Below are 66168 nucleotides of genomic sequence, written 5' to 3'. Positions count from 1 at the left end.
AGGAGCCAGAGCTTTCAGCTATCAAGCTCCTCTCCTGTGGAATCATCTCCCACTTTCAGTTCGGGAGGCAGACACCATCTGTACATTTAAGAGTAGGCTTCCTTTTTGATAAAGCTTATAGTTACAGCCGGTCCAGGTTTGTCTTAGACCTGCTCTTAGTTATGCTGCTATAGGTCTAGAAGGTCGGGGGACACACGGAGCTTCTCTTTCCAGCTTCTCCTTCCTCTTCTCAATCGTTATCACATCAAAGTAATTCATATCCCATCAATACATGTTACTGACTGGACTTCTTCCCCGGAGTCCCTTTGCCTTATCGTTCGCAGATCCAGAGCCGCGGCTGTGGCCACATCATGGATTAGGATCTGTGGATCACGTATCAGAGATCGTAATGGTGGATCCAGTATGGCGGATTCTGCATCGTGCTGGCTGATCGTGATAATAAAGGCGGATCCTTTATCGTGTTGGCATCAGATACTGGTGGTGGACCACGATCGAGGTGGCAGCTGATGATGGATCCTAATGGCGGCAGTGGACAATGACTGTGGACTATAGTGGCATCCGATCTTGATGGTGGATCCTGATCTTGCTGGCTGCTGACCACAGACTATGATTGCAGCAGGACTGCTCGATACATAGTATTTATCATCAGATACTCGACCATTACTGACAATAATCCTTCAATTCACTGACCTTCAGTTATGCTCCATGATATAGACACACGCAAACAGAACTTTAACTTAACTTTAATTCAAAGAGTTTCACAGGAACATTCTCTCTGGAGATTTCTTCACAAATCTGTGTTTATATTTGAAGTGAAATAAACTTGTTTCCCATAGTTTGTGCTGTGATGAGCTGCTCTTACTTACATTCATAAGACAGGTCGGGCTGTTCAATCCGCCCTCTCTCCCCTCGTCTCTCTGCTGCGAGCACATTGCATGATGGTACATATTGCTCGTTTTTATTGACTACTCACTATTTTTCATGGTGCATTATGGGAAACCATGAGTGCATAGGGAATATAAAATTTCATCAAACATTCGGACACTGCTACTAAATGGTGAAGTCACTATAAAGTGATTCGAGAGTGACTTCAGACACAGCCTCCCTCATGTGTCACCTCTGTTTTCTCCTGCCTTGATTAGTTTCACCTGCTTGTCCTGTGCCACCTGTTGCAAGTTTGTCATTGGTTCTCTTTGTATTCAAGTCAACTCCTCACTTCAGTTTTTGTCGAGTCGTCTGCGCCTCTGCCTGCGTCGTCTGTGTCTGCTGTATATTCCTGGTCCTGCTTTGTTGTAGTTTGTTTCCTGCTGTGTCTGCAACCTTATTTTATTTATTTTTCAATGAATTCTGTTTTTTGATTGGATCTGCCTCGCTCCTGCCTTTGGATCCACCTGCTCACTGCATCGAGTCGCCACTAAAAGTTCAAACTTCGTTACCCATATTTCCCTTGATTGCAACGTGAGTCACCTTAAATTTCAAATGAGCACAACTGTGATTAACATCTGTGACAATGCAGCCTTAAAGTGTGATGATTTCATGACCAGGGAATGCTTCATTCACTCATACCAGTGTCCCTAAATTCACATCACTCCCAGTCAGCAGCACTTGTGGTTGTGTTATGAGTGTCGACTCTGTGCTGTCACTGAAGTTATCCTCTAACTATTTTAGTTCTATCATATTGTTCTGACATAACTTGTGAATGTGCTGTCAAGGTGTGATCTCCTGTGTTGAAAGGGCACACGCAAGTATTTAGGGATGAATGTAATGACGCACTTTTATTGACTATGTTAGAATCGCTCTAAATGCACAGACTGGTTTAGCAAGAAAATCATGTTGAACATATTTGTGAATCTTGCACAAGGATAACAATAAAACAAGTGTGGCAGCTTCTCACAAACCTTTAATCATATTTCTGTCCCTGAAGTGCCTTATTTGTATCTTCATACTTGTTTTGTCTCTTTGTGGTTGTGTCCTATTTGCATCACTTTAAAGTATTTTGCGTATCTTTCAGCCTTTTTGATTATTTTTTTGTCTCTGTGTTGTCATTTGTTTGACTTTACAAGAAGAAATATTAACACTCACTTGACACAGAGGTTCTGGACCAGGGTCCCCCCTCCCCCTTTCCATGCATGCTGTCTGTAATCCAGTGTTTTCTTATTTTGTCAGTGTCCTCACAGCAGCAACTAGTCTGCTGTCAACCTGTGCAGGAAAGGAGATAAAAGAACATTTTAGACAGTATATGAAACCTGAAGCAGTACAGTTTTAACAAAACACCACAAACCTTTATTTTATTTGAAGTTTCTGTTTTGTAGTTTCTAATGTTAAGTCGGCAGAAGCTGAGGTTTTGCAGGTTATTGTTTATCCTGCTGTAATACTATTTCCACGAGTGAATATAGGGACAATGTGTAAAATGACGGTGCATCTATGGGCAGCACTTTTTCTATGAGGGGTTCAGTATCTTGCCCAAGGACACTTCGGCATGCAGATGAGGAAGACTTCCACTTCAGTCTCCAAAAGGGAAATTTATTATTTCCCATTGTTTATGCGCCTCACACAGAAACAGTTCCCACCCATGCAAACATTTCACATATGTGAAGCATCTGTGGGAGAAGCTTTATTACCTACCTGAAGAAGAACATACTTTTGATTTCTAAAGGCCAGAGATATAAATAGAGAGGCTGTGCCATTAATTCAACAACAGGAGGTGTGGTAATGTTGGTAAAGAACATCAACAATACAGCACAACACACTATAGAGAACAAGAGGTTTATTTTTCTAAGCAATTTCTTCACTGACACGATTTTGAGGTCAACATCTTCAGCCATCTTGACCTGGAGTCACATTAAGTCTCTGTAGAACAAGAGCTTTTGTGAATTGAAATGTCTGTTTGACTATTTCACGTCACGATGTCTCCAGGTCTATTATCCTGGAAAACAGTACAACCAAAGTTACACCGATTCTAAAGGAGAGAGAAAACATTTTAATGGACATTAAACATAACAGAGCACTAAAATATAGTTCTAAACTTCTGACTTATCTTCATATGAACCTTTGATGGAGACTATAGTGTTAGAATTAGCTGTGGACCGGACACCTTAGGATACAACCATGGTCCATTATTACTCTTTGTGTTAAAACTTTTTTAAGCCGTGGGGTTTTAATCTTTGTAAAACTATAAAGACCACTTTTCCAAGTCGTTTTATTTCTGGGTGACGTCACAGCTGAGTGTGAGGACTATCCTCGACGACTTCTTGCGAGGTCAAAGTGAACGTTGTGGTAAAACTGAATGAGTGAAGGTGAAGCTGAGCCTTCTGTCTCACACAAGATAATAGGATTTCATCGTCATTTAAATAATTAAATGTGGAAAAAAGTTCAGAGTTCAAACTCAATTTTGTTGCCTAGTTAAATATTTACTGTGGAGGACCAATGTGATTTTAGGCTCAATGAGAATTAACCATGATATCATGCATGATTCTTCTGTTGTCATTTGTATAACTAAATTCATGGTATCAAAACTAAAGCAAGTGCTAAAGATGTCTAACATCATAGATCTATATTATATTATAATATATCATATTATACCATAATATATTATACTATACCATATTATATATTGGGCATTAATACTAGTCCCAGAGACTTAAGGAAAGTTGACGAAAAATATATAACGTATGAGACAAACCATTGTTTCCCCCGATTGCTATGTGGTGTTACGACACCGAAATAATAGTCACATATTGAAGCTGTGTGTCAGAGAGAGAGAGAGAGAGAGAGAGAGAGAGAGAGAGAGAGAGAGAACCCACCTTGTGAAGAATGTCTTTTGATTTTCAAAGGCCTATTATTAAGGTAAACGTAGAGAGAGGCTGTGGCGTCAGTTCAATAGTAGGTGTGGCAGTGCATCAGAGCATCAACAATACAGCTGTCTGAGGACTAACCCTGTCTCTACTGACGTGATTTAGTTTGTTTGCCTGTCAGATAGACCAGGGAGGTACGCAGCTTTGGTATGAATCCTGGGACAATGACACTGCAGTGTGTGAAATACTTCGCTGAACTGTCGCCAGCATCACGTTTGCTGCGCTGCTGCTACTTCTACCCCAATCTGTTTCCATGTGGTTTGTCATCAATGATGACAAATGATCAATTGTTGATTGATCAGTTCTACATTAACCCCCCCCACACACACACAGAGGAGGGGGGGGCCGTGGTGCAGGCCATGCCAAAGATCCTCCACCAACAGACTGAGGAGCAGAATCTATCCCAGAGCCATGACCTTCATCACACTCCTCCGTGCCCGAACACATCATAGTCTGTCAAACCCACTTTCAGAGAACAAACACACACACATCAAGGACTATGATGAACACACACACACACACACACATATCAAGTGCTGTGATTAACACACTCACACACACTCCTCCCTCAGGGACTGAAACCGAAAAAGATTCTTGTTTCTCACTGTAAATATGTTTATTTCTTATCTTCTGTATGTAGTTAGTTGCTGATGCTGCTACTATTGTTGTTTTCACACTATATTTCTATACATTTTTACACCTATATATAGATAGATCTTGGAAAGAGAAGACTCTTATAATTTCATTGTACAATGATGACAATATAGATCTTGAATCTAGAATGAACTACTGGTTATTGCACAGTGTGATATTTTATTTCCTTTTAATGTTATGTTTTGCTTCTATTTCTAAATACTTCTCTTTTAATTCAGTATTTTTTTACCCAATTGCATTTAACCTTGCTACAAGTTACTTTGCAGGTCAATATTCTACAAACCCTATGTTGTGCTTATTAATGCAACACAGTAGTAAATAAACAACTTGGCAAGATTCAAGGTGTAAATGTTTCTTTCATTGCAAAGTTGGTAAAACTATATGATGTATAATGAAAGAAAAAAAAAAAAATATATATATATATATATATATATATATACTGTACATATAGATACTTAAATGATCCTGAGGGAAAAGTAGGTCTATGTTTTATGCTTTTTGTTTTTGGTGCACAATCCTAAAGAGCTAAACACTGACGAAGTTAAAATGGGTGTGTTGATGTGTGTTGACGTGTTTTCCTCTGTGACAAAAGAGAGACTGACAGTTTGAATGATCACACTGTAAAACTGGAAACACGCCCAGTCCCTGAGATATTCAGACATGTATCAGTCATGCATGCGTTCATCACCTGTAGAGTATATAAAGTGCCTCTCTGTTGATGAGAGGTCGTATAAGGAATCTGCTGAACTTACCTGTTCATCATGATGAAGCTGCTTCTTTCTCTGACTCTCATCTGGGCGCTCTCCAGCACAGGTAACTAATTACTATTTTTAAGAATATATTATTATTTATTATATTATATTATTAATATCCTTGAAAATATAAGGAGGCTCTATTGATCCTCAGAGGAGAAATGCATAAGTTACAGTACAGCAGTACAAGAAACAGACTAAACAGGTAGGAAACAGATGAAATAATTTAGAGTCATGTATGTAGTGTCTATTTATATTTAAATCACAACCCATATGTCTGAAACTCCTTTTGAACAGTAAGAAGGTTTTTGAGCCTTTATGAAACACAATTTAGATCAGATCATCATATCACTGACTATTTTTCTCCACATTGCAGGTGAAGCACTTGAGTGTGAAACTTGCACAAATGCTAACTGTTCAACCACAGCAGCAGTTACATGTCCCACAGGCACGATGTGTATCACAGCTTCCATTCAAGGTAAACTTCTCTACAAGTTACTTTCCAGTGAAATACATGTACTGCAAAGTGACGTGTGCTTTCCATCACCATTAACAAACTGCACTTTGACTCTGCAGCCTTTTCATCTGGGACTCCTGGACAACAAATCTACAAGGCCTGTGCACCCCCCTCCCTGTGTCCATCCACAGGCTCTCAGACATTTTCAGTAAACTTGGGTGTTTCGAGTTCACTTGCAAGTGCTACATGCTGCAGCACAGACAACTGCAACTCCGTCACTCTGCCTTGTAAGTAGATGTAGATGACTATCTTATTAATCTGCATCCTGCTTCTGACATGTTCTACTTTTAATCCATAACACTTCCATGTTCTCTCTTCCTCTAATAAATAGTATCATTTTTTGTCTGTTTCAGACCCTGTGGTTCCAGCAGATAACAGTCTACAGTGTCACGTTTGTGACCCCATCACCTCTGATTGCAGCATTCCAATACAATGTAAGGGAACAGAGGATCGCTGCTTTCAAGCCAGTGGTAAGTCTTCTTCTTATATACTGCATTTATACAAAGATTACTTCAAACCTATTCTACTACCTTTAAGTATTTTTAACATATTCATACTAAAGAGTGAAGAGTTAAGATATATTTACTCATGTACTAAACATTTAAAGCACTTTAATTAAATCTGTAACATCTGTGTTACTCTGTATTTATGATCCATAACATTAGAGATTAAAAACTTACTTTTTACTGCCTTATGTCTTTTTATGAAATGTTTACTTTCTCATCATCTTAAGATCATCATAATGTTTTAGATTTAAAGAGCACACAGCAGATAAAGCAGTTAAAATTAGTTCCATCTTGACCAGTTGACCAAACTATTGATTATTTCTCAGTTAATCTGTTTGTTATTTTCCATCACGATTTCCTGGAACTCAACTTGATTATAAAAGTCTCTTGCTTTGTCCACAACTAAAAAATGTTTCATTTACTAAGACAGAGAAAAGCAGAAAACTCCAACATTTGACAAGTTAGAAAATGTTTTGTTCATTTTGAAAGTTTCTTTGATTCCAAAATGACTTAAATGAACAATTCTTTGTTTTGATAATCATTGAACTAAGAAATGGTAACAGCTTTGAAAACATGAGATAAATACTGCACAACAATAAACATTGAGCAAACTCATGAATTGAGTTAGATTTAGTTCAACATTTTTACTGACGTGAAGGTATGTTTAAATTGTGGACTTGCTTGTTTCACTGAGACAAGTAACTTAACATCAGACTGAAACACAGTGTTCTGCTGCCCTGTGCTGGTTGAAAGCTTCAGGCCTGTATCACCTCTGAAAACAACCAGTATAGTTGAAGGGTGTGGTTGGATTTGATCACACATATTCTCTGTTGCACACTGAGAACATAAAACAGTGAAATCAGTGATGTCACTAGGTCCTGAAGTACACGTGTACATGTCAGTAATAAGGTGCGATGTTAAAATACTGCACGACTGTAACCATGGCAACAACTAATGTTAAACAACTGTCATATAAATTTCCTCATAAATTCAAGTTACTCTTAAAGTGAAGAATTCTCTCTGAAATTATTCAACTAACAAACCTACGATTGTGTTTCATCTTTAGTGACAAATGGGGCCGGCACCTCTCCAGCCTTTGGCTGTGCATCTTTAAATCTGTGTGCAGCTGCTACCATCCTGGGGCCACTGCCTTTCATGCAAGATGTTGGTACCATTACCAGTGGACCAGCCTGTTGTGGGACTAGTTTGTGTAACACTCTCACTACAACAACAACAACCATGACCCCAACGACAACAACCACGACCCCAACGACAACAACCACTACGCCAACAACCACTACCCCTACAACCACGACCCCAACGACAACAACCACTACCCCAACGACAACAACCACTACCCCAACTACAACAACCACGACCCCAACGACAACAACCACTGCCCCAACGACAACAACCACTACCCCAACTACAACAACCACTAGCCCAACTACAACTACCCCAACTACAACAACCACGACCCCAACGACAACAACCACGACCCCAACAACAACCACTACCCCAACGACAACAACCACGACCCCAACGACAACAACCACTACCCCAACTACAACAACCACTACCCCAACAACCACGACCCCAACGACAACAACCACGACCCCAACAACAACCACGACCCCAACGACAACAACCACTACCCCAACAACAACAACCACTACCCCAACAACTACAACCACTACCCCAACTACAACAACCACTACCCCAACTACAACAACCACTACCCCAACTACAACAACCACTACCCAAACTACCACTACCCCAACTACAACAACCACTACCCCAACTACAACCACTACCCCAACTACAACAACCACGACCCCAACGACAACAACCACTACCCCAACGACAACAACCACTACCCCAACTACAACTACCACTACCCCAACTACAACAACCACTACCCCAACAACAGCCACGACCCCAACAACCACGACCCCAACGACAACAACCACTACCCCAACAACTACAACCACTACCCCAACTACAACAACCACTACCCCAACTACAACAACCACTACCCCAACGACAACAACCACTACCCCAACTACAACTACCACTACCCCAACTACAACAACCACTACCCCAACAACAACCACGACCCCAACAACCACGACCCCAACGACAACAACCACGACCCCAACGACAACAACCACTACCCCAACTACAACAACCACGACCCCAACGACAACAACCACTACCCCAACGACAACAACCACTACCCCAACTACAACAACCACTACCCCAACTACAACTACCACTACCCCAACTACAACAACCACTACCCCAACAACAACCACGAACCCAACGACAACAACCACGAACCCAACGACAACAATCACTACCCCAACTACAACAACCACTACCCCAACGACAACAACCACGACCCCAACGACAACAACCACTACCCCAACGACAACAATCACTACCCCAACTACAACAACCACTACCCCAACTACAACTACCACTACCCCAACTACAACAACCACTACCCCAACGACAACAACCACTACCCCAACGACAACAACCACTACCCCAACTACAACAACCACTACCCCAACTACAACTACCACTACCCCAACGACAACAACCACTACCCCAACTACAACAACCACTACCCCAACGACAACAACCACTACCCCAACTACAACAACCACTACCCCAACTACAACTACCACTACCCAAACTACAACTACCACTACCCCAACTACAACAACCACTACCCCAACAACCATGACCCCAACAACAACCACGACCCCAACAACAACCACGACCCCAACGACAACAACCACTACCCCAACTACAACAACCACTACCCCAACTACAACTACCACTACCCCAATTACAACAACCACTACCCCAACTACAACAACCACTACCCCAACTACAACTACCACTACCCCAACTACAACAACCACTACCCCAACGACAACAACCACTACCCCAACTACAACAACCACTACCCCAACTACAACTACCACTACCCCAACTACAACAACCACGACCCCAACAACAACCACGACCCCAACAACAACCACGACCCCAACGACAACAACCACTACCCCAACAACTACAACCACTACCCCAACAACTACAACCACTGCCCCAACTACAACAACCACTACCCCAACAACCACGACCCCAATGACAACAACCACTTCCCCAATTACAAATACCCCAACTACAACAACCACTAGTCCAACAACCACTACCCCAACGACAACAACCACTACCCCAACTACAACTACCACTACCCCAACAACTACAACCACTACCCCAACAACTACAACCACTGCCCCAACTACAACAACCACTACCCCAACAACCACGACCCCAATGACAACAACCACTTCCCCAATTACAAATACCCCAACTACAACAACCACTAGTCCAACAACCACTACCCCAACGACAACAACCACTTCCCCAACTACAACAACCACTACCCCAACTACAACTACCACTACCCCAACTACAACAACCACGACCCCAACTACAACTACCACTACCCCAACTACAACTACCACTACCCCAACTACAACAACCACTACCCCAACAACCATGACCCCAACAACAACCACGACCCCAACAACAACCACGACCCCAACGACAACAACCACTACCCCAACAACTACAACCACTACCCCAACAACTACAACCACTGCCCCAACTACAACAACCACTACCCCAACTACAACTACCACTACCCCAACTACAACAACCACTACCCCAACTACAACTACCACTACCCCAACTACAACAACCACTACCCCAACGACAACAACCACTACCCCAACTACAACAACCACGACCCCAACGACAACAACCACTACCCCAACGACAACAACCACTACCCCAACTACAACTACCACTACCCCAACTACAACAACCACTACCCCAACTACAACAACCACTACCCCAACAACAACCACTACCCCAACTACAACAACCACTACCCCAACTACAACTACTCCAACAACAACCACTACCCCAATTACAAATACCCCAACTACAACAACCACAACCCCAACGACAACGACCACTACCCCAACAACTACAACCACTACCCCAACTACAACAACCACGACCCCAATGACAACAACCACTTCCCCAACAACCACTACCCCAACTACAACAATGACGAACCCAACTACAACAACCACTACCCCAACTACAACTACCACTACCCCAACTACAACAACCACTACCCCAACAACAACCACTAGCACAACTATAACCACAACCCAAAATACAACAACCCCAACAACAACAGCAACCACCCCAACTACAACTACTCCAACAACAACCACTACCCCAATTACAAATACCCCAACTACAACAACCACAACCCCAACGACAACTACCCCAACTACAACTACCCCAACTACAACAACCACGACCCCAACGACAACAACCACGACCCCAACAACAACAGCAACTACCCCAACTACAATTACTCCAACAACAACAACAACCACTACCCCAACTACAACAATGACGAACCCAACTACAACAACCACTACCCCAACTACAACTACCACTACCCCAACTACAACAACCACTACCCCAACAACAACCACTAGCACAACTATAACCACAACCCCAACTACAACAACCCCAACAACAACAGCAACCACCCCAACTACAACTACTCCAACAACAACCACTACCCCAATTACAAATACCCCAACTACAACAACCACAACCCCAACGACAACTACCCCAACTACAACTACCACTACCCCAACTACAACAACCACGACCCCAACGACAACAACCACGACCCCAACAACAACCACTACCCCAACGACAACAACCACTACCCCAACAACAACAGCAACTACCCCAACTACAACTACTCCAACAACAACCACTACCCCAATTACAAATACCCCAACGACAACAACCACGACCCCAACAACAACTACCACTACCCCAACGACAACTACCCCAACTACAACAACCACGATCCCAACTACAACTGCCACGACCCCAACGAAAACAACCACTGCCCCAACAACAACAACCACAACGCCATCGACAACTACCACGACCCCAACTACAACAACCAAGACAACGACCACTACCCCAACGACAACAACCACTAACCCAATTATAACAACCACGACACCAACAACAACAACCACGACCCCAACGACAACAACCACGACCCCAACAACAACCACTACCCCAACGACAACAACCACTACCCCAACAACAACAGCAACTACCCCAACTACAACTACTCCAACAACAACCACTACCCCAATTACAAATACCCCAACGACAACAACCACGACCCCAACAACAACTACCACTACCCCAACGACAACTACCCCAACTACAACAACCACGATCCCAACTACAACTGCCACGACCCTAACGAAAACAACCACTGCCCCAACAACAACAACCACAACGCCATCGACAACTACCACGACCCCAACTACAACAACCAAGACAACGACCACTACCCCAACGACAACAACCACTACCCCAACTACAACAACCACGACCCCAACGACAACAACCACTACCCCAACAACCACTACCCCAACAACAACCACAACCCCATCGACAATTACCACTACCCCAACTACAACTACCACTTCCCCAACTAAAACTACCACTTCTCCAACTACAATAACCACGACCCCAACGACAACAACCACTACCCCAACAACCACGACCCCAACTACAACAACCACAACAACAATCACTACCCCAACGACAACAACCACTACCACTACCCCAACTACAACTACCATGACACCTACGACAACAACCACTACCCCAACTACAACAACTACTAGTCAAACTACAACCACCACTACCCCAACAACCACTACCCCAACAACAACAACCACTACCCCAACTACAACAACCACTAACCCAACTACAACAACCACGACCCCAACGACAACAACCACTACCCCAACTACAACAACCCCAACAACAACAACCACTACCCCAACAACAACCACTACCCCAACAACAACAACCACTACCCCAACTACAACTACCACTTCACCAACTACAACAACCACGACCCCAACGACAACAACCACTACCCCAACTACAACAACCACTACCCCAACTACAACAACCACGACCCCAACAACAACCACTACCCCAACAACAACAACCACTAGCCCAACAACAACAACCATTACCCCAACAACAACAACCACTACCCCAACGACAACAACCACGACCCCAACTACAACAACCACAACCCCATCAACCACGACCCCAACGACAGCAACCACTACCCCAACTACAACAACCACGACCCCAACCACTACCCCAACAACAACAACCACTACCCCAACAACCACGACCACGACACCAACGACAACAACCACTACCCCAACAACCACTACCCCAAGTACAACAACCACGACCCCAACGACAACCACTACCCCAAGTACAACAACCACGACCCCAACGACAACAACCACTACCCCAACAACCACAACCCCAACGACAACAACCACTACCCCAACAACAACAACCACTACCCCAACAACCACAACCCCAACGACAACAACCACTACCCCAACTACAACTACCACTACCCCAACTACAACTACCACTACCCCAACTACAACAACGACTACCCCAACGACAACAACCACGACCCCAACGACAACAACCACTACCCCAACAACCACGACCCCAACGACAACAACCACGACCCCAACGACAACAACCACTACCCAAACAACCACGACCACAACTACAACAACCACTACCCCAACAACCACTACCCCAACAATAACAACCACTACCCCAACACCAACAACCGCAACAACAACGACAACCACTACCCCAACACCAACAACCACAACCGCAACAATGACAACCACTACCCCAACACCAACAACCGCAACAACAACGACAACCACTACCCCAACACCAACACCCACAACAGCAACAACGACAACCACGACCCCAACGACAACAACCACTACCCAAACGACCACGACCCCAACTACAACAACCACTACCCCAACTACAACAACCACTACCCCGACAACGACAACCCCAAAAACAACAACCACTAACCCAACCACAACCACTACCCCAACTACAACTGCAACCCCAACTACAACAACTACCCCAACGACAACAACCACTACAACGACAACCCCAACAACAACCACTAACCCAACCACAACGACAACCCCAACGACAACAACCACGACCCCAACCACTACCCCAACAACCACAACCCCAACGACAACAACCACGACCCCAACGACAACAACCACTACCCAAACAACCACGACCACGACCCCAACGACAACAACCACTACCCAAACAACCACGACCACGACCCCAACTACAACAACCACGGCCCAGACTACAACCAATGCCCCAACTACAGCAACCACTACCCCAACAACCACTACCCCAACAATAACAACCACTACCCCAACACCAACAACCGCAACAACAACGACAACCACTACCCCAACACCAACAACCACAACAATGACAACCACTACCCCAACACCAACAACCGCAACAACAACGACAACCACTACCCCAACACCAACACCCACAACAGCAACAATGACAACCACGAACCCAACGACAACAACCACTACCCCAACTACAACAACCACTACCCCAACAACAACTACAACAACCACTATCCCAACTACAACAACCACTACCCCAACAATCACAACCACTACCCCAACAATAACAACCACAAAAACGACAACCACTACCCCAACAACAACCACAACCCCAACTACAGCAACCACTGCCCAGACTACAACCAATGCCCCAACTACAGCAACCACTACCCCAACAACCACTACCCCAACAATAACAACCACTACCCCAACACCAACAACCGCAACAACAACGACAACCACTACCCCAACACCAACAACCACAACCGCAACAATGACAACCACTACCCCAACACCAACAACCGCAACAACAACGACAACCACTACCCCAACACCAACAACCGCAACAATGACAACCACTACACCAACACCCACAACAGCAACAACGACAACCACGACCCCAACGACAACAACCACTACCCCAACAATCACGACCCCAACGACAACAACCACGACCCCAACGACAACAACCACTACCCAAACGACCACGACCCCAACTACAACAACCACTACCCCAACTACAACAACCACTACCCCGACAACGACAACCCCAAAAACAACAACCACTAACCCAACCACAGCCACTACCCCAACTACAACTGCAACCCCAACTACAACAACTACCCCAACGACAACAACAACCCCAACGACAACAACCACTATCCCAACTACAACAACCACTACCCCAACAATCACAACCACTACCCCAACAATAACAACCACAACTGCAAAAACGACAACCACTACCCCAACAACAACCACAACCCCAACTACAGCAACCACTGCCCAGACTACAACCAATGCCCCAACTACAGCAACCACTGCCCCAACTGCTGCTGCCACAACCACTACTACTACTACCACCACATCTACAACAACCTTGACGCAGGCAGCTACAACTACAACAACCACTGCCAGTGATGCCTGTTGTTTCAGAATGGGAATGCTGCATCTGCTGATTGGACTCCTCATTTTCATCCTATTTTAGAGTTCAGAACAAAAATGGATGAACCTTTGAATCCACTGGAAGGACTCTGAGAGAACCTTTAGAAGTCTGGTCTTTGGTTTACTTGCTGCCATCTTTGATTGGTAGTCACACAGATTATAAAACCTATTTAGTCAAAAGGGGATAGGGTCTGGGTGAAGTTAAAGTGAGCTAAGTCAGCACCAATGATACAGACACACGTACAAAACTTTAACTTAACTTTTATTATATTTATTAGCCTTAATTTAAGTGGAACATAAATAGTTTCACAGGAACATTCTCTCTGGGGATTTCTTCACAAATCTGTGTTTAAATATGAAGTGGACTGAATACTTTTATACATTTGATCTTATTTAACGTTTTTTGAAAACTGTACAAGTATAATACCTTATTTAAAAATATTATAATACTAAATTCTGACATAAATGAAAGTCACACTTCAGGAAAAATTGTCATCACATTAACTATTTAACATTTTTTAATAGCTGTATTTCAAGCTTCAAGTGGAAGATTTTCTTCATTATTTCCAGGATTTTATATTATTTTAAACTCATATGTTGATGCCAATGTGACTCAGTACAGGTGCGAGATTATAATCAAATAAAATACCATTGTTTCTTTTAATTCTCTTAATAATTTATTTATTTATTTATTGCTTTTCTTCAGACTTTACTCATGATGAAAATGTAGGAAAATACTTGTTGTGGTTACTGTTTTGTATATGACACAAATTGGGTTTTCACATTTGATGAAGGCCACAAAAGATGGAAATGATGATAAATGTTTGTTATTTCACAAAAGAAGAAAATATTTACTGCGTTATATGTTGTAATCATTCATTAAAACTACTAAAAAACAACGTTATTTCTGCTGTCAATCTTCTTTCTGATAAAAGCATATCGGGACCAGCTTCATCAAATAACAACGGTTAAGTTTTCCCAGCTGCTTTAGAAGAGAAACCATTTCTATTCTACGTTTGGACATAAATACAGTATTTGCATACATGTTATTGAGAATGTTAATTTTAATGTTTATGACACAGAAGCAGGATGTGTCACAATCATCTTCCTGTCCTTGAGTAAGATAAACTTAAACAATAATTTAAAATGTATAAACCTTATAACATTTGGTATTGACAACATTAGCGCTGATAAAACTATAAATTCTCTAAGTCCCTCATCCTCCTCCTCCACTGCTGGACCCACAACATCCACTAGTGTGTAAACTTTCCAAGTCTTTTCATTAACTTGTGAAAATATAGCAGTTGGTTTATTTATATGTTGTTATTATTCTGGGTCAGTCATATAGATGCAGAGGCTAAAACAGGAAGAGCAGATTTTTTAGAGGTGTGAACTTTATCACCAGTTTTGTTTTCATCTCCTTTTTAAATACCTCCTAACAAATTCAAGTTTATTTGTTTTGATGTGTCATATTCTTTCATTTTTCAACAGTCACTGAAAAAAATAAAGGTGTGTTTTCTGTGTGTGACCCAGTTGCTAAGTTGATGATGACATTGTTTGGTGCATCCCAGTGAGTGTTCAGCTAAATAATGAGATTCTCCTTTTTAAAATCTAATAGATAAAGCATGTATCTGTAATACACAGTTGTATTAATTAACATGTGTTGCTTTGGCTTGAAATGCATGTGTAACTGACAGTTACTCAATGCTGAATAATGTGAATATTTTACACAGGCTCCTTTAAGAGCCTTTCACAGATCACTGAAATGTATGTTTGGCAGGGGAATGAAACACATGCAGCTGATGCAGTAACTTAAAAATACTCAGTGGGGCAGGAGTTGACAAAGACAAAAAGGGGGGGAAGAGAGAGAGAGAGTCATCATATCAATGTTTCACCCTTTTGTGAAGCACTTTGTGACTTTGTTAACAAAAGTGCTGTACAAATAAAGATGGCTCTAAGTATTATTATGATGATTTGCCTATAACATGACTAAAAGTATGTGCACATCCACACGATATGTCAACATTTTCTTAGAGGGAGAATAAAGGAGAATCTGAAACACATTGTGAATGGACTAATACGTATAATAAAATATATCCTGGCTTATCCTGTAGTGATTTTGCATATTATTTGGTTTGAGGCGCCACCTGGAGGACAGAATCCCACTAAGCTTGGTGCACATGTTCTGGGGGTATGGACCAAAATCTGATGCACCATATTGGCCGGTGCTCGGGTTTGACCTATTAACCTTTATCTGCCATTTTATTCCTTTGCTGGAGTTGCTGTTAGCTGAAAGGAGCTACAGACATGAGACTTTGTACTGTAACTGGAAATTATGTGTTCATTCTTCCCATGAGATGTAACAACTATTGGTCTGATGATGATAATAGATTAGCTCTATCCTCTTTACTGGTTGCTAGGAGACGTTGTGCGCCCCCATATTTAAGGAAGTTGCCGTGCATAGCTCTCCCTCCTTCCGTTTCCGCTCGTTTCCTGTGGCGGAGTCTTTTGTTTGGCGTGGACGAAGACGATTTGTTGCCATGGCGGAGCTGGTGTTTGGCATGGCAGCCAGCGCACCGCTCGGACATACCCTATACACAGCTAATGAGCTCTTCCATCGCCTTGTCATTCATGGCCATTGTGTGCGTATCGGGATGGCGTGGGATTGCTCCGCCAGGGACCTTCTGGGCGCAGATGCGGGTCTGCTTGGTAGGTAGCGTTCTTATGTTATCCCAGCTGATGATTGTTGTGCATGTTGCACTACAGCCTGATTCAGCTACGGCCGTGGAGACTCTCACCCTCCGGGTCGCTGTGTGGCTGTGCTTTGGCTGGACAAGGTGGTACGTATGGTCCCATTGTCCCCGAAATTGTGTATTAGTCATTTTATTTACTAAATTTGTTTATGGTCCTTCGTCGGCCGTCATTGGCCACCACACTTCTGACTGCCCTGCTGTTCTGGCTGTTAAGGAACTGCTTTTATGGAAGTGTTCTCTGTCTCTCTCTCTCTTTCACTGTGGCTCTCTATGCTCATTTGATTAGAAGCTTGGAGTGACCACCTCAGAGGGACGCCTGACTTCTATTAATATTGTTCTAATCCCATTTTTGTTACCTGAGTTGACGTAATAATCATTTTGTACATAGTTATTGTTTGTTTCTTTCAGATTGTTCTTTACATTGGTTTGGATTTGGTTTCATTTTGTTTTTAATGTTTTGTTCATTTTCACCAGCATTGATTAACACTTGTGACATGTTTTAATTATATTTTTATAGTTTGACAGGTGCTGTGGACCCCAGGCAGCGACCCAATCCCTGGTGGTGGCGTTTTCTTCACGACCCGTTTTGTTGGTTTGCAGGTGGTTAGTTTATTAATCCTTCCCTTTTTCCTTTGGTTTTTGTCGCCGTGGTAAGTCCCAGCCCAGTCCTTTTCTTTTGTCTAAGTGTTTAATTTCATATGATGATTTGTGTTCTGGTGATAGTTGTTTCATTTTGCTTTTTGTTGAATTATGCATTTATCGAGGTGAATAAAAGTTCACGAATGATATCAATCAAAATCTCATTGGGCCTCATTCACCAATATCTTCTTACGATTTTTTGTAAATTTGTTCTTTAAAGCTTTTCTAAGAAAACTGTCTGATCCGTCAGATTCACGACGTTTTCTTAAACCGCAGAATTGTTTGCATCTGTTTTCTTATATTGAATAATGCCATGTCTTCTGAAAGCTCAGTGTCTGTCTTTCCCAATTAGCATAGGTAACTGCTCACGTCAATGCCGACAAAAGGGCATGAGACTGCAGTGCACACACAGAAAACAAAGAAACTGAAAAGAACATTTAAATGACAGAACGGAAATCTAAAGACAGCGCCGCACCGGACTCAAACTCTAAAAAATACGTGATATTTTGAATATAAAATACCACAAAAAATGATACATGGAAAACAGTTCCATGTTCAGTGAAAGCTGTATCAGGAGATGGTTGCATAGGTGAAGTAAAAAAAATAGTTTGATGTCAGATTTTACCCTCAGCTGAGCATCTGTGGATACTCGACCTGAGCGTGACGGCACCCATCGGCCGAGCCAGGTTCAGATGAATAATATTCGGGTTCAGGTCCCGCTCGGTTTCTGAGTCAATATGCTTCACCTGGCTAGAACATTTGAACTAAAAGCTGTAGCAGTAAAACTATGGAACATGTGACACATTTAATGTTTTTCTGCTGAGTAACACACAGACAAACAAACAAAAAAAACTAATGCAGACAAAAACATAAGCACCTTGTTGGAAGAGATAAAGTATGAAATGCATCATTGCTTTCCCTGTAATTACACTCCATGACGTGTTCCGACACAGTCATAGTGTGACCAAGGCAAAAACAATGTCACACATGTCAACTGTGTTTGTGTGCACACACGCACATAACCACCACATAGCATACTTCTGATTTCCATAGGTCTATTATTGAAGTAAAAATAGAGAGAAGCTGTGGCGTCAATTCAACAGTAGGTGTGGCAGTGTACCGGAGAGCATCAACAATACAGCCCTGTCTGAATACCAACCCTATGATGACTGACTTTGAATAAAATCCCTAAATGGCACGATTATGGAATAACCTTCCACTGGGAATCAGACAAGCTACCATCTTGTTTAAAGACTCATTTTTATAATATGGCTTTTACCTACATTTCTTTTGTCTTTGTGTAATTTTCTTATGTTTGTGAAACACTTTGTAAATTTGAATTTGAAAAGTGCCTCATAAATTATGTTTTATTCTTCTTCTTATTATTATATATTATGAACAATAATAAACTCAACCGTCATTCAGAACAACGATAAAATCAGTCACATTTTTAACTGGTCATCATAATTGTAAACACAGAGTGACATTAAAACCCTCATCTGGAAAATGAATTATACACTGTTGTAAAAACAGGAGACAGTTTGGACGGTACCATCCAATATTATATCCTATCCATCCATTATCTCCACAGCTTATCTTTTGTGAAGTGAGGCTTGCATATATTGATATATATCCTCAAGGAAATGTAGGTCTATGTTTTATGCTTTTTGTTATTGGTGCACAATCCTAAACAGGTAAACACTGACAAAGTTAAAATGTGTGTTTAGGTGTGCTAACCCTAACCCTTACCCTGTTTTCCATCTGTGACAAAAGACAAAAACATAACCACATTTGAGGAAGTGAAGAAGTATGATTTGCATCATAGCTTTCCCTGTAATAACACTCCATGAGGTGTTCTGACACACAACATTTTTGTGACCAAGGCAAAAACAATTTAATATATGTGAACAGTGTTTGTGTGTTATATCTATCTATCTATCTGTCTATCTGTCTATCTGTCTATCTATCTATCTATCTACCTATCTATCTATATACATATTGATGTATAGATACTTAAATGATCCTGAGGGAAATGTAGGTCTATGTTTTATGCTTTTTGTTTTTGGTGCACAATCCTCAACAGCTAAACACTGACGAAGTTAAAATGGGTGTGTTTAGGTGTGTTGACGTGTTTTCCTCTGTGACAAAAGAGAGACTGACAGTTTGAATGATCACACTGTAAAACTGGAAACATGCCCAGTCCCTGAGATATTCAGACATGTATCAGTCATGCATGCGTTCATCACCTGTAGAGTATATAAAGTGCCTCTCTGTTGATGAGAGGTCGTATAAGGAATCTGCTGAACTTACCTGTTCATCATGATGAAGCTGCTTCTTTCTCTGACTCTCATCTGGGCGCTCTCCAGCACAGGTAACTAATTACTATTTTTAATAATATATTATTATTTATTATCTCATATTATTAATATCCTTGAAAATATAAGGAGGCTTTATTGATCCTCAGAGGAGAAATGCATAAGTTACAGTACAGCAGTACAAGAAACAGACTAAACAGGTAGGAAACAGATGAAATAATTTAGAGTCATGTATGTAGTGTCAATTTATATTGAAATCACAACCCATATGTCTGAAACTCCTTTTGAACAGTAAGACGATTTTTGAGCCTTTATGAAACACAATTTATATCAGATCATCATATCACTGACTATTTTTCTCCACATTGCAGCTGAAGCACTTTTGTGTGAAACTTGCACAAATGCTAACTGTTCAACCACAGCAGCAGTTACATGTCCCACAGGCACGATGTGTATCACAGCTTCCATTCAAGGTAAACTTCTCTACAAGTTACTTTCCAGTGAAATACATGTACTGCAAAGTGACGTGTGCTTTCCATCACCATTAACAAACTGCACTTTGACTCTGCAGCCGTTTCATCTGGGACTCCTGGACAGCAAATCTACAAGGCCTGTGCACCCCCCTCCCTGTGTCCATCCACAGGCTCTCAGACATTTTCAGTAAACTTGGGTGTTTCGAGTGCACTTGCAAGTGCTACATGCTGCAGCACAGACAACTGCAACTCCGTCACTCTGCCTTGTAAGTAGATGTAGATGACTATTTTATTAATCTGCATCCTTCTTCTGACATGTTCTATTTTTAATCCATAACACTTCCATCTTCTCTCTTCCTCTAATAAATAGTATCATTTTTTGTCTGTTTCAGTCCCTGTGGTTCCAGCAGATAACAGTCTACTGTGTCACGTTTGTGACCCCATCACCTTTGATTGCAGCCTTTCAATACAATGTAAGGGAACAGAGGATCGCTGCTTTCAAGCCAGTGGTAAGTCTTCTTCTTATATACTGCATTTATACAAAGATTACTTCAAACCTATTCTACTACCTTTAAGTATTTTTAACATATTCATACTAAAGAGTGAAGAGTTAAGATATATTTACTCATGTACTAAACATTTAAAGCACTTTAATTAAATATGTTAATTAAATACAGTTACTCTGTATTTATGATCCATAACATTAGAGATTAAAAACTAACTTTTTACTGCATTGTCTTTTTATGAAATGTTTACTTTCTCATCATCTTAAGATCATCATAATGTTTTAGATTTAAAGAGCACACAGCAGATAAAGCAGTTAAAATTAGTTCCATCTTGACCAGTTGACAAAACTATTGATTATTTCTCAGTTAACCTGTTATTTTCCATCACGATTTCCTGGAACTCAACTTGATTATAAAAGTCTCTTGCTTTGTCCACAACTAAACATTTTTTCATTTACTAAGACAGAGAAAAGCAGAAAACTCCAACATTTGACAAGTTAGAACAATTTCTGCTCATTTTGAGAGTTTCTTTGATTCCAAAATGACTTAAATGAACAATTCTTTGTTTTGATAATCATTGAACTAAGAAATTGTAACAGCTTTGAAAACATGAGATAAATACTGCACAACAATAAACATTGAGCAAACTCATGAATTGAGTTAGATTTAGTTCAACATTTTTACTGACGTGAACGTATGTTTAAATTGTGGACTTGCTTGTTTCACTGAGACAAGTAACTTAACATCAGACTGAAACACAGTGTTCTGCTGCCCTCTGCTGGTTGAAAGCTTCAGGCCTGTATCACCTCTGAAAACAACCAGTATAGTTGAAGGGTGTGGTTGGATTTGATCACACATATTCTCTGTTGCACACTGAGAACATAAAACAGTGAAATCAGTGATGTCACTAGGTCCTGAAGTACACGTGTACATGTCAGTAATAAGGTGCGATGTTAAAATACTGCACGACTGTAACCATGGCAACAACTAATGTTAAACTACTGTCATCAACATACATTTCCTCATGAATTCAAGTTACTCTTAAAGTGAAGAATTCTCTCTGAAATTATTCAACTAACAAACCTACGATTGTGTTTCATCTTTAGTGACAAATGGGGCCGGCACCTCTCCAGCCTTTGGCTGTGCATCTTTAAATTTGTGTGCAGCTGCTACCATCCTGGGGACACTGCCATTCATGCAAGATGTTGGTACCATTACCAGTGTACCAGCCTGTTGTGGGACTAGTTTGTGTAACACTCTCACTACAACAACAACAACCACCACCCCAACGACAACAACCACTACCCCAACAACAACAACCACAACCCTAACTGCAACTACCAATACCCCAACCACCACCCCAATTATAACAACCACGACACCAACAACAACAACCACTACCCCAACGACAACAACCACGACCCCAACAACAACCACTACCCCAACTACAACAACCACGACAACAACCACTACCCCAACGACAACAACCACTACCCCAACAACAATTACCACTGCCCCAACTACAACAACCACGACCCCAACGACAACAACCACTACCCCAACTACGACAACCACCACGACCCCAACTACAACAACCATGACCCCAACGACAATAACTACTACCCCAACGACAACAACCCCATCGACAACTACCACTACCCCAACGACAACTACCACTACCCCAACAACCACTACCCCAACTACAACAACCATGACCCCAACGACAATAACCACTACCCCATCGACAACTACCACTACCCCAACGACATCTACCACTACCCCAACAACCACTACCCCAACTACGACAAACAATACCCCAACTACAACAACCATGACCCCAACGACAATAACCACTACCCCAACAACAACTACCACTACCCCAACAACTACGATCCCAACTACATCTACCACGACCCCAACGACAACAACCACTACCCCAACTACAACAACCACAACTACAACAACCACGACCCCAACGACAACAACCACTACCCCAACTACAACAACCACGACACCAACGACAACCACTACCCCAACTACGACAACAACCATGACCCCAACGACAATAACTACTACCCCAACGACAATAACCACTACCCCAACAACAACTACCACTACCCCAACTACAACAACCACGACACCAACGACAACCACTACCCCAACTACGACAACAACCATGACCCCAACGACAATAACTACTACCCCAACTACAACTACCACTACCCCAACAACAACCCCATCGACAACAACCACTACCCCAACTACAACTACCACTACCCCAACAACAACAACCCAATCGACAACAACCACTACCCCAACTACAACTACCACTGCCCCAACTACAACTACCACTACCCCAACTACAACAACCCAATCGACAACAACCACTACCCCAACTACAACTACCACTGCCCCAACTACAACTACCACTACCCCATCGACAACAACCACTACCCCAACTACAACTACCACTACCCCAACAACAACAACCCAATCGACAACAACCACTACCCCAACTACAACTACCACTACCCCAACTACAACTACCACTACCCCAACTACAACTACCACTACCCCAACTACGACAACCAATACCCCAACTACAACAACCATGACCCCAACGACAATAACCACTACCCCAACGACAACAACCACTACCCCAACTACAACTACCACTACCCCAACTACAACAACCACAACTACAACAACCACGACCCCAACGACAACAACCACTACCCCAACTACAACCACCACGACCCCAACTACAACAACCATGACCCCAACGACAACAACCACTACCCCAACGACAACAACCACTACCCCAACTACAACTACCACTACCCCAACAACAACAACCCCATCGACAACTACCACTACCCCAACTACAACAACCACAACAACCACTACCCCAACTACAACTAACAATACCCCAACTACAACAACCACGACTCCAACTACAACTACCACGACCCCAACGACAACGACTACCCCAACTACAACTACCACTACCCTAACAACAACTACCACTACCCCAACAATAACCACTACCCCAACTACAACTACCACTACCCCAACAACAACCACTACCCCAACTACAACAACCACTACCCCAACGACAACAACCACTACCCCAATTATAACAACCACGACACCAACAACAACAACCACTACCCCAACGACAACAACCACGACCCCAACAACAACCACTACCCCAACTACAACCACGACAACAACCACCACCCCAACAACAACTACCACTACCCCAACTACAACAACCATGACCCCAACGACAATAACTACTACCCCAACGACAACAACCACTACACCAACTACAACTACCACTACAACAACAACCCCATCGACAACTACCACTACCCCAACAACAACCACTACCCCAACTACAACTACCACTACCCCAACTACAACTACCACTACCCCAACAACAACCACTATCCCACCTACAACTACCAATACCCCAACTACAACAACCCCAACAACCACGACCCCAACTACAACAACCACTACCCCAACTACGACAACCAATACCCCAACTACAACTACCACTACCCCAACTACAACAACCACGATCCAAACTACATCTACCACGACCGCAACGACAACAACCACTACCCCAACAACAACCCCATCGACAACGACCACTACCCCAACAACAACTACCACTACCCCAACTACAACAACCACAACTACAACAACCACTACCCCAACTACAACTAACAATACCCCAACTACAACAACCACGACTCCAACTACAACTACCACGAGCCCAACGACAACGACTACCCCATCTACAACTACCACTACCCCAACAACTACCACTACCCCAACAACAACCACTACCACAACTACAACTACCACTACCCCAACAACAACTACCACTACCCCAACAACAACCACTACCCCAACTACAACAACCACTACCCCAACGACAACAACCACTACCCCAATTATAACAACCACGACACCAACAACAACAACCACTACCCCAACGACAACAACCACAACCCCAACAACGACAACAACCACGACCCCAACAACAACCACTACCCCAACTACAACAACAACCACCACCCCAACGACAACAACCACTACCCCAACAACAACTACCACTACCCCAACTACAACAACCCCAACAACAACCACTACCCCAACGACAACAACTACTACCCCAACTACAACAACCACGATCCCATCGACAACTACCACTACCCCAATGACAACTACCACTACCCCAACGACAACTACCACTACCCCAACAACAACAACCACTACCCCAACTACAACTACCACTATCCCAGCAACAACCATTACCCCAACTACAACTACCACTACCCCAACTACAACCACTATCCCACCTACAACTACGAATACCCCAACTACAACAACCACGACCCCAACTACAACAACCACTACCCCAACTACGACAACCAATACCCCAACTACAACAACCATGACCCCAACGACAATAACCACTACCCCAACGACAACAACCACTACCCCAACTACAACTACCACTACCCCAACTACAACAACCACGATCCCAACTACATCTACCACGACCCCAACAACCACTACCCCAACAACAACCCCATCGACAATGACCACTACGCCAACAACAACTACCACTACCCCAACTACAACAACCACAACAACCACGACCCCAACGACAACAACCACTACCCCAACTACAACAACCACGACCCCAATGACAACAACCACTACCCCAACTACGACAACCACCACGACCCCAACTACGACAACCACCATGACCCCAACGACAATAACTACTACCCCACCGACAACAACCACTACCCCAACGACAACAACCACTACCCCAACTACAACTACCCCAACAACAACAACCACTACCCCAACTACAACTACCACTACCCCAACTACAACTACCACTACCCCAACTACAACCACTATCCCACCTACAACTACCACTACCCCAACTACAACTACCACTACCCCAACTACAACAACCACTGTCCCACCTACAACTACCAATACCCCAACTACAACAACCACGACCCCAACTACAACAACCACTACCCCAACTACGACAACCAATACCCCAACTACAACAACCATGACCCCAACGACAATAACCACTACCCCAACGACAATAACCACTACCCCAACGACAACAACCACTACCCCAACAACCACAACCCCAACGACAACAACCACTACCCCAACAACAACAACCACTACCCCAACTACAACTACCACTACCCCAACTACAACTACCACTACCCCAACTACAACAACGACTACCCCAACGACAACAACCACGACCCCAACGACAACAACCACTACCCCAACAACCACGACCCCAACGACAACAACCACGACCCCAACAACAACAACAACAACCACTACCCAAACAACCACGACCACGACCCCAACTACAACAACCACGGCCCAGACTTCAACAGCCACTGCCCCAACTACAACCAATGCCCCAACTACAGCAACCACTACCCCAACAACCACTACCCCAACAATAACAACCACTACCCCAACACCAACAACCGCAACAACAACGACAACCACTACCCCAACACCAACAACCACAACCGCAACAATGACAACCACTACCCCAACACCAACAACCGCAACAACAACGACAACCACTACCCCAACACCAACAACCGCAACAATGACAACCACTACACCAACACCAACACCCACAACAGCAACAACGACAACCACGACAACAACCACTACCCCAACAACCACGACCCCAACGACAACAACCACGACCCCAACGACAACAACCACTACCCAAACGACCACGACCCCAACTACAACAACCACTACCCCAACTACAACAACCACTACCCCGACAACGACAACCCCAAAAACAACAACCACTAACCCAACCACAACCACTACCCCAACTACAACTGCAACCCCAACTACAACTACCCCAACGACAACAACAACAACCCCAACGGCAACTACAACAACCACTACCCCAACAATCACAACCACTACCCCAACAATAACAACCACAACTGCAAAAACGACAACCACTACCCCAACAACAACCACAACCCCAACTACAGCAACCACTGCCCAGACTACAACCAATGCCCCAACTACAGCAACCACTGCCCCAACTGCTGCTGCCACAACCACTACTACTACTACCACCACATCTACAACAACCTTGACGCAGGCAGCTACAACTACAACAACCACTGCCAGTGATGCCTGTTGTGTCAGAATGGGAATGCTGCATCTGCTGATTGGACTCCTCATTTTCATCCTATTTTAGAGTTCAGAACAAAAATGGATGAACCTTTGAATCCACTGGAAGGACTCTGAGAGAACCTTTAGAAGTCTGGTCTTTGGTTTACTTGCTGCCATCTTTGATTGGTAGTCACACAGATTATAAAATACCTATTTAGTCAAAAGGGGATAGGGTCTGGGTGAAGTTAAAGTGAGCTAAGTCAGCACCAATGATACAGACACACGTACAAAACTTTAACTTAACTTTTATTATATTTATTAGCCTTAATTTAAGTGGAACATAAATAGTTTCACAGGAACATTCTCTCTGGGGATTTCTTCACAAATCTGTGTTTAAATATGAAGTGGACTGAATACTGTTATACATTTGATCTTATTTAACATTTTTTGAAAACTGTACAAGTATAATACCTTATTTAAAAATATTATAATACTAAATTCTGGCATAAATGAAAGTCACACTTCAGGAAAAATTGTCATCACATTAACTATTTAACATTTTTTAATAGCTGTATTTTAAGCTTCAAGTGGAAGATTTTCTTCATTTTTTCCAGGATTTAATATTATTTTAAACTCATATGTTGATGCCAATGTGACTCAGTACAGGTGCGAGATTATAATCAAATAAAATACCATTGTTTCTTTTAATTCTCTTAATAATTTATTTATTTATTTATTGCTTTTCTTCAGACTTTACTCATGGTGAAAATGTAGGAAAATACTTGTTGTGGTTACTGTTTTGTATATGACACAAATTGGGTTTTCACATTTGATGAAGGCCACAAAAGATGGAAATGATGATAAATGTTTGTTATTTCACAAAAGAAGAAAATATTTACTGCGTTATATGTTGTAATCATTCATTAAAACTACTAAAAAACAACGTTATTTCTGCTGTCAATCTTCTTTCTGATAAAAGCATATCGGGACCAGCTTCATCAAATAACAACGGTTAAGTTTTCCCAGCTGCTTTAGAAGAGAAACCATTTCTATTCTACGTTTGGACATAAATACAGTATTTGCATACATGTTATTGAGAATGTTAATTTTAATGTTTATGACACAGAAGCAGGATGTGTCACAATCATCTTTCTGTCCTTGAGTAAGATAAACTTAAACAATAATTTAAAATGTATAAACCTTATAACATTTGGTATTGACAACATTAGCCCTGATAAAACTATAAATTCTCTAAGTCCCTCGTCCTCCTCCTCCACTGCTGGACCCACAACATCCACTAGTGTGTAAACTTTCCAAGTCTTTTCATTAACTTGTGAAAATATAGCAGTTGGTTTATTTATATGTTGTTATTATTCTGGGTCAGTCATATAGATGCAGAGGCTAAAACAGGAAGAGCAGATTTTTTAGAGGTGTGAACTTTATCACCAGTTTTGTTTTCATCTCCTTTTTAAATACCTCCTAACAAATTCAAGTTTATTTGTTTTGATGTGTCATATTCTTTCATTTTTCAACAGTCACTGAAAAAAATAAAGGTGTGTTTTCTGTGTGTGACCCAGTTGCTAAGTTGATGATGACATTGTTTGGTGCATCCCAGTGAGTGTTCAGCTAAATAATGAGATTCTCCTTTTTAAAATCTAATAGATAAAGCATGTATCTGTAATACACAGTTTTATTAATTAACATTTGTTGCTTTGGCTTGAAATGCATGTGTAACTGACAGTTACTCAATGCTGAATAATGTGAATATTTTACACAGGCTCCTTTAAGAGCCTTTCACAGATCACTGAAATGTATGTTTGGCAGGGGAATGAAACACATGCAGCTGATGCAGTAACTTAAAAAGACTCAGTGGGGCAGGAGTTGACAAAGACAAAAAGGGGGGGAAGAGAGAGAGAGAGTCATCATATCAATGTTTCACCCTTTTGTGAAGCACTTTGTGACTTTGTTAACAAAAGTGCTGTACAAATAAAGATGGCTCTAAGTATTATTATGATGATTTGCCTATAACATGACTAAAAGTATGTGCACATCCACACGATATGTCAACATTTTCTTAGAGGGAGAATAAAGGAGAATCTGAAACACATTGTGAATGGACTAATACGTATAATAAAATATATCCTGGCTTATCCTGTAGTGATTTTGCATATTATTTGGTTTGAGGCGCCACCTGGAGGACAGAATCCCACTAAGCTTGGTGCACATGTTCTGGGGGTATGGACCAAAATCTGATGCACCATATTGGCCGGTGCTCGGGTTTGACCTATTAACCTTTATCTGCCATTTTATTCCTTTGCTGGAGTTGCTGTTAGCTGAAAGGAGCTACAGACATGAGACTTTGTACTGTAACTGGAAATTATGTGTTCATTCTTCCCATGAGATGTAACAACTATTGGTCTGATGATGATGATAATAGATTAGCTCTATCCTCTTTACTGGTTGCTAGGAGACATTGTGCGCCCCCATATTTAAGGAAGTTGCCGTGCATAGCTCTCCCTCCTTCCGTTTCCGCTCGTTTCCTGTGGCGGAGTCTTTTGTTTGGCTTGGACGAAGACGATTTGTTGCCATGGCGGAGCTGGTGTTTGGCATGGCAGCCAGCGCACCGCTCGGACATACCCTATACACAGCTAATGAGCTCTTCCATCGCCTTGTCATTCATGGCCATTGTGTGCGTATCGGGATGGCGTGGGATTGCTCCGCCAGGGACCTTCTGGGCGCAGATGCGGGTCTGCTTGGTAGGTAGCGTTCTTATGTTATCCCAGCTGATGATTGTTGTGCATGTTGCACTACAGCATGATTCAGCTAAGGCCCGTGGAGACTCTCACCCTCCGGGTCGCTGTGTGGCTGTGCTTTGGCTGGACAAGGTGGTACGTATGGTCCCATTGTCCCCGAAATTGTGTATTAGTCATTTTATTTACTAAATTTGTTTATGGTCCTTCGTCGGCCGTCATTGGCCACCACACTTCTGACTGCCCTGCTGTTCTGGCTGTTAAGGAACTGCTTTTATGGAAGTGTTCTGTCTCTCTTGCTCTTTCACTGTGGCTCTCTATGCTCATTTGATTAGAAGCTTGGAGTGACCACCTCAGAGGGACGCCTGACTTCTATTAATATTGTTCTAATCCCATTTTTGTTACCTGAGTTGACGTAATAATCATTTTGTACATAGTTATTGTTTGTTTCTTTCAGATTGTTCTTTACATTGGTTTGGATTTGGTTTCATTTTGTTTTTAATGTTTTGTTCATTTTCACCAGCATTGATTAACACTTGTGACATGTTTTAATTATATTTTTATAGTTTGACAGGTGCTGTGGACCCCAGGCAGCGACCCAATCCCTGGTGGTGGCGTTTTCTTCACGACCCGTTTTGTTGGTTTGCAGGTGGTTAGTTTATTAATCCTTCCCTTTTTCCTTTGGTTTTTGTCGCCGTGGTAAGTCCCAGCCCAGTCCTTTTCTTTTGTCTAAGTGTTTAATTTCATATGATGATTTGTGTTCTGGTGATAGTTGTTTCATTTTGCTTTTTGTTGAATTATGCATTTATCGAGGTGAATAAAAGTTCACGAATGATATCAACGAACCTGTGCTGTTGCACACAATAGGGTTTAGTTATTTCCTGGAGGTGGAATTCCCCAGGTGGCGTGATTGCAATACCTAATTTTCTCCACTCCATCACTCTACACTGACAATACCGGTTCTGTCTTAGCAATCGCACCCGGACCAATGTGCAGATGAGGGTGAACCACCTACGTACCTGGCCGTTCACTTTGATCTGTGAATGGAGCTCTGCTGTTTTTTTGCCAGATATCAGTTGATGATGAGGGATGACCAGGCCTCTGATGTTAGAACAGCTAACCTATTGATATCAGACCGGTAGCATCTTGAGTATCTTTTAATTCTCTTCTCAAAACATTTTCTATCCCAAAGCGTTCATGAATGTTCATATGTGACATATACTGTGTTTTAGGGGTGGATGACGGGTGAACCAGCAGGAGGCCGGACATGATGTATAAATTCCATCAGTCACTTGCCATCCTGCAACTTGTTTGAGAATCTCGCCGTCTTCCATTATTGCCAATAACTCTAAAATCTCATTGGGCCTGATTCACCAATATCTTCTTACGATTTTTTGCAAATTTGTTCTTTAAAGCTTTTCTAAGAAAACTGTCTGATCCGTCAGATTCACGACGTGTTCTTAAACCGCAGAATTGTTTGCATCTGTTTTCTTATATTGAATAATGCCATGTCTTCTGAAAGCTCAGTGTCTGTCTTTCCCAATTAGCATAGGTAACTGCCCACGTCAATGCCGACAAAAGGGCATGAGACTGCAGTGCACACACAGAAAACAAAGAAACTGAAAAGAACATTTAAATGACAGAACGGAAATCTAAAGACAGCGCCGCACCGGACTCAAACTCTAAAAAATACGTGATATTTTGAATATAAAATACCACAAAAAATGATACATGGAAAACAGTTCCATGTTCAGTGAAAGCTGTATCAGGAGACGGTTGCATAGGTGAAGTAAAAAAAATAGTTTGATGTCAGATTTTACCCTCAGCTGAGCATCTGTGGATACTCGACCTGAGCGTGACGGCACCCATCGGCCGAGCCAGGTTCAGATGAATAATATTCGGGTTCAGGTCCCGCTCGGTTTCTGAGTCAATATGCTTCACCTGGCTAGAACATTTGAACTAAAAGCTGTAGCAGTAAAACTATGGAACATGTGACACATTTAATGTTTTTCTGCTGAGTAACACACAGACAAACAAACAAAAAAAACTAATGCAGACAAAAACATAAGCACCTTGTTGGAAGTGATAAAGTATGAAATGCATCATTGCTTTCCCTGTAATTACACTCCATGACGTGTTCCGACACAGTCATAGTGTGACCAAGGCAAAAACAATGTCACACATGTCAACTGTGTTTGTGTTTGTGTGCACACACGCACATAACCACCACATAGCATACTTCTGATTTCCATAGGTCTATTATTGAAGTAAAAATAGAGAGAAGCTGTGGCGTCAATTCAACAGTAGGTGTGGCAGTGTACCGGAGAGCATCAACAATACAGCCCTGTCTGAATACCAACCCTATGATGACTGACTTTGAATAAAATCCCTAAATGGCACGATTATGGAATAACCTTCCACTGGGAATCAGACAAGCTACCATCTTGTTTAAAGACTCATTTTTATAATATGGCTTTTACCTACATTTCTTTTGTCTTTGTGTAATTTTCTTATGTTTGTGAAACACTTTGTAAATTTGTTTTTGAAAAGTGCCTCATAAATTATGTTTTATTCTTCTTCTTATTATTATATATTATGAACAATAATAAACTCAACCGTCATTCAGAACAACGATAAAATCAGTCACATTTTTAACTGGTCATCATAATTGTAAACACAGAGTGACATTAAAACCCTCATCTGGAAAAAGAATTATACACTGTTGTAAAAACAGGAGACAGTTTGGACGGTACCATCCAATATTATATCCTATCCATCCATTATCTCCACAGCTTATCCTTTGTGAGGTGAGGCTTGCATATATATATAAAAATAAATAAATAAATAAGAGAGAGAGAGAGAGAGAGAGAGAGAGATAGAGTTGTACACCCCATAAATACAATGGAAGAACTAGTAATGTAGCAGTAGGATTAGTCAAGGGTGTACATTTGATGATATGAAATGATAGGGTTGTTTTTTTCTTTTTTTCTTGCTCGTCGTATGAAACTGTTTAGTTTCTCTATAATAATTTAAGGTGTCAACCTTACTTTGTAAAGTGCTGTGTGATAATGTAGCTAATGAATTGGCGCAATGCAAATACAATTGAATAGAATAGAATTATGCTTTTCAGCTAAAACATTTTACTTACATAAAACTTCAGTTGTAGGAAATTTTAACCACTTGTAGTAAAAATATGTTTACTGTGATACTGAACATTTTACTGGAATAAAGGTTAAGATTTGTTCAGTGTATGCATTAAATTACTGGATTAGTGAAATATTACTAAACACATTATTTTAATCGTAATATTTTGTATAATTATTACTGCATCAAGATGCATTAACAAACAGGTTGCCAGTTTCACAAGATTCATGATGATGAACAACAAGAAGCACATGAAGTATGATTTGCATCATAGCTTTCCCTGTAATAACACTCCATGAGGTGTTCTGACACACAACATTTTTGTGACCAAGGCAAAAACAATTTAATATATGTGAACAGTGTTTGTGTGTTATATCTATCTGTCTGTCTGTCTGTCTGTCTGTCTGTCTGTCTGTCTATCTATCTATCTATATACATATTGATGTATAGATACTTAAATGATCCTGAGGGAAATGTAGGTCTATGTTTTATGCTTTTTGTTTTTGGTGCACAATCCTCAACAGCTAAACACTGACGAAGTTAAAATGGGTGTGTTTAGTTGTGTTGACGTGTTTTCCTCTGTGACAAAAGAGAGACTGACAGTTTGAATGATCACACTGTAAAACTGGAAACACGCCCAGTCCCTGAGATATTCAGACATGTGTCAGTCATGCATGCGTTCATCACCTGTAGAGTATATAAAGTGCCTCTCTGTTGATGAGAGGTCGTATAAGGAATCTGCTGAACTTACCTGTTCATCATGATGAAGCTGCTTCTTTCTCTGACTCTCATCTGGGCGCTCTCCAGCACAGGTAACTAATTACTATTTTTAATAATATATTATTATTTATTATCTTATATTATTAAAATCCTTGAAAATATAAGGAGGCTCTATTGATCCTCAGAGGAGAAATGCATAAGTTACAGTACAGCAGTACAAGAAACAGACTAAACAGGTAGGAAACAGATGAAATAATTTAGAGTCATGTATGTAGTGTCTATTTATATTTAAATCACAACCCATATGTCTGAAACTCCTTTTGAACAGTAAGACGATTTTTGAGCCTTTATGAAACACAATTTAGATCAGATCATCATATCACTGACTATTTTTCTCCACATTGCAGGTGAAGCACTTGAGTGTGAAACTTGCACAAATGCTAACTGTTCAACCACAGCAGCAGTTACATGTCCCACAGGCACGATGTGTATCACAGCTTCCATTCAAGGTAAACTTCTCTACAAGTTACTTTCCAGTGAAATACATGTACTGCAAAGTGACGTGTGCTTTCCATCACCATTAACAAACTGCACTTTGACTCTGCAGCCGTTTCATCTGGGACTCCTGGACAGCAAATCTACAAGGCCTGTGCACCCCCCTCCCTGTGTCCATCCACAGGCTCTCAGACATTTTCAGTAAACTTGGGTGTTTCGAGTGCACTTGCAAGTGCTACATGCTGCAGCACAGACAACTGCAACTCCGTCACTCTGCCTTGTAAGTAGATGTAGATGACTATCTTATTAATCTGCATCCTGCTTCTGACATGTTCTACTTTTAATCCATAACACTTCCATGTTCTCTCTTCCTCTAATAAACAGTATCATTTTTTGTCTGTTTCAGTCCCTGTGGTTCCAGCAGATAACAGTCTACTGTGTCACGTTTGTGACCCCATCACCTTTGATTGCAGCCTTCCAATACAATGTAAGGGAACAGAGGATCGCTGCTTTCAAGCCAATGGTAAGTCTTCTTCTTATATACTGCATTTATACAAAGATTACTACAAACCTATTCTACTACCTTTAAGTATTTTTAACATATTCATACTAAAGAGTGAAGAGTTAAGATATATTTACTCATGTACTAAATATTTAAAGCACTTTAATTAAATCTGTATCATCTGTGTTGCTCTGTATTTATGATCCATAACATAAGAGATTAAAAACTTACTTTTTACTGCATTATGTCTTTTTATGAAATGTTTACTTTCTCATCATCTTAAGATCATCATAATGTTTTAGATTTAAAAAGCACACAGCAGATAAAGCAGATAAAATTAGTTCCATCTTGACCAGTTGACCAAACTATTGATTATTTCTCAGTTAATCTGTTATTTTCCATCACGATTTCCTGGAACTCAACTTGATTATAAAAGTCTCTTGCTTTGTCCACAACTAAAAAATGTTTCATTTACTAAGACAGAGAAAAGCAGAAAACTCCAACATTTGACAAGTTAAAACAATTTCTGTTCATTTTGAGAGTTTCTTTGATTCCAAAATGACTTAAATGAACAATTCTTTGTTTTGATAATCATTGAACTAAGAAATGGTAACAGCTTTGAAAACATGAGATAAATACTGCACAACAATAAACATTGAGCAAACTCATGAATTGAGTTAGATTTAGTTCAACATTTTTACTGACGTGAACGTATGTTTAAATTGTGGACTTGCTTGTTTCACTGAGACAAGTAACTTAACATCAGACTGAAACACAGTGTTCTGCTGCCCTCTGCTGGTTGAAAGCTTCAGGCCTGTATCACCACTGAAAACAACCAGTATAGTTGAAGGGTGTGGTTGGATTTGATCACACATATTCTCTGTTGCACACTGAGAACATAAAACAGTGAAATCAGTGATGTCACTAGGTCCTGAAGTACACGTGTACATGTCAGTAATAAGGTGCGATGTTAAAATACTGCACGACTGTAACCATGGCAACAACTAATGTTAAACTACTGTCATCAAAATACATTTCCTCATGAATTCAAGTTACTCTTAAAGTGAAGAATTCTCTCTGAAATTATTCAACTAACAAACCAACGATTGTGTTTCATCTTTAGTGACAAATGGGGCCGGCACTTCTCCAGCCTTTGGCTGTGCATCTTTAAATCTGTGTGCAGCTGCTACCATCCTGGGGCAACTGCCTTTCATGCAAGATGTTGGTACCATTACCAGTGGACCAGCTTGTTGTGGGACTAGTTTGTGTAACACTCTCACTACAACAACAACAACCACTACCCCAACGACAACTACCACAACCCTAACTGCAACTACCACTACCACTACCCCAACCACCACCCCAACGACAACAACCACTACCACAACAACCACTACCCCAACAACAACAACCACTACCCCAATTATAACAACCACGACACCAACAACAACAACCACTACCCCAACAACTACAACAACCACGACCCCAACTACAACTACCACTACCCCAACTACAACTACCACAACCACGACCCCAACAACAACAACCACTACCCCAACAACCACTACCCCAACTACAACTACCACTACCCCAACTACAACTACCACTTCCCCAACGACAACAACCACTACCCCAACAACCAATACTCCAATGACAACAACCACTACCCCAACTACGACAACCACGTCCCCAATTATAACAACCACGACACCAACAACAACAACCACTACCCCAACAACAACCACTACCCCAACTACAACAACCACTACCCCAACGACTCCAACCACTACCCCAACTACAACCACTACCCCAATGACAACTACCACTTCCCCAACTACAACAACCACTTCCCCAACTACAACAACCACGACTCCAACTACAACAACCAACACCCCAACGACAACAACCACTTCCCCAACTACAACAACCACGACTCCAACTCCAACAACCACTACCCCAACGACAACAACCACGACCCCAACGACAACAACCACTACCCCAATTATAACAACCACTACCCCAACAACAACAACCACTACCCCAACAACCACTACCCCAACTACAACAACCACGACCCCAACTACAACAACCACGACTCCAACTCCAACAACCACGACTCCAACTCCAACAACCACTACCCCAACGACAACAACAACGACAACAACCACTACCCCAATTATAACAACCACGACACCAACAACAACAACCACTACCCCAACTACAACTACCACTACCCCAACTACAACTACCACTTCCCCAACTACAACAACCACGACCCCAACTACAACTACCACTACCCCAACTACCACTTCCCCAACTACAACAACCACGACCCCAACAACAACAACCACTACCCCAACTACAACTACCACTACCCCAACTACAACTACCACTTCCCCAACGACAACAACCACTACCCCAACGACAACAACCAATACTCCAATGACAACAACCACTACCCCAACTACAACAACCACTACCCTAACTACGACAACCACGTCCCCAATTATAACAACCACGACACCAACAACAACAACCACTACCCCAACAACAACCACTACCCCAACTACAACAACCACTACCCCAACGACTCCAACCACTACCCCAACTACAACCACTACCCCAATGACAACTACCACTTCCCCAACTACAACAACCACTTCCCCAACTACAACAACCACGACTCCAACTACAACAACCAACACCCCAACGACAACAACCACTTCCCCAACTACAACAACCACGACTCCAACTCCAACAACCACTACCCCAACGACAACAACCACTTCCCCAACTACAACTACCACTTCCCCAACTACAACAACCACTACCCCAATGACAACAACCACTATCCCAACTACAACAACCACTACCCCAACAACCACGATCCCAACAACAACAACCCCACCAACCACAACCGCAACAACAACAACAACCCCAACAACCACTACCCCAACTACAGCAACCACTGCCTCAACTACAGCAACCACTGCACCGACAACAACAACCACTACCCAAAGTACAACAGCCACTACCCCAACTACAACAACCACTACCCCAACGACAACAACCACTACCCCAACTACAACAACCACTACCCCAACGACAACAACCACGACACCAACAACAACAACCACTACCCCAACTACAACAACCATGACCCCAACTACCACTTCCCCAACTACAACAACCACGACCCCAACTACAACAACCAACACCCCAATGACAACAACCACGACCCCAACGACAACAACCACTACCCCACCTACAACAACCACTACCCGAACAACAACAACAACCACTACCCCAACAACAACAACAACCACTACCCCAACAACAACAACCACTACCCCAACTACAACAACCACGACCCCAACGACAACAACCACTACCCCAACTACAACAACCACAACCTCAACGACAACAACCACTACCCCAACTACAACAACCACTACCCCAACGACTCCAACCACTACCCCAACTACAACCACTACCCCAATGACAACTACCACTTCCCCAACTACAACAACCACTTCCCCAACTACAACAACCACGACTCCAACTACAACAACTAACACCCCAACGACAACAACCACTTCCCCAACTACAACAACCACGACTCCAACTCCAACAACCACTACCCCAACGACAACTACCACTTCCCCAACAACAACTACCACTTCCCCAACTACAACAACCACTACCCCAATGACAACAACCACTATCCCAACTACAACAACCACTACCCCAACAACCACGATCCCAACAACAACAACAACCCCACCAACCACAACCGCAACAACAACAACAACCCCAACAACCACTGCCCCAACTACAGCAACCACTGCCTCAACAACAGCAACCACTACCCCAACCACCACTAACCCAACAACCACCACTGCCCAGACTACTACGACTACTGCACCGACAACAACAACCACTACCCAAAGTACAACAGCCACTACCCCAATTACAACAACCACTACCCCAATTATAACAACCACGACACCAACAACAACAACCACTACCCCAACTACAACAACCACGACCCCAACTACCACTTCCCCAACTACAACAACCACGACCCCAACTACAACAACCAACACCCCAATGACAACAACCACGACCCCAACGACAACAACCACTACCCCACCTACAACAACCACTACCCCAACAACAACAACAACCACTACCCCAACAACAACAACCACTACCCCAACTACAACAACCACGACCCCAACGACAACAACCACTACCCCAACTACAACAACCACTACCCCAACTACAACAACCACAACCTCAACGACAACAACCACTACCCCAACTACAACAACCACTACCCCAACGACTCCAACCACTACCCCAACTACAACCACTACCCCAATGACAACTACCACTTCCCCAACTCCAACAACCACTTCCCCAACTACAACAACCACAACTCCAACAACCAACACCCCAACGACGACAACCACTTCCCCAACTACAACAACCACGACTCCAACTCCAACAACCACTACCCCAACGACAACAACCACTACCCCAACGACAACTACCACTTCCCCAACTACAACTACCACTTCCCCAACTACAACAACCACTACCCCAATGACAACAACCACTATCCCAACTACAACAACCACTACCCCAACAACCACGATCCCAACAACAACAACAACTCCACCAACCACAACCGCAACAACAACAACAACCCCAACAACCACTGCCCCAACTACAGCAACCACTGCCTCAACAACAGCAACCACTACCCCAACCACCACTAACCCAACAACCACCACTGCCCAGACTACTACGACTACTGCACCGACAACAACAACCACTACCCAAAGTACAACAGCCACTACCCCAACTACAACAACCACTACCCCAACGACAACAACTACGACCCCAACGACAACAACCACTACCCCAATTATAACAACCACGACACCAACAACAACCACTACCCCAACTACAACAACCACGACCCCAACTACCACTTCCCCAACTACAACAACCACGACCCCAACTACAACAACCAACACCCCAATGACAACAACCACGACCCCAACGACAACAACCACTACCCCACCTACAACAACCACTACCCCAACAACAACAACAACCACTACCCCAACAACCACTACCCCAACAACAACAACCACTACTCCAACAACAACAACCACTACCCCAACTACAACAACCACGACCCCAACGACAACAACCACTACCCCAACTACAACAACCACAACCTCAACGACAACAACCACTACCCCAACTACAACTACCACTACCCCAACTACAACAACCAATACTCCAACTACAACAACCACGACCCCAACAACGACTACCCCGACTACAACAACCACAACGACAACAACCACTACCCCAACTACAACAACCACTACCCCAACTACAACAACCACTACCCCAACTCCAACAACCACGACCCCAACTACAACAACCACTACCCCAACGACAACTACCACTTCCCCAACTACAACAACCACGACTCCAACTCCAACAACCACTACCCCAACGACAACAACCACTACCCAGACTACTGCAACCACTGCCCCAACTACTACTGCCACCACATCTACAACAACCTCGACACAGGCAGCTACAACTACAACAACCACTGCCAGTGATGCCTGTTGTGTCAGAATGGGAATGCTGCATCTGCTGATTGGACTCCTCATTTTCATCCTATTTTAGATTTCAGAGCAAATATGGATGAACCTTTGAATCCACTGGAAGGACTCTGAGAGAACCTTTAGAAGTCTGGTCTTTGGTTTACTTGCTGCCATCTTTGATTGGTAGTCACACAGATTATACAAAAGGGGATAGGGTCTGGGTGAAGTTAAAGTGAGCTAAGTCAGAACAATGATGTAGACACACGCTCACAAAACTTGAACTTAACTTTTGTTCAATTTATTAGCCTTAATTTCAGTGAAACATAAATAGTTTACAGGAACATTCTCTCTGGGGATTTCTTCACAAACCTGTGTTAATATTTGAAGTGGACTGAATACTGTTATACATTTGATCTTATTTAACTTTTTTTGAAAACTGTACAACTATAATACATTGTTTAAAAATATTATAATACTAAATTCTGGCATAAATGAAAGTCACACTTCAGGAAATATTGTCATCACATTAACTATTTAAATCTTTTTTAAAGCTTTATTTCATGTTTATTCATTTTTTTCACTATTTAATATTATTTTAAACCCGTATATTGATGCCAATGTGACTCAGTACAGGTGCGAGATTCTAATCAAATAAAATACAAATGTTGCTTTTAATTCTCTTAATTTATTTATTTATTGCTTTTCTCCAGACTTTACTCATGGTGAAAATGTAGGAAAATACTTGTTGTGGTTACTGTTTTGTATATGACACAAATTGGGCTTTCACTTTTATTGGCTATGTTAGAATCGCTCTAAATGCAAAGACTGGTTTAGCAAGAAAATCATGTTGAACATATTTGTGAATCTTGCATAAGGATAATAATAAAACAGGTGTGGCAGCTTCTCACAAACCTTAAGTTATATTTATCAACCTGTCCCTCAAGTGCCTTATTTGTATATTCATACTTGTTTTGTCTCTTTGTGGTTGTGTCCTATTTACATCACTTTAAAGTATTTTGCGTATCTTTCAGCCTTTTTGATTATTTTTTGTCTTTGTGTTGTCATTTGTTTGACTTTACAAGAAGAAATATTAACACTCACTTGACACAGAGGTTCTGGACCAGGGTCCCCCCTCCCCCTTTCCATGCATGCTGTCTGTAATCCAGTGTTTTCTTATTTTGTCAGTGTCCTCACAGCAGCAACTAGTCTGCTGTCAACCTGTGCAGGAAAGGAGATAAAAGAACATTTTAGACAGTATATGAAAAATGAAGCAGTTTTAACAAAACACCACAAACCTTTATTTTACTTTAAAGGGGACATATCATGCAAATTCCACTTTGTTAGTGCTTCTACAGGTTAATGTGGGTATCTGGCTCATGTCTACCAACCCAAAAACTCTGGAAAAAAAACACTCGCACGTTTTGTTATGGTTCCTCTAAGTCAGCAACGTCATGCTTGAGTGACTGGAATGAGCTTCCTGTGTATTGTGTCGTAACAATACACTGGAAGTCTCCCTACATGGCCTTGGCCCACCCCCCACCTCATCCCCCCCGCCCCCCCACACTCGTTACGCCGGGTTTACACCGGACGCAGCGAGGCTGCAAGGCAGCGCAGCGCCGTTCTCAAGCGCGCAGCCGCCTGGCTGTTCACACGGGACGTGCATTTCTCTGCTGGTCAGCCCCATAGACTGTATATATAAGGTCAGCCCGCGATTCTGCTTTCTCCGCTTGTTGTTGTACCCGTTGAATGTCGGGGTTCGGGGGTAAATGATGGTCTTCATAGCCCCCCCCCCCTCTCTTTCTCTCTCTGTCTGTCTGCTTGTGTGCTTGTAGTGGGGGGGCAGAGGGGGACATTTAATTATGTGATTGGGAAAATTAAAACTCCAGGACAACAGAAGGGGAATACAAAGTATGGGATGCATATTTGATCATTTATATCATATAAAATATGTAATTTATATCGTTTAAAATCATGGGGGGAGAGGGGGGAGCTGGCTCATTAGCATTTAAAGGAACAGGCACTCAAAACAGGTCACTCTGTGGAGGGCTGTTTTATACAGGGTAAAAAGGAGCTGTTTGAAATGATCCTTGTGGTATTTTGACCAAAGTATGTTACAGACATTTCATTAAGACCCCAAGGAACCATATCAACTTGTGGTAAAATGGGCATGCTATGTCCCCTTTAAGTTTTAGTTTTGTAGTTTCTAATGTTAAGTCGGCAGAAGCTGAGGTTTTGCAGGTTATTGTTTATCCTGCTGTAATACTATTTCCACATATATTTCCAATGACGGTGCATCTATGGGCAGCACTTTTTCTATGAGGGGCTCAGTATCTTGCCCAAGGACACTTCGGCATGCAGATGAGGAAGACTTCCACTTCAGTCTCCAAAAGGGAAATTTATTATTTCCCATTGTTTACGCGCCTCACACAGAAACAGTTCCCACCCATGTAAACATTTCACATATGTGAAGCATCTGTGGGAGAAGCTTTATTACCTACCTGAAGAAGAACATACTTTTGATTTCTAAAGGCCAGAGATATAAATAGAGAGGCTGTGCCATCAATTCAACAACAGGAGGTGTGGTAATGTTGCTAAAGAACATCAACAATACAGCACAACACACTATAGAGAACAAGAGGTTTATTTTTCTAAGCAATTTCTTCACTGACACGATTTTGAGGTCAACAGCAAAAAGATAAGTGAAGTGTGGAACTGACTGCAGCTTCAATTGTCCTGATCTTTATCTTCATAGACTTTATTGTCGACAATTTGTTTTCACAGTCATGTCAGTACAGTCAACACAAAAGGACACATTTCAGCTGAGGCAACCCACCAAACAGAGGCAACCTGCCGAACTTCACATGAAACATAAAAACATTTACAAACAAATTACATTCATCGTGGCATTTTGTTTTATGCTGCAATGGCAGAGGGTATGAAGCTCCTACGGAATTGGGCCCTTCTCCATTTAGGTGATCTGTACCTTAGTCCGAATGGCAGTAATTTGAAGTTATGATTAAGGGGGTGGTCGGTGTCGTCTGTTGTGGTGAGTGCTAGGTGTGTGATGGCTCTTTCCTTGAGGTCTGTGTTTTTGATTGTGGGAAGGCCGATGAATTTAGAGGCGGTCTGTGTGATTGTTTTTGTTGGTGACAGAGAGCATGTTGGACAAACCGGTGGAACAGTGCAACAGGATGGGTTGGACTATGCTTTTGTAGAGTAGCTCCAGGAGGTGGGGGGGGGGGCAACGAGCAGTGCACTGACTTTACAGATGATAAAGTCGTTGAGTTTATCTCCAATATTCATCAGGAAACCTTTAAAATATGTAGAATTCTAAACAGAGTTTGGTGGATTTGTTACAGCAGCAGCTCTTCTGGTTCAGGAACCAGAGGATCATGGGTAATATCCAGTGTTCAGTTGTGTTTCGGTTCAGTGTGTGGGACTACACAGTCAGAGCTCCACTCAACACAATGATAGACTATGTTTTTTTGAAAATTATTTCATCGCTTGCACACGGAGCCCAAGTGTGTGTCCAGGGAACACATCATAGTCTGTCAAACCCACTTTCAGAGCGCACATATCACACACATCAAGGACTAGGATGAACACACACACACACATCAAGGACTATGAAGTAAACACACACACACATATCAAGTGCTGTGATTAACACACTCACACACACTCCTCCCTCAGGGACTCAAACTGAAAAAGATTCTTGTTTTTCACTGTAAATATGTTTATTTCTTATCTTCTGTATGTAGTTAGTTGCTGATGCTGCTACTATTGTTGTTTTCACACTATATTTCTATACATTTTTACACCTATATACAGATATATCTTGGAAAGAGAAGACTCTTATAATTTCATTGTACGATGATGACAATAAAGATCTTGAATCTAGAATGAACTACTGTGTTGTGCAATAGTAAGCAGACTTGATGTTGGCTAATTATTAATAATCATAAAATATGATTATTAAAATAATAAAATTATTTATTAAAAAACGATAAATATTATGAATTAAAAAACGATAAAGTTAGCAATTAAGAATAATACAATTTGTAATTATAATTTATAAAAGACGGGGCACCACCCTGGTATCAGGAACCAACAATCAATCTGTAAAGATCAGTCTCATAATCTGAAAAAGTTCAATTACTAATCTCAATATTTACTATTAATGATTATATAATGAACAGTGAAGGTTTTAAGTTCGAGCACTGACTATCATAATCCAGCTGTATTCAAATACATATGCACCAATAATCACAAAATACAGGCTTTGAAAGTCCCATGTAGGCCGCTCCATTGTCCTTTGTCTGGGCTCGATCCCAACAACTGGTTATTGCACAGTGTGATATTTTATTTCCTTTTAATGTTATGTTTTGCTTCTATTTCTAAATACTTCTCTTTTAATTCAGTATTTTTTTACCCAATTGCATTTAACCTTGCTACAAGTTACTTTGCAGGTCAATATTCTACAAACCCTATGTTGTGCTTATTAATGCAACACAGTAGTAAATAAAGTCAGCCTGTTTAAAATTAGCCTCAACTCGGCCAGATTCAAGGTGTAAATGTTTCTTTCATTGCAATGTTGGTAAAACTATATGATGTATAATGATAGAAAACATGTGTAATGTTTTAATTATATTTAACTTGAATTTAACCCACTAATGCTGAATTTTGTTCAGTGTATAGTCTACTTCAAATAACTGCATTAGTGTAATATCATATTATTATTATTAACACACATTTATTTAATAATTTTTATGCTGCTGCATCAAGATGTATTAACAAACAGGTTACCAGTTTCACAACATTCCAGATGATGAATGACAAGAATCCTAAAGAGGTTAACAGTGACGAAGTTAAAATGGGTGTGTTTACATGTGTTGACGTGTTTTCCTCTGTGACAAAAGAGAGACTGACAGTTTGAATGATCACACTGTAAAACTGGAAACACGCCCAGTCCCTGAGATATTCAAACATGTATCAGTCATGCATGCGTTCATCACCTGTAGAGTATATAAAGTGCCTCTCTGTTGATGAGAGGTCGTATAAGGAATCTGCTGAACTTACCTGTTCATCATGATGAAGCTGTTTCTTTCTCTGACTCTCATCTGGGCGCTCTCCAGCACAGGTAACTAATTACTTGAACAATAATATTCACCAGCTGTTTGTTCCACTTAAAGTAATTTAATATCCTTGGAAATATAAGGAGGTTCTATTGATCCTCAGAGGAGAAATGCATAAGTTACAGTACAGCAGTACAAGAAACAGACTAAACAGGTAGGAAACAGATGAAATAATTTAGAGTCATGTATGTAGTGTCAATTTATATTGAAATCACAACCCATATGTCTGAAACTCCTTTTGAACAGTAAGAAGGTTTTTGAGCCTTTATGAACCACAATTTAGATCAGATCATCATATCACTGACTATTTTTCTCCACATTGCAGGTGAAGCACTTGTGTGTGAAACTTGCACAAATGCTGACTGTTCAACCACAGCAGCAGTTACATGTCCCACAGGCACGATGTGTATCACAGCTTCCATTCAAGGTAAACTTCTCTACAAGTTACTTTCCAGTGAAATACATGTACTGCAAAGTGACGTGTGCTTTCCATCACCATTAACAAACTGCACTTTGACTCTGCAGCCGTTTCATCTGGGACTCCTGGAACGCAAATCTACAAGACCTGTGCACCCCCCTCCCTGTGTCCATCCACAGGCTCTCAGACATTTTCAGTAAACTTGGGTGTTTCGAGTTCACTTGCAAGTGCTACATGCTGCAGCACAGACAACTGCAACTCCGTCACTCTGCCTTGTAAGTAGATGTAGATGACTATCTTATTAATCTGCATCCTTCTTCTGACATGTTCTATTTTTAATCCATAACACTTCCATCTTCCTCTAATAAACAGTATCATTTTTTGTCTGTTTCAGTCCCTGTGGTTCCAGCAGATGTAACATTGAGCAAACTCATGAATTGAGTTAGATTTAGTTCAACATTTTTACTGACGTGAAGGTATGTTTAAATTGTGGACTTGCTTGTTTCACTGAGACAAGTAACTTAACATCAGACTGAAACACAGTGTTCTGCTGCCCTCTGCTGGTTGAAAGCTTCAGGCCTGTATCACCTCTGAAAACAACCAGTATAGTTGAAGGGTGTGGTTGGATTTGATCACACATATTCTCTGTTGCACACTGAGAACATACAACAGTGAAATCAGTGAAGTCACTAGGTCCTGAAGTACACGTGTACATGTCAGTAATAAGGTGCGATGTTAAAATACTGCACGACTGTAACCATGGCAACAACTAATGTTAAACTACTGTCATCAAAATACATTTCCTCATGAATTCAAGTTACTCTTAAAGTGAAGAATTCTCTCTGAAATTATTCAACTAACAAACCTACGATTGTGTTTCATCTTTAGTGACAAATGGGGCCGGCACCTCTCCAGCCTTTGGCTGTGCATCTTTAAATCTGTGTGCAGCTGCTACCATCCTGGGGACACTGCCTTTCATGCAAGATGTTGGTACCATTACCAGTGGAGCAGCCTGTTGTGGGACTAGTTTGTGTAACACTATGTGCCAAAGAGTTGCAGGATATCACAAGCTTAACAAGTAAAATCATAATTCTGGTATATAGCATGCTGATTTCCTTTAACCTGCTGTATTAAGTAACTGCTGTAACTAATGAGAACAGTGTGTTTAAAATAAAAGCTTCTGGTAAAATGAATGAAATATAACCAGGAGTAAATTCTTAAAAGTCATGATTATAAGGTTAAATAGATGAGGTCAAATAAGTTCAATGTATTGTTGTCTTGTTTTTCTGTTACTCTATGTACGGGTGTTCTTTGAGATTGTCCAACACTGCTAAATCTGTTGATTTGGAAGTCCCCTCTTCTGAAAAAGACGAACAGTTCTGTGGGAATGCGGAGCAAGAGGTGTGCGACGTGGTGTGGAGCAGAGCTCGTAACTGTTAGACAATGTTTTTGTATCGTAAAGACCGTTGATCACCATGACAACAACGTTCCAGCAATGTTCCAGTAAACATTCCAGAGGGTGGGGGGAAATATGAAATGATATTTAGGGAGAGAACTAGAAAGAATAGAGGTTCTTCTTTTCAGGCAGCCATGCTGACCGGTGAAGGTCCTTCCCAGATGCAGATAAGAGATTTTAATCAACGCTGTATGCTTTTCCCCTGCTAGCTCACTGCAATAAAAATTCAATTAAAGACAATTAGAGAAGTTGTGGACATTGCCTTTCTGCTCTCGGACAGTAATTGGATTACAGTGGTGATTTTTAACAATTTACTGATTCTTTACAGTTACTCTATTAGACTATTTAACAACTAAATAAAACAACCACTGCCCCAACTACCACAACTACAACAACCACCACTGCCCCAACTACAACAACTACTACCACAACTACAATCACTTCCCCAACAACAACTACTACCACAACTACAACAACCACTGCCCCAACTACAACAACCACTGCCCAAACAACAACATCAACCACTCCACCAACAACAACCACTGCCCCAACTACTGCCCCAACAACAACAACAACCACTACCCCAACAACAACAACCACTCCACCAACAGCAAAAACAACCACTGCCCCAACTACAACAACCACTGCCCCAACTACAACAACCACTATCCAAACAACAACAACCACTACCCCAACTACAACAACCACTATCCAAACAACAACCACTGCCCCAACTACAACAACCACTATCCAAACAACAACCACTGCCCCAACTACAACAACCACTATCCAAACTACAACAACCACTGCCCCAACTACAACAACCACTATCCAAACAACAACCACTGCCCCAACTACAACAACCACTATCCAAACTACAACAACCACTGCCCCAACTACAACAACCACTATCCAAACTACAACAACCACTACCCCAACAACAACAACCACTGCACCAGCAACAACAACCATGACCCCAACTACAACAACTTCTACTAAAACGACATTACATTACATATGTAGCGCTTCCTTGGCCTCAATCACCATGAGATCCTAAGCACTGGGTACTTTTGTTTCTTTACTCATCCCTGTAATACAACTACTATGCATTGGTTATGACTTGCCTGACAGTAACGTGTAACTGAGTACATAGTGGGGTTAACCCCTGTGGTCCTGTGAAATAATACCTCAGCTTTAAATCCTATTTATTAACACCGACAATAAGGGGAATGTGTATGAAAATTAATTATTTATTAATACATTTATGAAATCACCTTCTTGTGCATTGTAAGTCTGTCTCACAGTTTCTTACTCAAACATAAATACAGTATAACCTCTCTAAGGCAAACCTCAGAACAAAATTAAACCACCATAGGTGTCCTTTAAAGATATACAACCCAAAAGGTATGGCACTTTTCCAAAGCTATGCCTGTGGGAGATCTTTAACCTACGTGCACTTGGAGGTGATGACGCAGTCCGCTACTCACTCAGCACCAAGAGTTCCTCCTCCTCCTCCTCCTCCCTCTGAAGACAGGGGACAGAGAGCAGCTACAGCCCCGCGGCCGTGAAGAAGCCAGACGGGCCACCATGCTTTGCTGCTCACACGTCCGTTTTTTTTACACGCTAGCTTGGCATTAGCTGAATGCTAACAAGTGGCTACGCAGCCGGCTAAATGGCGGGAGTGAGCTCCCACAGTCGAAACACTTGTCATGTGAACCTTCTGACAGACACTGTGCATTCACCTGTCACACTTGACTTTGGTGTTCGTAGCTCGGCGCCACATTAGGAGAAACACCCACCGGTGCTGGAATAGAAACCCCCGGTGTTCTCCTCCATCACTCGGACCTCTCTCTCCCCTCTGGAGCTGGGACCGGCGCTCACCTCTGGTCCCGCCCTCTTGACCAATCACACCCCTTGGAAACGTGACGTCTCTCTGAACTGACGAATCAGAGGCAGACAATACAGGTAGACAGCTAAAGACGGTAGTGTGTCACCGTTGGGAGTTGTACCCCCAAAACAAACTACTGCGAGGGGACACGTCTTAAAGTGACACGCTCTATAGTGGGGCTACTGCATTACATTATTATTGTTCTTATTATGTACCCTCTTAGCTCTGGGGAATTGACCCGGGGCTACACATCATTTAGCTGATGCTTTTATCCAAAGTGAATTAAAATAAGTGCATTCAACCATGAGGGTACAAACCCAGTACAACCACAACTACTACTGCCACCACACAGGGGCGGCTCCTGGCATAGGCGACATAGGCGGCTGCCTAGGGCGCAAAATGCCGAGAGGGCACCACAAGAGGCTGATTTATCATGACGTGATACATACTTTAACCAATGCAGTAACGTCACACCATCGTCCTCTAACCCCGGGGACACAACGGAGGCAGAAGGCTGTGCGCCACCTTTCCGCGCCCATGTTAATCAATCGGGCTGTTCGCACAGCTCTTTCACTTGCACTTGTGGGTGAGACACTGGCTGGGATCCTGCTGCTGTGGCTCGGTCTGTTTCTGAATAATCGCTTTAATTAGCAGACACCTCTTACGAGAAACAAATCTCACAAGTTTCTTACAAGGAAACTGAATATTAGATAAATAAAAACAGCTCTAAAAATAGTCCAGGAACTGAAAGCTATTTTGTCTGAGACGACCCTTGGATTCGTTCCATGCAGAACCTGAACGCAGCTAAGGGTGGGGGAATGAAATGATCCTGTAAAGTGACGGACTGAGTTCCATAGAGGAGTGACAAGGAAATGGTAATAAATCATTTCCATGGAAGAGCACAAGTGACAAGGAAATGGTAATAAATCATTTCATTAATTAATAAAAAATTGAGAAAAACGCATGCATTAATGCATTTATTTACAAATTAATTCAAGAATCAATAAATGAATAGACTATGTTACAAAGTTGATCATTTTTAGAGTCGATATTTTAACGGGCAATGAGAAAGAATTATAAAAATAACCGTGACACTTGTTCACAGTGATGTCTCATCTGTGGATCATACATGTACACATACAGTTAACCCATACATATGTTTGTTTTCTCTCATGTGTAGACTATTTTCTATTGTTACGTTATTCATCTAAAAAGAAATAAAATCCCATAGGAACTGATTTGGTGCAATAGAATAATTATTATTCCCTGTTTTGTTGATGGAGGTCGATAGAGGCTTTGCAGGGATCCATGTTAGAGCCTTCAGTCAAACTACCTGTTCCTTTTAGATGTAGTAAAGTAAGGTTATTGTTAAAAAATATTACTTTTTTACCAGTATTTGATGCCCTGTTAAAGAGTCTTGAGGCTTCACTTTAACCTCCTAATACCCACACACTGATCAAAGATGAGACATTAGAGAGCACACGGTTTTATTTCGTGCAACAGCAACTTTTCAAACATATTTCAAGGCAACTTGGGAACATCGCTAAAAGGTTTATTGGAATAAAGGTTCGACATTTGTAAACAGGAAGTAGCTTCGTGAAGCAGCACAGTGGTGGTATGGGAGGACGTCGTCTCTGTCAGGCCTCCAGGAACCTTCAACGCCATCTTGATCACGGACAGATGCTGGATTCCATATTCAGAGAGCAGCGTGAAGTCTCTGTCTAACATCTTGTCCGTGAAGATCAGCCGCAGAGCCTCCTCTCCTGCACACACACACACACACACACACACACACACACACACACACACACAGTAAGTCAAACTGTAAGACATATATTACTTTTTTAAAGCTTAAAGTAGGTATTAGTTATTAGCATTATATTTATGCCCCAAGTGAAACTCAGCTGGTGGTCATTTTCCCCCGAACCGGCGCGGAGAAATGCGCTTCCTGTGTGAACAGCCGGGCGGCTGCTCGCACGAGAATTGCACATCATTAATGTTTATTTTTGTCGACATGAATAGCTATCAGCTGTCAGTACAGCAGATTTCCGACTCTTTTTATATTTTTTATTAGATATTTGTATTGTTTTTTATAGCCTACATCCAGTATCCAGTAGTTCATTTATTTCAAAAATATTTTTTTGTTAACTTGTTTTATTAACTAATGAATGTAACCTCTGGAGTGAAGGTTGGAATTTGCACTTTGCACTGTGTGTGTGTGTGTGTGTGTGTGTGTGTGTGTGTGTGTGTGTGTGTGTGTGTTTGTTTGTGTGCATGTGTATGTGTGTGTGTGTGGGGGGTGGGGGCGCCAATATGAAATCTCGCCTAGGGCTCCAACATTGCCGGGGCCGGCCCTGCCACCACATCTACAACAACCTCGACGCAGGCAGCTACAACTACAACAACCACTGCCAATGATGCCTGTTGTGTCAAAATGGGAATGCTGCATCTGCTGAGTGGTCCTTTAATATGTAGAAGGTGCCAGCAGCCTGGCCATTTTGCTCGGGAGTGTGATGGTGAGCAGGCTCCATATCGACGCCTTGCAGTAGCTGGGACGAACCCATGCACCACCGTACCGTCTCATTCCTCCCACCAACCGGAAAACTGAAGCCCACTGAGCTGCAGAGTTGAACACAATTTGGTGACCAGTCCAAATCAGAGAGAAAATCCTATTATTAAAGGATAAAGCAAACATGACATCGTGAAAATATGTAAAATGTTGAAATTAAAAAAATCTTAATGTTGTTACTGAAAGTACTTTTACATACAGATGCACTTTTTGACCACTTAGCCCAGCCTGACGTCTCCTTCTCTCTTTCATAAAAAGTGTTGCACAAAATACGGTGTGGTTATTTCCTGGAGGTGGAATTCCCCAGGTGGCGTTGTTGCAATACCTCATTTTCCCCGCTTCCCTCATGCTACATTCTGGCGTTGTTGGCAGGATTTCACATGCCAATGGGCAGAGACGTGTTTTTGTTTTTTTGCAAAAGGGGATGAGATTCAGCAGCTCAGGGAGCTTGTATTACAGCTTAAGGCAGATAACGAACAACTTCGGTAGGCGCGTCCTGCATCTCCGTTGGACCCCAGTGGGGCTGTTTTCTTTCCCTCTGCTGCAGCTAGTCAGGCCCCGACTGCAAGCGTAGCCGCTGCTGTCACAGAGCGACTGGTTGTAATTCCCAGAGACCGTAAATGTCCCATGTTTAATGGCAGGATGGGCATAGGAATAGCTGAATGGATAGAGGAGATACAGGCATGTGTGCGTGCTCGCCATCTTTTTGCTGTTGACCAGGCCCTTTTTATGTTTGATCATTTGGAGGGAGAGGCAAAGGAGGAGTTTAAGTTTCGCCCTAGTGCAGAGCGGCGAGAACCAGTCCAGGTTCTTGCCGTCTTGCAGGAGCTATATGGTTGTGCTCAGTCGTATGTTACCTTACAGCAGGCTTTCTTTTCTCGGCGCCAACTCGAAGGGGAGATGTTGCAAGCTCTCATGGCTTTAATGGCAAAGGTTAAGCAGTGTGCACCTGATGGGATGCCTAATGCAGATGTTCTCCTCCGGGATCAGTTCATGGAGCATGTTCTTGACAGCTCTTTTCGCCAGGAACTCAAGCAACTAGTCAGACTCCAGCCCACTGTCACCTTGTTGGAGCTTCCTGGTGAGGCTATTAGGGGGAAGATGGAAGGTCTTCCAGGGGGTGCTAGGGGGCGTAGCTCCTCCTTGCCATCAGCTTATGGTCTCCAATATGGAGTGCATGGTCACCCCTCATGTTCCAACCTGCCCCTCATGTTACTCCACCGGGGCCAAGTTTGAGTGAGTTGATGGACCTTATGAAGCGTCAACAGGAGCAGCTTAACCAGCTCACCCAGACGGTAGCCTCTCTGCAGGCCCCTCACTCCCAAGGTCAGACTTTTCGTGGTGGTCCTTTAATATGTAGAAGGTGCCAGCAGCCTGGCCATTTTGCTCAGGAGTGTGATGGTGAGCGGGCTCCATATCGACGCCTTGCTAATTCAGTAGCTGGGACGAACCCACGCACCACTGTACCGTCTCATTCCTCCCACCAACTGGAAAACTGAAGCCCACTGAGCTGGAGAGCCACAGCTCAGTTCTTTTCTACGAGTAAAGCCGTCTCTTGCCCTGTGATATCAACGAACCTGTGCTGTTGCACACAATAGGGTTTAGTTATTTCCTGGAGGTGGAATTCCCCAGGTGGCCTGATTGCAATACCTAATTTTCTCCACTCCATCACTCTACACTGACAATACCGGTTCTGTCTTAGCAATCGCACCCGGACCAGTGTGCAGATGAGGGTGAACCACCTACGTATCTGGCCGTTCACTTTGATCTGTGAATGGAGCTCTGCTGTTTTTTTGCCAGATATCAGTTGATGATGAGGGATGACCAGGCCTCTGATGTTAGAACAGCTACCCTATTGATATCAGACCGGTAGCATCTTGAGTATCTTTTAATTCTCTCCTCAAAACATTTTCTATCCCAAAGCGTTCATGAATGTTCATATGTGACATATACTGTGTTTTAGGGGTGGATGACGGCTGAACCAGCAGGAGGCCGGACATGATGTATAAATTCCATCAGTCACTTGCCATCCTGCAACTTGTTTGAGAATCTTGCCGTCGTCCATTATTGCCAATAACTCTAAAATCTCATTGGGCCTCATTCACCAGCACAAGGTGGCAGGAAGAGGAAAGTGACACTCAAACAATCAGCGCTCTACTTACTGTGTCTCCACAGAAAGAGTGCGGAATGCTGATCTGCAACTCAGGCCAAGTAAGAATGATTCTTAAATGATGGACACGGTTTGATTTATGATCAGAAAAGAAATGCTGAAGTGGTGCAGAGTATTTGCTGTCTTCACCTGAAAGGATGCACGTTCTGACTTGTGGAACGACTTACTCTACTTGAAACTTGAACACAATTTGGTGACCAGTCCAAATCAGAGAGAAAATCCTATTATTAAAGGATAAAGCAAACATGACATCGTGAAAATATGTAAAATGTTGAAATTAAAAAAATCTTAATGTTGTTACTGAAAGTACTTTTACATACAGATGCACTTTTTGACCACTTAGCCCAGCCTGACGTCTCCTTCTCTCTTTCATAAAAAGTGTTGCACAAAATACGGTGTGGTTATTTCCTGGAGGTGGAATTCCCCAGGTGGCGTTGTTGCAATACCTCATTTTCCCCGCTTCCCTCATGCTACATTCTGGCGTTGTTGGCAGGATTTCACATGCCAATGGGCAGAGACGTGTTTTTGTTTTTTTGCAAAAGGGGATGAGATTCAGCAGCTCAGGGAGCTTGTATTACAGCTTAAGGCAGATAACGAACAACTTCGGTAGGCGCGTCCTGCATCTCCGTTGGACCCCAGTGGGGCTGTTTTCTTTCCCTCTGCTGCAGCTAGTCAGGCCCCGACTGCAAGCGTAGCCGCTGCTGTCACAGAGCGACTGGTTGTAATTCCCAGAGACCGTAAATGTCCCATGTTTAATGGCAGGATGGGCATAGGAATAGCTGAATGGATAGAGGAGATACAGGCATGTGTGCGTGCTCGCCATCTTTTTGCTGTTGACCAGGCCCTTTTTATGTTTGATCATTTGGAGGGAGAGGCAAAGGAGGAGTTTAAGTTTCGCCCTAGTGCAGAGCGGCGAGAACCAGTCCAGGTTCTTGCCGTCTTGCAGGAGCTATATGGTTGTGCTCAGTCGTATGTTACCTTACAGCAGGCTTTCTTTTCTCGGCGCCAACTCGAAGGGGAGACGTTGCAAGCTCTCATGGCTTTAATGGCAAAGGTTAAGCAGTGTGCACCTGATGGGATGCCTAATGGAGATGTTCTCCTCCGAGATCAGTTCATGGAGCATGTTCTTGACAGCTCTCTTCGCCGGGAACTCAAGCTACTAGTCAGACTCCAGCCCACTGTCACCTTGTTGGAGCTTCCTGGTGAGGCTATTAGGGGGGAGAGGGAAGGTCTTCCAGGGGGAGCTAGGGGGCGTAGCTCCTCCTTGCCATCAGCTTATGGTCTCCAATATGGAGTGCATGGTCACCCCTCATGTTCCAACCTGCCCCTCATGTTACTCCACCGGGGCCAAGTTTGAGTGAGTTGATGGACCTTATGAAGCGTCAACAGGAGCAGCTTAACCAGCTCACCCAGACGGTAGCCTCTCTGCAGGCCCCTCACTCCCAAGGTCAGACTTTTCGTGGTGGTCCTTTAATATGTAGAAGGTGCCAGCAGCCTGGCCATTTTGCTCAGGAGTGTGATGGTGAGCGGGCTCCATATTGACGCCTTGCTAATTCAGTAGCTGGGACGAACCCACGCACCACTGTACCGTCTCATTCCTCCCACCAACCGGAAAACTGAAGCCCACTGAGCTGCAGAGCCACAGCTCAGTTCTTTTCTACGAGTAAAGCCGTCTCTTGCCCTGTGATATCAACGAACCTGTGCTGTTGCACACAATAGGGTTTAGTTATTTCCTGGAGATGGAATTCCCCAGGTGGCCTGATTGCAATACCTAATTTTCTCCGCTCCATCACTCTACACTGACAATACCGGTTCTGTCTTAGCAATCGCTCCCGGACCAATGTGCAGATGAGGGTGAACCACCTACGTACCTGGCCGTTCACTTTGATCTGTGAATGGAGCTCTGCTGTTTTTTTGCCAGATATCAGTTGATGATGAGGGATGACCAGGCCTCTGATGTTAGAACAGCTAACCTATTGATATCAGACCGGTAGCATCTTGAGTATCTTTTAATTCTCTTCTCAAAACATTTTCTATCCCAAAGCGTTCATGAATGTTCACGTGTGCCATATACTGTGTTTTAGGGGTGGATGACGGGTGAACCAGCAGGAGGCCGGACATGATGTATAAATTCCATCAGTCACTTGCCATCCTGCAACTTGTTTGAGAATCTTGCCGTCGTCCATTATTGCCAATAACTCTAAAATCTCATTGGGCCTCATTCACCAATATCTTAAGATTTTTTGTAAATTTGTTCTTGAAAGCTTTTCTAAGAAAACTGTCTGATCCGTCAGATTCACGACGTGTTCTTAAACCGCAGAATTGTTTGCATCTGTTTTCTTATATTGAATAATGCCATGTCTTCTGAAAGCTCAGTGTCTGTCTTTCCCAATTAGCATAGGTAACTGCCCACGTCAATGCCGACAAAAGGGCATGAGACTGCAGTGCACACACAAAAAACAAAGAAACTGAAAAGAACATTTAAATGATAGAACGGAAATCTAAAGACAGCGCCGCACCGGACTCAAACTGTAATAAGACGTTATATTTTGAACATAAAATACCACAAATCACTACCATTGACCATTATCGCCAAAAACTCTCAAATCTCCTCGTCTTTCCAAGTTGACGTCTTCGTCTTCTACGTGTACGGCTCCTCTTTTTCATCCGAGATATTTGTATAATTCCAGTTTCACGTCCATCATGTGTTAGAAACCTCATCAACACGTCCACTCGCTCACTGGGACATTTTCCTGATGTACTCTCACATGGACTCACTCTGACATTTTCCAGACATTTAACTGGCAAGAAAAGTTCCAGAAAATGTCCAGAGAAACTGACTCAGACATTTGTGTTCTCACAGCCCCTCTGGACATTTTCAGGAAAATGTGTGGACTTCAGTGCAGGTCTAAAAGCAACATATGATAGAAAAGAATTCAGAGAGTACTTTTCCAAAAGGAGAGGAAAATACTGTGCAGACAAAGTCCGGGCAGATGCTGATTCTGAGGACAGACAAGATGGACATGAACTGAAACATGACACATCATTTAAGTAAAACAATACATTTACATTCAAGTTCTTTAATTTGGTTGTGTAGTTTTGATCAAGTTAGAAGAAGCTGAGCTTTTTGCAGGTTATTGTTTGTCCTGCTGTTAAACTATTTCCATACAAATGAACATAGAGACTGAAGGAAACCAGTGGGTGACAGATGAAAGTCTACCAGTCTATATTGATGTCTAGATACTTACTGCACAATCCTAAACAGGTTAACACTGACGAAGTTAAAATGGGTGTGTTGATGTGTGTTGACGTGTTTTCCTCTGTGACAAAAGAGAGACTGACAGTTTGAATGATCACACTGTAAAAATGGAAACACGCCCAGTCCCTGAGATATTCAAACATGTATCAGTAATGCATGCGTTCATCACCTGTAGAGTATATAAAGTGCCTCTATGTTGATGAGAGGTCGTATAAGGAATCTGCTGAACTTACCTGTTCATCATGATGAAGCTGCTTCTTTCTCTGACTCTCATCTGGGTGCTCTCCAGCACAGGTAACTAATTACTATTTTTAAGAATATATTATTATTTATTATCTTATATTATTAATATCCTTGAAAATATAAGGAGGCTCTATTGATCCTCAGAGGAGAAATGCATAAGTTACAGTACAGCAGTACAAGAAACAGACTAAACAGGTAGGAAACAGATGAAATAATTTAGAGTCATGTATGTAGTGTCTATTTATATTTAAATCACAACCCATATGTCTGAAACTCCTTTTGAACAGTAAGAAGGTTTTTGAGCCTTTATGAACCACAATTTATATCAGATCATCATATCACTGACTATTTTTCTCCACATTGCAGGTGAAGCACTTGTGTGTGAAACTTGCACAAATGCTGACTGTTCAACCACAGCAGCAGTTACATGTCCCACAGGCACGATGTGTATCACAGCTTCCATTCAAGGTAAACTTCTCTACAAGTTACTTTCCAGTGAAATACATGTACTGCAAAGTGACGTGTGCTTTCCATCACCATTAACAAACTGCACTTTGACTCTGCAGCCGTTTCATCTGGGACTCCTGGAACGCAAATCTACAAGGCCTGTGCACCCCCCTCCCTGTGTCCATCCACAGGCTCTCAGACATTTTCAGTAAACTTGGGTGTTTCGAGTTCACTTGCAAGTGCTACATGCTGCAGCACAGACAACTGCAACTCCGTCACTCTGCCTTGTAAGTAGATGTAGATGACTATCTTATTAATCTGCATCCTTCTTCTGACATGTTCTATTTTTAATCCATAACACTTCCATCTTCTCTCTTCCTCTAATAAACAGTATCATTTTTTGTCTGTTTCAGTCCCTGTGGTTCCAGCAGATAACAGTCTACAGTGTCACGTTTGTAACCCCATCACCTCTGATTGCAGCCTTTCAATACAATGTAAGGGAACAGAGGATCGCTGCTTTCAAGCCAGTGGTAAGTCTTCTTCTTATATACTGCATTTATACAAAGATTACTACGAACCTATTCTACTACCTTTAAGTATTTTTAACATATTCATACTAAAGAGTGAAGAGTTAAGATATATTTACTCATGTACTAAACATTTAAAGCACTTTAATTAAATCTGTAACATCTGTGTTACTCTGTATTTATGATCCATAACATTAGAGATTAAAAACTTACTTTTTACTGCCTTATGTCTTTTTATGAAATGTTTACTTTCTCATCATCTTAAGATCATCATAATGTTTTAGATTTAAAGAGCACACAGGAGATAAAGCAGTTAAAATTAGTTCCATCTTGACCAGTTGACCAAACTATTGATTATTTCTCAGTTAATCTGTTTGTTATTTTCCATCACGATTTCCTGGAACTCAACTTGATTATAAAAGTCTCTTGCTTTGTCCACAACTAAAAAATGTTTCATTTACTAAGACAGAGAAAAGCAGAAAACTCCAACATTTGACAAGTTAGAACAATTTCTGCTCATTTTGAGAGTTTCTTTGATTCCAAAATGACTTAAATGAACAATTCTTTGTTTTGATAATCATTGAACTAAGAAATGGTAACAGCTTTGAAAACATGAGATAAATACTGCACAACAATAAACATTGAGCAAACTCATGAATTGAGTTAGATTTAGTTCAACATTTTTACTGACATGAACGTATGTTTAAATTGTGGACTTGCTTCTTTCACTGAGACAAGTAACTTAACATCAGACTGAAACACAGTGTTCTGCTGCCCTCTGCTGGTTGAAAGCTTCAGGCCTGTATCACCTCTGAAAACAACCAGTATAGTTGAAGGGTGTGGTTGGATTTGATCACACATATTCTCTGTTGCACACTGAGAACATAAAACAGTGAAATCAGTGATGTCAATAGGTCTTGAAGTACACGTGTACATGTCAGTAATAAGGTGCGATGTTAAAATACTGCATGACTGTAACCATGGCAACAACTAATGTTAAACTACTGTCATCAAAATACATTCCCTCATGAATTCAAGTTACTCTTAAAGTGAAGAATTCTCTCTGAAATTATTCAACTAACAAACCTACGATTGTGTTTCATCTTTAGTGACAAATGGGGCCGTCACGTCTCCAGCCTTTGGCTGTGCATCTTTAAATCTGTGTGCAGCTGCTACCATCCTGGGGACACTGCCATTCATGCAAGAAGTTGGTACCATTACCAGTGGACCAACCTGTTGTGGGACTAGTTTGTGTAACACTCTCACTACAACAACAACAACCACGACCCCAACGACAACAACCACGACCCCAACGACAACAACCACTACCCCAACAACAACAACCACTACCCCAACGACAACAACCACTACCCCAACTACCACAACCACTACCCCAACTACAACAACCACTATCCAAACAACCACGACCCCAACTACAACAACAACCACTACCCCAACAACAACAACCACTACCCCAACTACCACAACCACTACCCCAACTACCACAACCACTACCCCAACTACAACAACCACTATCCGAACAACCACGACCCCAACTACAACAACAACCACTACCCCAACAACAACCAATACCCCAACAACCGCGACCCCAACGACAATAACAACTACCCCAACGACAAATACCAATACCCCAACAACAACAACCACTACCCCAACGACAACAACCACTACCCCAACAACAACAACCACTACCCCAACAACAACCACTACCCCAACTACAACAAGCACTATCCCAACAACCACGACCCCAACTACAACTACCACGACCCCAACTACAACTACCACTACCCCAACGACAACAACCACTACCCCAACAACAACCACCACTACCCCAACTACAACTACCACTACCCCAACTACAACACCCACTACCCCATCTACAACTACCACGACCCCAACAACCACTACCCCAACTACAACTACCATGACCCCAACAACCACTACCATGACCCCAACAACAACTGCCCCAACAACAACAACCACTACCCCAACTACAACTACCACTCACCCAACTACAACAACCACTACCCCATCTACAACTACCACGATCCCAACTACCACTACCCCAACAACAACAACCACTACCCCAACAACAACCACTACCCCAACTACAACAACCACTATCCCAACAACCACGACCCCAACTACAACTACCACGGCCCCAACAACCACTAACCCAACTACAACTACCACTACCCCAACTACAACTACCACTACCCCAACATCAACCACCACTACCCCAACTACAACTACCACTACCCCAACTACAACACCCACTACCCCATCTACAACTACCACGACCCCAACAACCACTACCCCAACTACAACTACCATGACCCCAACAACAACTGCCCCAACAACAACCACCACTACCCCAACTACAACTACCACTCCCCCAACTACAACAACCACTACCCCAACTCCAACTACCACAATCCCAGCTACCACTACCCCAACAACAACAACCACTACCCCAACAACAACCACTACCCCAACTACAACAACGACTATCCCAACAACCACGACCCCAACTACAACTACCACGACCCCAACAACCACTACCCCAACTACAACTACCACTACCCCAACTACAACTACCACTACCCCAATGACAACAACCACTACCCCAACAACAACCACCACTACCCCAACTACAACTACCACTACCCCAACTACAACACCCACTACCCCATCTACAACTACCACGACCCCAACAACCACTACCCCAACTACAACTACCATGTCCCCAACAACCACTACCCCAACTACAACTACCATGACCCCAACAACAACTGCCCCAACAACAACCACCACTACCCCAACTACAACTACCACTCCCCCAACTACAACAACCACTACCCCAACTACAACTACCACGATCCCAACAACCACTACAACAACTACAACAACCACTACCCCAACTACAACTACCACGACCCCAACAACCACTACCCCAACTACAACTACCACTAACCCAACAACAACCACTACCCCAACTACAACAACCACTATTCCAACAACCACGACCCCAACTACAACAACAACCACTACCCCAACGACAACAACCACTACCCCAACAACCACTACCACAACGACAACAACCACTACCCCAACTACAACAACCACTACGCCAACAACAACGACCAATACCCCAACGACAACAACCACTACCCCAACTACAACAACCACTACCCCAACTACAACAACCACTACGCCAACAACAACTACCACTACCCCAACAACAACCACCACTACCACTACCCCAACTACAACGACCACTACCCCAACGACAACAACCACTACCCCAACTACAACAACCACTACCCCAACTACAACAACCACTACGCCAACAACAACTACCACTACCCCAACAACAACCACCACTACCACTACCCCAACTACAACGACCACTACCCCAACAACAACCACCACTACACCTACCCCAACTACAACTACCACTACCCCAACGACAACAACCACTACCCCAACTACAACTACGACTACCCCATCTACAACTACCATGACCCCAACAACCACTACCCCAACAACAACCATCACTACCCCAACTACAACTACCACTACCCCAACTACAACAACCACTACCCCAACTAGAACTACCACGACCCCAACAACAACCACCACTACCCCAACTACAACAACCACTACCCAATCTACAACTACCACGACCCCAACAACCACTACCTCAACTACAACTACCATGACCCCAACAACCACTACCCCAACTACAACTACCATGACCCCAACAACAACTGCCCCAACAACAACAACCACTACCCCAACTACAACTACCACTACCCCAACTACAACTACCACGACCCCAACAACCACTACCCCAACGACAACAACCACTACCCCAACTACAACAACCACTACCCCAACAACAACAACCACTACCCCAACAACAACCACTACCCCAACTACAACAACCACTATCCCAACAACCACGACCCCAACTACAACAACAACCACTACCCCAACAACAACAACAACAACCCCAACAACCACTATGCCAATGACAACAACCACTACACCAACTACCACAACCACGACCCCAACTACAACAACCACTACACCAACAACCACGACCCCAACAACAACAACAACCACTACCCCAACAACAACCACTAACCCAACTGCAACTACCACTACCCCAACAACAACCACTACCCCAACAACAACAACCACTACCCCAACAACAACCACTACCCCAACTACAACAACCACTACCCCAACTACAACTACCACGACCCCAACAACCACTACCCCAACTACAACAACCACTACCCCAACAACAACAACCACTACCCCAACAACAACCACTACCCCAACTACAACAACCACTATCCCAACAACCACGACCCCAACTACAACAACAACCACTACCCCAACAACAACAACAACCCCAACAACCACTATGCCAATGACAACAACCACTACACCAACTACCACAACCACGACCTCAACTACAACAACCACTACACCAACAACCACGACCCCAACAACAACAACAACAACCACTACCCCAAAAACAACCACTACCCCAACAACAACAACCACTACCCCAACAACAACCACTACCCCAACTACAACAACCACTATCCCAACAACCACGACCCCAACTACAACAACAACCACTACCCCAACAACAACAACAACCCCAACAACCACTATGCCAATGACAACAACCACTACACCAACTACCACAACCACGACCCCAACTACAACAACCACTACACCAACAACCACGACCCCAACAACAACAACAACAACCACTACCCCAACAACAACCACTACCCCAACAACAACAACCACTACCCCAACAACAACAACCACTACCCCAACTGCAACTACCACTACCCCAACTACAACAACCACTACCCCAACTACCACAACCACTACCCCAACAACCACGACCCCAACAACTACAACAACCACTACACCAACAACAACCACTACCCCAACAGCAACAACCACTACCCCAACTACAACAACCACTACCCCAACAACCACGACCCCAACGACAACAACAACTACCCCAACAACAACTACCAATACCCCAACAACAACAACAACCACTACCCCAACGACAACAACCACTACCCCAACAACAACAACCACTACCCCAACAACAACAACCACTACCCCAACGACAACAACCACTACCACAACTACAACGACCACTACACCAACAACAACAACCACTACCCCAACTACCACAACCACTACCCCAACAACCACGACCCCAACAACTACAACAACCACTACACCAACAACAACCACTACCCCAACAGCAACAACCACTACCCCAACTACAACAACCACTACCCCAACAACCACGACCCCAACAACAACAACAACAACAACTACCAATACCCCAACAACAACAACAACCAATACCCCAACAACAACAACAACAACCCCAACAACAACCACTACGCCAACGACAACAACCACTACCCCAATGACAACAACCACTACACCAACTACCACAACCACGACCCCAACGACAACAACCACTACCCCAACAACAACAACCACTACCCCAACAACAACAACCCCAACAACAACCACTACGCCAACGACAACAACCACTACACCAACTACCACAACCACGACCCCAACGATAACAACCACTACCCCAACAACAACAACCACTACCCCAACTACCACAACCACTACCCCAACTACAACAACCACTACCCCAACAACAACAACCACTACCCCAACAACAACAACCACGACCCCAACGATAACAACCACTACCCCAACGACAACAACCACTACACCAACTACCGCAACCACGACCCCAACGATAACAACCACTACCCCAACAACAACCACTACCCCAACTACAACAACCACTATCCCAACAACCACGACCCCAACTACAACAACAACCACTACCCCAACAACAACAACAACCCCAACAACAACCACTACGCCAACGACAACAACCACTACACCAACTACCACAACCACGACCCCAACGATAACAACCACTACCCCAACGACAACAACCACTACACCAACTACCACAACCACGACCCCAACGATAACAACCACTACCCCAACAACAACCACTACCCCAACTACAACAACCACTATCCCAACAACCACGACCCCAACTACAACAACAACCACTACCCCAACAACAACAACAACCCCAACAACCACTATGCCAATGACAACAACCACTACACCAACTACCACAACCACGACCCCAACTACAACAACCACTACACCAACAACCACGACCCCAACAACAACAACAACAACCACTACCCAAACAACAACCACTAACCCAACTGCAACTACCACTACCCCAACAACAACCACTACCCCAACAACAACAACCACTACCCCAACAACAACAACCACTACCCCAACAACAACAACCACTACCCCAACTGCAACTACCACTACACCAACAACAACAACCACTACCCCAACTACCACAACCACTACCCCAACAACCACGACCCCAACAACTACAACAACCACTACACCAACAACAACCACTACCCCAACAGCAACAACCACTACCCCAACTACAACAACCACTACCCCAACAACCACGACCCCAACGACAACAACAACTACCCCAACAACAACTACCAATACCCCAACAACAACAACAACCACTACCCCAACGACAACAACCACTACCCCAACAACAACAACCACTACCCCAACAACAACAACCACTACCCCAACGACAACAACCACTACCACAACTACAACGACCACTACACCAACAACAACAACCACTACCCCAACTACCACAACCACTACCCCAACAACCACGACCCCAACAACTACAACAACCACTACACCAACAACAACCACTACCCCAACAGCAACAACCACTACCCCAACTACAACAACCACTACCCCAACAACCACGACCCCAACGACAACAACAACTACCAATACCCCAACAACAACAACAACCAATACCCCAACAACAACCACT

At 42.8% G+C, this 66168-nt stretch overlaps 2 protein-coding genes and 2 long non-coding RNA genes across 4 annotated transcripts in view; all 4 read left to right on the top strand.

Moving 5' to 3' along the window:
* Nucleotides 1-5867: 5867 nt before the first annotated feature.
* LOC117759822 lies at nucleotides 5868-7512 on the top strand. Its single transcript, XR_004613572.1, has 3 exons — nucleotides 5868-6004; nucleotides 6131-6247; nucleotides 7350-7512. It is a non-coding gene; the product is annotated as an uncharacterized LOC117759822 (long non-coding RNA).
* Nucleotides 7513-20977: 13465 nt separating this feature from the next.
* LOC117760595 (phospholipase A2 inhibitor and Ly6/PLAUR domain-containing protein-like) lies at nucleotides 20978-27812 on the top strand. Its single transcript, XM_034583718.1, has 5 exons — nucleotides 20978-21069; nucleotides 21168-21335; nucleotides 21462-21578; nucleotides 22682-22810; nucleotides 27682-27812. The coding sequence occupies exons 1-5, from the start codon at nucleotides 21045-21047 to the stop codon at nucleotides 27810-27812; spliced, it is 570 nt and encodes a 189-aa protein (XP_034439609.1). The 5' UTR covers nucleotides 20978-21044.
* Nucleotides 27813-46148: 18336 nt separating this feature from the next.
* Nucleotides 46149-46736, top strand: LOC117759821. Its single transcript, XR_004613571.1, has 3 exons — nucleotides 46149-46181; nucleotides 46502-46603; nucleotides 46702-46736. It is a non-coding gene; the product is annotated as an uncharacterized LOC117759821 (long non-coding RNA).
* An 11445-nt stretch (nucleotides 46737-58181) lies between these two features.
* Nucleotides 58182-66168, top strand: part of LOC117759814 (phospholipase A2 inhibitor and Ly6/PLAUR domain-containing protein-like) — a 9406-nt gene continuing 1419 nt past the window's right edge. Inside the window, exons 1-5 of the mRNA XM_034582243.1 lie at nucleotides 58182-58230; nucleotides 58546-58647; nucleotides 58746-58913; nucleotides 59040-59156; nucleotides 60263-60437. Of these exons, the coding sequence (XP_034438134.1) occupies nucleotides 58182-58230; nucleotides 58546-58647; nucleotides 58746-58913; nucleotides 59040-59156; nucleotides 60263-60437 (611 nt within the window). The remainder of the gene's footprint in view (nucleotides 58231-58545; nucleotides 58648-58745; nucleotides 58914-59039; nucleotides 59157-60262; nucleotides 60438-66168) is intronic.

The sequence above is a fragment of the Hippoglossus hippoglossus genome, chromosome 4, assembly GCF_009819705.1.
Source record: "Hippoglossus hippoglossus isolate fHipHip1 chromosome 4, fHipHip1.pri, whole genome shotgun sequence".
Classification (NCBI taxonomy): Eukaryota; Metazoa; Chordata; class Actinopteri; order Pleuronectiformes; family Pleuronectidae; genus Hippoglossus; species Hippoglossus hippoglossus.
This window is presented reverse-complemented; position numbering and strand designations above follow the sequence as displayed.

Coding starts and splice junctions, on each gene's coding strand:
- LOC117760595 (XM_034583718.1), top strand. CDS start 21,045: ATGTGTATCACAGCTTCCATTCAAG. Junction 21,579..22,681: donor TCGCTGCTTTCAAGCCAGTG/GTAAGTCTTCTT, acceptor TTTCATCTTTAG/TGACAAATGGGGCCGGCACC. Junction 22,811..27,681: donor TACCAGTGTACCAGCCTGTT/GTGGGACTAGTT, acceptor ACCACTGCCCAG/ACTACAACCAATGCCCCAAC.